We start from the raw sequence: 71,458 nt of genomic DNA on the forward strand, positions 1-71,458 counted from the left end.
GATGGCTCGGCAGTTAAGAGCATGTACTATTCTTCCGGAAGACCCATGTTTGATTCTCAGGACCCATGTCAGGCCACTTACACTGTAATTACAGCTCCAGAGAATCGAATATCTTTGGCCTCTGTAGGCACCTGCACTCATGAACACCCACACTAAAAAAAAAAAAAAAAAAAAAAAAAAAAAAAAAAAAAAAAAAATCACAAAAATAAAATCTTAAAAAGTACTTCCAACATTCTGTAACAATGGCCCACTATAGACTGATTTATTGCGCTAAAAATGGAGGCTAAAAACAACCATGTGGTATGATTAAATTGTACAAAACTGACCATCTGACCAAACAATCATTTTCTTCACCTTCTTCCTATAGAGAGGCTTCCATATAAAAACCAAGAGCTCCCTTCCTCTCCTGGGCCCCTAAACGGTTACAACTGGGTTCTCAAGAGGCAAAAGACTCCCAGAGTCACCTCTACAAGATACACAGCAAGCGGCAGCATAGCGAGTTGCTTCTCAAGGGTGCCCAGCTCTCGGCCCAGTGCTATGTAACCCTGCACGTTTTCCACTGTCCTGAAGAAACGCATTTAGAAAAGAAGCACAAGGTGAAGGCGAGGTAGGCCAGCAGCCAGAGGGAGCTGGCAAAGCAGCACAGGTCTCCAGCTATCCTGGTCTCAGTTAGCCGCCGGCACACCACAGAGTAGGCGCGGGAAACCGCAACATAATTGGGAGACTCATTAAATATTTTAACTGCACGTGATTCACTTCTTGAGCCGAATCAACTTCTGTTTTAATCCACTTGGAGTATGTACTCAGGAATTTTGTGACACTAAATGTCATTTGAATATCACTGAAAACCTTTGGGACTGGGAGGAATTACGTGGGGTGGGTCTCTCAGAGAATCTCAGTGAGGAGACAATTAGAAGGGGAATATGACTAATACTCATGAAGCTTTTTGGAGATATAGACTTAGAAATGTGAAAGCCGTGTTTATGCCTTCCTCTGAGAGACGCATCTCCCTCTTGTAGTACAACTGAAAGCCTGAAGGACTGTGGGCAACAGCACGCTGTGGTGTCAACTCTGTCTTCTTAATGAGTTTCTTCCTGCCACAAGACTGGGATGCACCAGCCTGTGCTGTCTTCAGGATTTGGACAGATCTGGCAAAGAGGCCAGAGGTGACTGCCTGCCTGTCTTAGTCTCACTTCTGTTGTTGCGAGAAAAATACCCTGACAAAAGGCAACGGTGGGGAGAAAGGGTTTGCTTGGCTTTCAATTCCAGGCCCCAGGACATTACTGCAGGAATCGCAGCTCTAGTCAAGAGCGGAGAGAGAACACACGATTCCTGGTTGTTTTAATGGCTACAGGCTCCTGTTTGACCCTCACATGAAGCAGCACAAATGGTCACTCCCTAGAACAAGGGAGCAAACAGTCCAGCCTACAACTGTAGGTGCTACACAGCCATCTTCACCCCCAGCAGGCTGCTGGTCTTTCTGGTGGACCTGCTGGGTGTTTAGGTCAGTATGCCCCCTTGTCTCATGGTGTGGTAACAGTTTAGAGAAATCTACTCACACTAGGCAAATGCGTGCCTTCAATTGTGGTTTCTTGGATTAAATGTCAAAGTAAGAGAGTAGAGGAGGAAGCCAAGTGCAGTGACTTTATTCTAGATGATCCATTCTACTGCTTCAAGAAGTAAAGGAGGAAAGCCCTAATATTACCTTAGGGCTGTTGACAGGCTTAGTTTGGGCATCTTGAGATGGAAAAACCCACTTCCTCATAGATGGTAGTTGCAAACTAATTCCAGACATGATGGAAATAGTCAGACTCACTCAGCGCTGCTGAATTAGGTGAGTAAGGACGCACACTTTGAGGAAGCATCAGATCCAAAAGCATGGGTTTCTGCCACCAACACTAACTCACGGCTGACGAGGCTGAAGTTTACTGTGAGCTCACTTCTGAGGTAGATGTTCTTCACACAGGTCCGTGGAAGAGCCCCTTCCACTGGGCTAGCATCCTCCTGGGTTCTAGCAATGACAGCAGTGGCCTGAACCTTCCCAGCACCCTCCTATCTTCTGGATCAGTTAAAAAAAAAATCCAGGTCTGAACACACAGCAGCTCGACAGTGCCAGCATTCTTGCTAATTACGACAGCGGACATTCGCACTTCAAAACTGGTAACAGGAGAAGGACTCTCAAAGACTCATCGGTTCTAGAAAGACTCCCGTCCTTCCAAAGCCGTCTATGTTTAGCAGTCAAAGGAGTCACGTCTTTAGGACTTCCGGAAGTGCCTCTCAGAGGACAGTCTGCTTCCACTGCATTCAGTGCCAGCAATACAGTTCCAGACAACCCATTCAGTGTTTGCTCGGCAAGTGGGGCGGGGCTGGGGGGTCGTGTACTCCAGCAGGGACTCCTGAGCTGGCGTTTCCCGAAATATCCCCATGCCCGTGTGTTTTCATCTGCAAAGCTGCCCAAGAGTCAAGACTGATGACAGGCATATTCCCTGAAGGGGTGTGTGTGTGTGTGTGTGTGTGTGTGTGTGTGTGTGTGTGGAGGGGGCAATGGCTGAAAGCACAGCTGCCTGCCGACAGGGGCCACTAGATGTCCATTCACTGTGGGACAGTCACTCGAAGTCCACTCCAAAGCTAATCCCCGAAAGGTGGTGGAATGGATACAGGGACATTCCAAAGTGCCCAGACCTTTGTTCTTTCTCTAGAGACTGCTTACTAATGAAGATTAAGCCAATTTAGACACAGAAAGTTGATGCTGTTCAAATTAAAAAGCCACTATGGGCATAAGAACCTCTTTCCCAGAGCAGAAAGCAGGCTTCGGTGCTAGATCACAACCTCCCCTGTCCATTTCAGAAGAACTTCAGGAGACAGTACAAATCAAACAGGCTAAAGCTTACTGTCTGTTAACAGCAAATCCTGAGGATAGAATATCTATGCGCCTTCCTGATTGCTTTCATTTTATGAGCTGTTCTTCTATCAGGAAAAAAAAAACTCAAAGAAATGTTCTGTTTGAAGAACAAAGTTTTAGACAAAGTGATTATTATAAATCCTTCAACGATCCCAAAGACTTTCAAATCCATTTAAATCCAAATCTAGAAGATCAGATTCTGCCTTCACATAGTTTTTACATTTTTAGAATAACTTTTCATTACAAATTCAGGCATGAATTAGTTATGAAGGGAAAGGAGGCCGACTATGATGAAGGAATACGTTGAAGACTATATATATGTATGTATGTGTATGTGTATATATATGTATGTGTGTATATGTATGTATGTATATATGTATGTGTATATATGTACGTGTGTATATACATGTGTGTGTATATATATGTGTATATGTATGTGTGTATATGTGTATATGTATGTGTGTTATATATGTATCTGTATCTCTGTGTATGTGTATATATATATATATGTATGTATGTGTATACACACATACACATGCAGGAAAAGATTAGAATACAATGATAATTACCACATTAGAGTAGTTATTTCTCTGTGTTTTACAAATGGCCTAGTCTATGACCATAAAACTTTTATAATAAAAACTTATTCATGAAGAAAATTCAAGGCTATCAAACACGGTCAACTTTATAAAATAAGCACTTGGCGCTGGAAGGTTCCTTGGCCCCGGAGAGACAAGCCCTAATCCATCAGTAGCATTTCCTGGTGGCACTGTTCTTGGAAATGGGAAAAAGACAGAAAGCACCCTTTCCTGAGGCAACATGACTTAAATTAAGGCATAAACAGCGAGGACTGAACTTCCACACGTTTATTAGGCTATGCGCCTGGGGCATCTCAGCACTCTTGAAGCACGCACTTGTTTTGGTTTCCACAGACACGGCAGTGGCCAGTGAACGGTGCCTGCACTGCCAATAGAAGCAGTGACAGGCGATCACTCCGACTCCCGCACTCCCGTACCCATGGACTTAGGGCCGAGTCGGTGACATAATGTGTGCGTTCACAGCTGGGGCTCAAAGCAGGAGCCTTGCAGGGCAAGCACACAGCCCTAAGCTATGCACTCAGGCTAAGTCTTTTACAAATTATATTTCGTAAATTTGCCATATTCACTGAAGCTCTAGCTATATCCGTAAGACTGTAAACATCTCGGTCACCACTGGCAGCTCGTAGAGGAGACACACTATACTGTTTTAGGAAGTTGTTTTGGGCAATAAGTGCAGAATCTGTGCGTATCTCATAAGATAAAAATGTGAAACTCATCCCTGGGATGACCCAGTAGACAGATATTCCACATTCATAAACCAACCCCAGAAAGGGTTGTGAGTGTTCACTGTATGCGTACATGAAAATAGAAATCTCAGTCAGAATTGAGTCCATTCTCCAAGGAACACAATTTTGTGTGTCTGTAATGCTAGCTACACTCAGGAAACAGGAGCAGGAAGCACACTGGAGGCCAGTTTGTCCTACATAGGGAAGCAAGAAATAAAATAAAACAAAACAAAACAAGACAAAACAAAACACAGGCAGGGAGAAATTATAGTCTGTGTCCAGACTAATGTGGCTTCCGTCCCCATCGTCCCCATCGGAGGTGTTGGGAGGCTGTACATCTGCGAATCCCACGGGTCCTCAGGCAGGGTCACAGCTGTTGGCTGGTGAAGAAGGATTTAGTCTTCCTGCAGACAGGATTTACACAGAGCGGACAGCTCAGACTCAACTGCGTGGAGCACAGCTTGTTTGACTGGATGTGGGAGTGCACCAGGTCAGCAAGGGCCTGCAAGACACAGAGCATAGAGCCACCTGAGGGGTGAAGTCTGCGGACCCGCCCTGCCCTGCGTGCATACCCTCAGCTTGTCCCAGGGAAGACTGCTCCAGATGGGGGTTTCTTTTAAGCTGAGCCGAACAAACGGAAGAGTAAAACATTGCCCATTCGGGGCATCGTCGGCTTAGGCAAAGTTAAAACGGAGACTTTGGGAAATGGATCCTCTTACCCCACCCACCACAGCTGTTCACTGAGAAGCAGACTTCAAATCAGGCAGCTGTAGGTGGGCAAGCTAAGGAGACTGGGGATACCTGCAGGAGAACGGAGCAGAGAAGGAATTCGCTCTTAGTTTTGTAATTAATTGGAACTCCAAATGTACTAATATGTGAGAAAACCAATATTCTGCAGGAGTTTCTCAGAGGACTGCTCTGCGCTGTGTTCTACTAAAATGGTTGTAACACTGCGGTACCTTGGAGAACAATGGATTTCCATTAAGAGACTCTGCTCTTCTGATGTTTTCAGCTCCACACTGAATCAGATGAGAACGGGAAGAAAACACAGACACATTTTAGTTTTCTTTCCTTTCTTTTTTTTTAAAGACAGGTGTCACAAAAGAATAAATGCACAGAAATACACACACACACACACACACACACACACACACACACACAGAGCTCAGCCTGACTGTGAATGGTCGCAGGCAGCTCCTGAATGACTGACCGTCGTTGTCGTCATGTAGTGGACTGGCAGACTGAACAGACTACCAGACCTGCTCTTTTGTTTCTGTGTTGCCCCAGCCCTGTCCCCCCCACAGTGGTGTGTGTGCAGACCAGGCTGGATGGGCTCCCAGCCTGCATCTCTCTGCCCCTTTTCCTCTCTCTAATGCAGGCCTTGTAGACTCATCTATGTAAATGTTGCTGCAATTAAGTAGAATTTCCTACTTACTTTGATCCCATGTAAGTGCTACAATGAAGGAAAGTAATTTATGGATTCTAAAACACATTGGTTTTAAATGGGATCCAATGTAGAACTGGATTTTAAAATAAACTTTTATAGAGAAAAAAATCTGAGTATTGTTTAGCATCCTTCTCTTCCCCTGTTTAAAAAAAAAATACCCAGTTAATCATTCCCAGATAATGGAGAACTAGGTATAATTTGCTCTGTGGCTAGGACCATCTCTTCCCCATCCACACTGAGACATACACAGTCCGTTGCTAGCGTCTAGATTGACATTTACAGGAGGAGCCCACACGGGAAACCCATTGGTATTCAGCAAACACATAGACCTCAACATAGATGTTCTACTTAAAAAATAATAAAAAAAACCAAAAACCACAAAGCACCCTTGGCAGCAGAATCAGCAGTGTTAGGAATCGGCAGGGGTGGGCAGGATCTGTCCACAGAACATTATTGGAAAAACAAAAGGATTTGTAATCATGCAGCATATGATAGTAAACATTTTTAAAAAGTCAAATGACTATTAATCAAGGATTTACTAAAAACAGCTATAGGCATTCGATTATATTTACTAATGTATACCCGGATATGTATCTAAGAACAGAAAATGGGGATCACAAAAACGTGTGGATCAGATGCCATTCTGTTACATGCACAAAAGCCTGTTATTATGTAGACACACTTAGGGAAGAGAAGGTGTTTTATGAAAACATTAACAGACATCCTCTCTGAGGGTCAGAGTAGTAGCATGACCCACGTTTGACATGACATGACCCACTTGTGACATGACACTCCTTGGTACCATTTGAGAACTTTAATATTTTTTTTTATCAGCGATAGGCAAAAAGTTGTAAAACATTTTTAAACTTTTAAAGTTAGTTGTTTTAAGCATGCTATGTTTTCAGATCAAAATAATGATAGTTGCATGGTTTTCTTTATTCCCTACAGGGACTCATTTATTAATCACTAATAATCCTCTTGGTTACTAATAGCCTCTACTTATCATATAAATGAATAGAAATATCACTCAACATAGAGAAAAACTTATTTTCAAACACCCTACACTAATTAAGTCCTATTATTATTACTGAAGTCTCTTCGGCAAGTTTAAAATTAGCCAGAGCTACGGTGGCCATACAGAGACATCTACAAATAAAACCCAGGGCAACAGTGAGACCTTATCTTTGCCTGTGATTAGAAACTATGGGTTCCCCTTACTTACTGATGCTTGACTGGTGGCTGGCACAGACACACCAATACCAGGGGACACACTAATACCTGACAACTGGCTCCAGTTCCAACCCTACTCACTCTCCACTCCACTCCTCCCAGTCCTAGAAAGGGAACAGACTTCTGTGGAGCCACACTTCCACAAGTCACCTATGGGAAGGCCATGAGTCCTCATCTACGATGAGAGGAGGAAAGGACTTCCCAAGTCGAGTCCCTGTGCTTCCAAACTTCCCACAGAAACACAGTGGTGAAGGTTTCAGGCTGGCCCTCAGAAGCGACAACACAGGTAAGCAACAGTTTTTCTGCGCCCTGAGTGACAAGTCACATCCGTCTTATGCCAACGGTGGTATTTGTTATTTCAATCGTCAGATTGATCACAACTTGTAAGCAAACAGCTAATTAAGTGAGTGCACAGGAGGGGTCAACAGAACTGCGACACACACTGATCTGTGTTTACTCTGTGCTGCTCCGAAATGTCAAAGACGCCTATGCCACAGACCCAACCAGAGACAGTGTAACAGCCCAAGAACCGCATTAAGTGGAGAGAATGAATTATAGACTGATAAACATTTTCCCTCCAGAATTGGTGAGGTATACAAGTCCTTTTCACTAAAAATTTCACCTTTAGACAGTATGGTAACTCACACTGAACGAAGTATTAGTTTCAGTGATTCTGGGTAACATGGCTTAATAAAGACATAAATGGTCTCTCTACTGATGATGTAGAATTAACTTATAAAGTGTTATTTGAAATAATGAATACTCAATACATGCAAACACACTAAAAGTCTGCCTGTCTTTCTTTCTCTCTCTTTCTTCTCCTTTTGTTTGCTTTTTCTGAGACAGGGTCTCTGTACGTAGCCCTGGCTAACCTGGAACTTACTAAGTAGACCAGGCTGGCCTTGAACTCCCTAACATCTGCTTGCCTCTGCCTTCTAGTGCTGGGATTAAGGGAGTGTGCTACCATACCCAGCCCCATAAACAGTGATTTTTTTTTTCAATGTGTATAGTGTGATAGCTGCAGAAAAAAATTCCTTTTAAAACAAACCGTGATGGGACTGAGACGCCATCTAAGCACTTACCTTCTGAGCTAACACTTGAGAGTATTCAATGTCCAGTTCATAAAGGGTCTCAATGTGATCACTGGTAAATGCTATTGGAACCAAGAGGATATTCTTCCTCCCCCGCTCACAAAGCCCTTTGATAGCCTCATCTGTTTGAGGGCCCAACCAGGGTACTGGACCAACCTATGAGAAAGAAGTGTCGACACGGAAATGTTGAAGTGTTCTCCTGACACAGCAACAACAACACATTATCAGGTCGCAAGACTCAGTAGGAACACACCCACAGCTGCCCATCCTAATGAGAGCCACTCTTATACCTCCTTGAATAGGTTTGAATAGATTTATGCTGAGGCTTGAATCCTTCCAGAGGCTGGCCTGACCTGATGATACAAATGAACAAGCTAAAAGTCAGATAGTAAGTGACGGAACTCTACCAGTTGTCCGTTTCCCCTCCTGTCTGCTTGTTCTTTGTACAGTTTTTCTGCCCACAGTGAGCAGTCAACTTACAGAAAAGCTTGTTGGCCTGGAAAAGCCCAAATACCCATTTATAGATAAGGGATAAAACAGAGTTTTCTCAAGAGATGCTGGCCAGAAAATATATGCAAGCTACCCACCTTGGACTGCCAGACCAGTCGGTAGGGGTTCGGATAACCCAGCTGCTCCATGACTCTGTGGACAGTGGCTCCTACCTCTTGGGGATAGGGGTCCCCTCTGTTGACAACCTGCAGTAGAGACAAAATAATGTGCAGTCGCCAACCCTGTGAAGGATGTCAAGCACCACAGGCTATACAGGGATGAGAGGACCGTGGGCTAGACCCCTCCCTTGCGCTCCTTAAAACTAATGACGATTGGCTCTGAGCATTGCTAGAGAAGGCCCTGGGCTCCAGACTGTCATGGTCTTTTCCTGTACAGGGATACAGGCTTCATCTGTCTACCCCACCCCCACTTCCGATGTGTACAACAGCACCTAATGCATACTGCATTGGTGAAATCAAATACTACAACAGTATTTTATGACACTGCTAGTGGCCAAATGGTCATTAGAAGCACAAATGTGGAGGAGATAGAGAAATACAAGGTTGCTGGCACAGGATAACAATAACCACTACAGGAAGGGTCCACCATTACAGCTCCGGGCTGCTGCAGTGGAAATCTCCACCTGCCCTCTCTGGAGCTTCACTCTGGTCCTCAGGTCTCATCGCGCTCAGAATGGACCCTCGGAAAGGATTTGCATGGCACCAGAAGGAAGGCGTGATGCTACTGAGGCAAACCAGGCAGGCTCCCAGTGGGAAGACTTTATCCCTAAAGCCATCTGCTACTAATGTGGTGGCTGCATCTTCTAGGTGAGCTGCACAGAGCTTGACTCTGGTGACCACAAAGGGTGGCACCCTCCACCTGAGGCTGGCTGGTTCCATTAATCGTGTGTTTCAGACCGATCACACCTAAGAAAATGTAACCTTCCACCTCTGTGGCTAGGAAAACAGCGTTCTCAGCACGGGGTGCCAGTTCTGAGTGGATGGAACTGGGGACTGTGCCCAAGACCTTGCCAATATCATACGGCACACAAGCCCGATATCTCTATTTCCTGAATGCAACCATTGTGGCCCAGGTGACTTCTTTTCATGTCCTCATTGATTTGTTTGTATAGTTTACACATAGAAGTAATTTTAACAATGTATTCTGAATACAAACCTTTATCAGATTTATATAACTGAATATTTCCCCACATGTGTGGCTTGAATTTTCAATTTCTCTTTTTTTTCTGTAAATTTATTTATTTATTCACTTTACAACCCCAAATCCTCCCTTCTTCTCCTCCCAGGACCCTCCTCACATAAGTCCTCCACCCATTTCACCTGCTCCTTCTCTGGAGAAGGGGAAGTCCCCTCTGGGTGTTACACACATCTCCTCCCAACCCCCCAGCCACTAACACCCCACATACACGAACCCCACACATCAACCACTTTGGGACTAGGCACGTCCTCTCCCACCGAGGCCAGACAAGGCAGCCCATTTAGGGACTTGGGATCCACGGGCAGGCAGCAGGCTCAGAGACAGCCCCTGCTCCAGTTGTCTGGGGACCCGCATGAGGGAGGTAACATTTTATGGACAAACTGGTAAAGCATGATGAACTAAGGATCACACACTGTATGTTATATCTTCCCTGGCCAAGCTCTGGTCCCTTGTTTAGCCTGCGCTAGAAGGCACAGGCTTCCGCTGAGTCTTGAAGACAGGAGTCAGGGCTCAGTGTGAGCAGAGCTGGCTACACGGCTCAGGATGGGGAAACTGCACGCTGTATGTCTTCCAATCAGCAAAAGCAAGCTTCTTTCAGCTGGTGCACTTGTTCGACACTCTAATATCTGAATGAGTCTTCCAGTTACCGTTTTAAAGAAGGCTATTAATAAGAGATCTATTTGTGATATTGTGCATTGAATTAATTGCGGGGAGGTTTTAGAAAGCGAGTCTATGAGCAAGCTAAGACTGGGAGTTTAGAGCTCATGCTTGCAGTGAGCTGAGGACAGAATGGAGCCAGATCCCTGTTACACATTGAGAAAGTGAAAGGGCCCAGTCCTACCACTAACAAAATGCTCTTACTTACAGACATCGGCAGGGAGTGGGCAGAAAACAGAATGACCACCTCACTTCTCTTCTCCTCTGGAAAATGGTCCAGCTCTTTCAGAATGTGGTCTGCAAAGCACTGTGGGAACCCAGGAATGGAGAAGAGGGTGGTGAGAAGAGAACAAAGATCAGAAGAAGGATCTGAGAAATGAGAGCCTCACTGAAAACCTTAGCGCAAGCTTCAAAATCCGGAACCCTACCTCTTTTTTTAAAAGATGCGAACAGCACAGTCTCTTTGCTTCGAAACGGCTCGCAATGGTTGCAGGGGCCTAGGGAATTTGATGGGAAACTTCTAAAGCTCACTAATGGCTCTCTGCAAATGAACACGGAGGAGCTGCTTCCCCTCGGGAAGAGCAGGGCACACTTCCAGATGGAAAGGAAACCCAGATGGGAAGGAGAGGTTGTTTTAAGACCTCACATTTGCTCTGTTAGCAGGAAAACAGCTTACAGGGTCTTTCTGAACCTCCCTTGCTTTGGCTTTCAGGGCTATCGCATTAAAACACATTAGCCAGAAATAGGAGAGAAATAAGAAAATACTCTTCTATTTTTATGACATCTTTCTTACAAGTCCAGGATCTGTACCAAAGCACTCCTCCTCACACACTTCCTAATGACGGATGAGGAGCTGTGCGGCCCCCACTACACACAGAGGGGAAGGCTGCAGCTGACGTGAGGGCTAGCTGACCATATGTGTGAGTGTGGACTAGAGTCCAGGCCCTGCTGCCTTCCAGCCTCTGCCCGCCAGACCATCTCCCTCTCGCTCCTAGTTGGCACTTGCTGACTCTCACAGGCAGGTGCTGAAACACCAGATCTGAAGAGACGTCCTTTCATCTTACGCTTGAATCATTCCTTGTTATCTTGTTTATAAGGAAAACGTGGCAAAGGACAGGAATGGGTCAACCGATAAAACTGGAACGTGGCTGGGAATCAGACAGAAGTTGATATCGGTGTTAAAATAAACTTCTGTGGGAGTTTGTATTGTAGTTATGCTAAGAGCACACCCCTGATCTTAAGGTTGTGTGTGTGTGTGTGTGTGTGTGTGTGTGTGTCTGTGTCTGCATGTGTGCATGTGTGTGTAGCGGGTTATGTGCATATGAGTGAAGCTGCCCACAGAGTCCAGAAGACAGCATCAGATCCCCTGGGGCTACAGCAGCTGCGAGCCACTGGAAGAGGTTGCTGGGAGTTGAGTACGGTATGTGTTCTTAACCAATGAGCCAGCTTCCCAGCACGTTATCCTTTTAACTAATCATCTTGTAACTATTTTGCATGTCAGAAATAATTTCCAATAAAATTTAGAGAACTTAACAGAGTCATATAAACTAAAATTGACGTAGTTTTGTTACATGTCAGTGTCTAGTCAATACTCTAAGTTCCAAACTAGTCCCTAAGAATACTAGAATATCTATCATTCTAGAACTCACGAGTTTTGGTAAGTGAAAATGGCACTTAGAAAAGGCATTGGGAGTTCTCTTCTTCCCTCTCCCTTCCTCCTCCTCTCCATGTTGTGTGATAACATTTGATACAAACAAAAGCTATATTTTTATAGTGTTCATAATGTTTAGGAAGCAAGAGTGCTCAGAAAGGATTATTTTTCTAGAACATAAAGAAGCCACTGTAAAGCTGGTAATGAGAACCTGGAATACACATTTACGCAACTTCTCCAAAAGCTAGCTACATAGCGGGACTAGAGAAACGGTGATAGTAAGACTATTTTGAGCAATCAGTACCTAAACATGCAGAAATATGAGATTTAAGGCCCTATTTTTCAGTCGAGGGGATGTAAGAGTTTTAGGGGATTGTCTTCCTTCCCTTCCTTTCCTCAGCTTGTAAAATTGCAAGTAAGAACACAATTCCTCAGGGCTTGTGAGAGTCACTAAGCCATCTTCAAAACTCAAGCGGCATGGGCAAACAGAAGTGCTACTTAAATCACCTAAGACCCATCTGCAGGATTTTCTGTGCACAGCCCCTGTGCAAAATGAAAGCAGCGAGGCCTCTCAGAGCCTTCAATCACGCCAGCCAGGAGGGCAGATAAATGCCTCTAAAATTCCCTTTCATTTTATGAACAGAGACTTCCTCGGTTAAGAGACCTTTCCATCTTTCTGCTTCCCCCTTTCAAAGGGCTGAATTTTAATGCAAATCTAATTACTCCCGCGATCAGGGCAGGCAGATGCTGTGCAGATCCCTGGTTCCTGGGCCACATGTCAGCTCAGACCTGCAACACCCCTCCTTCCCAGCCACAGCTTCAATAGCAGCATTCCGGGCCTTAGGCGCTCCAGCTACCCCTGGCTGGACCCAGGAGAACGATGAACGCTGGACACGCGCGCAGCCCACAGCGACACCCATCCCTAGGGGACCTCTTTTACTCCTACACAAGTGTTAACCCCTTCCCTGCCCACTGGACACCACTCTGGGGAAGCCAGCCCGATTTTAATGCCGTCTACCGCCATCTAGTGGTCACAGGTTTTAAGTGCTGCCGATCATTGCCGGTATTTGCCAACGATCACAGAATGAACAAAGTATATAAAATATAAAATAAATCCAAAGCTCTACATATATCTCGACCTAAAATAACTCAAAAACAAAAACTTTACAGACTCAAAACCCCATACGAATTAATTGGGATTCATTTTTAAAGCCATCTTCACTCTCGTGGTTTTTTTTTTTTAATAAGGTGACACCAATTCAAAGCTAATGGTTTAGAATTGTAATTTTAACTTATTCTTCTAAAATAAAAGTACCTATTGACAGCATATTTTAACTGAGTCTTCTAAAATAAAAGTATCCACTGACAGCATATTACGAAGGTAAGTGTACAGGAGAAATGAAAATTTTCTTTTGATCTATAAAATTTAGAATGTTGTTTACTTCATGTCTCAGACAAGCCCCTATACACTGTCTTCGCTTCTCTAATCCTTTGATGTTTTCGAAGGATTTTAAAAATATTAGATTTAAGTAATTTGTTGGTCATTCCATCTAGACACGTAAGTCACTGGAAATTGATATAATCTTTAACGTTCTTCTGGCTGCTGAGAAATGCAAAACTCAAACTCTAACTGCGTACTAAAGCATAATCCGAGGAAAGGAAACCTTTAAACGCACTGACATGTTTCACGGTACGGGAAAAGCCTAGCGGCGTGGCTTTAATTCCCACTACGCGATTGAAGCAAGAGAACCCAGGAGGCTCAGTGGGCATCTCCAGCGGCGCACGGCTGAGTGGCGCTGGAGGCTGTGAGGACAGAGGCTGCCGTGGGCATACACACCTGGATGAGGAGGGGGTGCGTGGGCCACCTGTCGATAGTGCTCCACTTCATGGTGGGCTTCCGCCCCACCTCGTTATAGTATCTGTAAATGGCATTTAAGCTGCTGCCTAAAATGGAAGGGAGCCATTTAGTACACGCTCTCGATTGTGGTAAAAACACAGCGCAGGCTAGCGAAGGCGATGATTGGGGGTTCCGAGTGGGCAGCTGCGTCTCTACAGAAACCCAGTCTAATTACGATCTTTTCAGCACTCTAAAATGCATATAGATTTAACAACCCTGCGAGTGAAGATCACTAAAGAGCAGTCAATTTCAACCCTCAAAGATGACTGAGGCCATTTCTACCCGGCAATGTGAGGGCCGTGAGCCTCTGCAATGTAAGCTATTGTGAACCTGTAAGTACCAAGTCTCAACAACTGAGAGCACGGGGAAGAAAGCGCTCCTATTGTGGCCAGAATCGGCCTCATTACACGCAGTGTAGGGGGTGAGGAAGAGAGACAGAAGTGGGCTGTTATCCCAGCATGCTGATGCCGCATTGTTTTATCCTCGTGGAGCCACTTTCTGGCATTTTCCTTTAGAGCTGTTTATTTCACCAAGTTTCTGTGTTAAAATATGCATTACTCTGTATCTGGAGCATTTTGGATATTTCACTCAGTATTACAAGTTAAATATTTCTCGTGTTCAAACGAAAGTTTTAGAGCGATGTCATCATTCAGCAAGCAGCCTATTGAGGGGTCTAAAGGCCCTGTACTTAACTTTTACAAAAGGCATAGTCCCCTGGAATAAAGTAAGCAAACGCTACACTCTAACAGGTAGCCTAGCAAAAATTGTGTTCCTAAATGAAAGGTAAATGTGACAACCGAAGTCCAGAAGTGGGTTGGCAGAACAAAGCCACAGCTTTTCCCTGGCCCTGGGAGGCTGACACTGGGCCTATGAACCCAATCCTGACAGGGTCCTCTTACTCAGTCCTACACAGATCAAGTTCCAACATGTTTGCGCTGCTCATCATGTTTCCTGGGCTGGTTTTGTTTTGTTTTGTTTTGTTTTGGTTTTTTTGTTTTTTTTTTTTGCCACAGGAATCAGTTAAGTTGCCGGTTTAAAAAGCTTACTTGGGGGCTGAAGAGACGGCTTGGTGGTTAAGAGCACTGACTGCTCTTCTAGAGGTCCTGAGCTCAAATCCCAGCAACCACATGGTGGCTCACAACCATCTGTAATGAGATCTGATGCCCTCTTCTGGTGTGTCTGAAGACAGCTACTTATACATAATAAATAAATAAATAAATAAATAAATAAATAAATAAATAAATAAATTTTTTTTAAAAAAGCTTACTTGGGACACAGATATAGTTTAGCTCAGACTGTTTGGTCAGGATAAAGTTCAACTTGTATTTAAAAAAAAATCAATGGGTTTCATTTCAATGAGTAAAATATAATGAATCAGTAAAAGAATCCAAGCTTGGGGGTCAAAAATAATCCCCAATACAAATCAAAGTAACCCAGCATCTTCACATAGCAGATCTCACTGCACACGTGGGCATGATTTTCTGATGGACAGAAGGGCTTCTGGGAGCCATGGTAGCTCCCTCGTGTCAGTGGAGATCAGTCACTATACTACAGAAGAAGTAGTTAAGGAGAGGGAAATGTAAGTGGGGAAGACGCTATGAGAAATACGCAGGGCCCGTTTAAAAGTAACAGAGGAGACTACTGGCCGCAAAGAAAGCCTGAAACATTCCTAGCCCCGAAGTCCACATGAGATGCCCTAGAGGAGAGCAGTGTGCCCTGAGCGCTGACCACACGGGAGGAACCACCGGTGAGCTAAAGCATTCGTCTGTTGCCACACAGATAATGACTTTTAACTTACATACTTTTGAAAGCAGACATCTGTATGTTAAGGGACGTTTTGCAAAGCAAGATAAAAATATACCTTGAAAATACCAAGGTCTGACTCATTCTCCAATAATATATTACTAGTTATTTTAAAACCGTAGATTCCAGGGGTTGGGGATTTAGCTCAGTGGTAGAGCGCTTGCCTAGCAAGCACAAGACCCTGGGTTTGGTCCCCAGCTCCAAAGAAAGGGAGAGAGAGAGAAAAAAACCCTGTAGATTCCCAAAGTAAATCACAATTCAAACTTTTGGACACATGTGAAAGACCAGGCATTTTAACAGATGGCTCTCTCTCTCTCTCTCTCTCTCTCTCTCTCTCTCTCTCTCTCTCCTCTTTCTCCTCCTCCTACACACACACACACACACACACACACACACACACACACAAACACACCCCACATCTGTATGCCTCAGTATTTAAGGCACACAACACTGGGAATGCTTCCTCTGTTCTATTCAAAGAAACTGGGAATACAAATCCTCTGACCTAAGTCCTTGAGAAGATGCACTTATCTTTGTGGGTAACACCAGAAGCTTTACGTATAATTAAGAATAACTGGAAAACATGAATATACAAGTTTCCCAGGCTTCCGTTTTATCTTCAGTCAAATGTACAGAGGACAGCAAGAAGGAGTGCATTCCAAAACCAAGAGCACAGAAAGGTCTGTAAATGTCAATCCAAGGCCTCAATCCAAGGCCTTGTTGTTGCTGTTTTTGTTGTTGGGTTTGTTTGTTTTTGAGAGGGGGAATTACCATGTAGCCTTGGCTGTCCTAGAACTCACTAAGTTGATCAGGCTGGCCTCACACTCACAGAGATCAACCTGCCTCTGCCTAGGATTAGAGGTGTGAGACACCACACCTGGCTTGGATGGAATTTGAAGTTAACCAGTAACTAACCCATAACTGAAGGAAAGACAGACACAAAAATAAAAATAAAAATAGCAGTATTTTCCATATCACATGCACACTTCTGTTTTCAAAATAAAAACAAACCTAGAAAGTGATCTGTTAACTAACTGTTTTAAAGTAGTAACCAAGCACAGCCACCACCCCACCACCCCATTTGTAATTCTCAGCTGACTGGCCAATAATTCCAGAAATGCACGAAGCATGCAGTAAACGAAGTAAAGAAGACAGGTCAGATTTGCCATTCAAACTGCAAATCCCATCAGCACAGAGCCCTGGGCTAACCTGCCAGGGGTATCGCCACCTTCGAGATGTCCTTACCTGTGGTGGAGCAGCTGTACTGTGGATACTGTGTGAAAGCAATGGCCCTTTCTAGTCCATCTCTCTCCATCTCTTCAATTGCCTCTTCTGTCAAGGGATGGACGTACCGGAATCCAATATAGTATTTGTGAGGTGCTATTAGGAAGCGCAGTGGAAAGGAGAGGGGATTAATCTTTATATAGATTCCTCAGAGTCACCAAACATAGTGTAATGGCCAGAACAATAAACGACTAACCTAATTTTCTACAATGCTGATATGGTGAGCAAGTTAGGATATCCCGGGTAGCTTGTCCGTCATTTAACAGGCACACGAACACTTGGTTCTTCTCTGAGGTCGGCAGTCCTACCCACCTACCTTTTGTTAACATGATCGTCTTTACAGTGCAAGCTTTTGTTCTTAATTCTCTGTTCTCATCAGGCATAAAGAGATGAAGAAAAGAGAGGGGGAAAGAACCCCAAAACTAGTACCTAGCTGGCTATGGTGGCATGGCCTTTAATCCCATCCTAAGGATGAGGATCTCTCTGAGTTTGAGGCCAGCCTGCTCTACATAGCAAGTTCCATGTCAGCCAGGGCTACATAATCAGACTCCGTTTCATTTTTTAAAATGTAGTACTCATTCTCCCACATGTACTGTCCTCATTGAGCAAAGTGGCAGATGCCTGTAACCTCCAACACTCAGGAGTCAAGGACAAAAGGGCAAGTTAAGGCCAGCTGGGGATACAAGGCAAGTTCAAAGCCACCCTGAGCTACATTGCTAGACTGTGTATCAAAACAAAAACCAAACAAACAAGCGAGGGCTGCTGGGGCCTTGTAGACAGGACTCGGATCACAGTACACAAGTGCCTCAAGCAGGACAGTGGAGTCTGAAGTCACTGTGATCTAGAGCGAGTTCAAGGCTAGGACTCAGAAAAAAGAAAACAAAAAAGGCTTCTTCGCTTCAGTCTCAGACACGCCCTGCAGCCTGGAGGACGCAGGGAGCAGCACAGGTCCCTACAAGGAAGAAAGAAAGAGCAGCTGAGCTGCCCGGGAGAGGCTCGGGCCAACTGCAAAGATGGCCGGCCTGCGGAGAAGCCTGCTGGGCAGTGGGCCCCAGGTTCCCAGCTCTGTGAGCTGTCAGCCATGCCGTGGCAGGCTTTGGTGACGCAGTTGCGTTTGAGGCAGTCCTGGTCCTGTAAGTAACTCTTAGCTGTGTTCCTGTAAGTAAGACTCCCTGGTTCACCAGCTTATCTGTATTTTGCTGTCATCTGTTTCCTGTCTGGAGAAGATGTTTATTCATGTCTTCCAGAAGTAGTGGGACCCAAGGGGACAGTGGCTTGCCAAAGGGTCATGAGTACCAAGGCCCACTAAGGGCTAGGAACCCAAGGAGAGCTTCCAAGGTCGCTCCCAAGGGAGGTGACTCTGCCGCCTGAGTGAACGTGGCCAGGCAAGCTGGCTCCATGGAGGGTAAGCGCAGTGCTCACATTCTTCCTGCATGCAGCTGCCACATGCTCAGTGCACATACACACCGATGGGTGGGTGGATAGATGGATGGATGGATGGGTGGATGGATGGATGAATGGGTGGATGGATGGATGAATGGGTGGGTGGATGGATGGATGGGTGGATGGATATGGGTGGATGGATGGATGGGTGGATGGATGAATGGGTGGATGGGTGAGTGGGTGGATGGATGGGTGGATGGGTGAGTGGGTGGATGGATGGATGGGTGGATGGGTGAGTGGGTGGATGGATGGATGGATGGATGAATGAGTAGGTGGGTGGATGGATGGATGGATGGATGGGTGAAAGATACAGGTACAGGCATCAATGGGTAGAAGCATAGGTAATATATAGGCAAATGGATAGACCAAACAGAGGAGAAAAGACAATTTTATGCCACATTGAGTGATTTAATGACTTGTCAAGCAAGCCACTGAGCTTAGCCCCAAATTGTCGTGAGTCCTGGATATTTTAAAAATAAATCTCTAGAGGACAGAATGCTCAGTCACTAATTAAAAAATCCCAGCAACTTCAAGTGCAAAATGAGTACTATGATCCTTTGATGACTTACACAGCAGAGGAGAATTAATGTCAGAACCTGCTCACATGTAAATTCCTGGCTTTGCATTATATGGCCTTACAATAAAATGACCAGCTAGTAAGTGGGAAACCACTTTTGATAGAAGGTGGGAAGGTACCCTCGGACTCTTTTCACCCAACCTGGAAGCCTGGAGCCACAGAAAGGCTGGACATTCAACAGCGTCCTCACAGTGACCAGAGAAAAATGGTGAGAATGTGGGAAGGAGGCGTTCCTGCCTGGTTTGTTGTTCTTTGTTTTGGTTTCTTGAGTCAAGGTCTCTATGTAGCCCTGGCTGTCATGGAATACACTCTGTAGACCAGGCTGGTCTTGAACTCCCTGCCTCTAATCCCAAGTACAAGATTAAAGGATTAAGGGATTAAAGGTGTGGCCACCACTCCTGGCTTTCCTGTCTGTTTTCTTTCTCAAATCTGACATCTGATAGGGCTCTTCATGGGAGGGGATGCTGTAGTAATACATAAACCAAAAAGACCAGCACCTTTCTAACTCTTCTTTCCACTAAATAAATTGCACATCAAATTCACTGCCATGATAAACTGACAACAATCAGAGTGGGGTGGGTAGAGACGGCTAAGTTTTTTGGCCATATTTAAAGAGATGCATTGTGGCCCGTGAGGAGGAACTGGGCGTGAAAGGCCCCTGAGCCACAAAAATGACAAAATGCACACCTTGACGGCCAGAAGTGCAGCTGAACAATTTTCTAAGTGAGATGGTCTGCTGAGGAAGGAGAAAACTGGGTCCCTTGGTGCAATGGGACTGGTATGCTGAGAACGTTTCAAGTTCATGCTCAGTGATACTTTCCAAAAGGGTCCTCTTTGAGGGTCCCAGGATCATGAACTCTGTCCTGAATCTGAGGCCGTAGAGTGCACTTACAATGAACATATGCCCTAACTGGAACTTTTTTCAGTTTTAACATTTCTCATTATGCTGGTTGGTTTTGTCAGGTGAACACAAACCAGAGTCACCTGGGAAGGGGGACCATAATGTGAGGAATTGCTACATCAGATTGGTTTGTGGGAATGTCTGTGAGGCATTTTCTTGACTGATGATTGACCCGGGGGAGGGCAAGCTCAGTTGGCAGTGCCATGCCTGGACACTCCTCCATGGTCTCTGCTTTAGTTCCTGCCTGAACTTGTTCCTTAGCTTCTCTCAGTGATGGATTGTTACACGGAAATGTAAAATGAAATAAACTTTTTCCCCCAAGTTGCTTCAGGTCAGTACAGTATCACAGTGACAGAAAGCAAACCAGGACATTCACAGTGGTTCACGCTTTAGTATTGTAAGGAACTGTGTCCTCCAATCGAGTGTGCCTTGGACAGCAATAAGTGCAGCATCTGCAGCTAACTCACAGGTTACCGGATGTGTGCCCTTAGAGCCAGGCCAATGCAGCACCTTGTTGCCTCACGGTGGAGGTGCTGATGGCTGAAAGTTTGACTGAAGGCTGCCCTGTGACTCAGTCTGAGTTACAGTTACCTCTCCAAATACTCATTAATTATCGTCCAACAGCAACAGCCTTACCCTCTGTGCATGGAATATCGCTTCTTCTTTACAATGTAGCTCAATTGAACTTTAAACTTCCTTTTGAAACACTTTCCAACTTTTCAGTTTGTCTACTTGGAACAATGGAAGTAATTTTTGAAAGTTCTACAGTCAGAGGATAATGCCTTGAGAACTCAGTCAGGTGACCATGAATTATGTATTCTAGAAACTCACAAATCAATAGTTGTTAGTACCAGGAACAAGAAAATGGATCAGTGGATAAAGTGCTTACAGTACACACAGGAAGACTTTTTCCCCCAAATTCAGATCCAGTAACACATAAAAGCTGGGCAGGTGAGGCGGACCCCTGTAACCCCAGCACACAGGAGGCGAAGTAAGAGATCCCAAGGCAAGCTGGCTAGCTTACACTGACTAGATAGGTGAGCTCTGAGTCAGACTGGAAGACCCAGCCTCAGTATATGAAGTGGAGAGCAATGGAGGAAGACATCAATCATTAACTGTGGGCCTCCACGTGCACCCACCCCCATCCACACAAATGTGCACTTCACACACTCTATCTCCCTCACTCTCTTACACACGCACACACACACACACACACACACACTCTCTCTCTCTCTCTCCCTCACTCTCTTACACACACACACTCTCTCTCTCCCTCGCTCTCTTACACAGTCATACATTCTCTCTCTCTCTCTCTCTCTCTCTCTCTCTCTCTCTCTCTCTCTCTCTCTCGTGCAGAGAATCTTCCTGCCTTAGCCTCCTGAGTGCTGGGATACAGGACTGCTCCCCCACCCCCGACTCTGAACCCTACTCTAGCCGGCCTAGCACTGCATCAATGAGAACAGCACACCTGTGTCAGGGGACAGCTCATCCAGCAGCTTCACCATGCCTTCTCCTTGCTTGGAAGTCCACATCTTGATGGGGGATCCACCTCCGATTCTGCGATACTGCTCTTGAATTTTGGGGGTTCGGCGTTTGGCGATGAATGGTGCCAGCTTACTAAATCATTGGGCATATAAGTGAGGGGATTTTAGTTCACCTTCTTAATTCAAGATACATTCTACTCGCTGAGGAAGAGATAAGTAAAACATAAGGACAGTCAAACACGACCAGTGGTTAGGAGTGTGGCCGTGAGGCCCCTGACAATTCGGCATGGATCTGAGAGCTCAGCTCTGCACTCCACAATGTTCTATTCTTCACACTCTGGACACCTCAGCCCCCTGACCTGGATGCTGCTAGCTACCATCCTATATGCTTAACCTGCACCTAACAAGAATTAGGGAGAAAGCACAGGAAGCGTACATTGGTTTTGTCGGAGTTGTTTGGTTCTGGGACACTGGAGCCTGAATCCAGGCCCTCACAGTGCTCAGCAAGGGCTTCGCTGTTGAACCGAAGCCCCAGGACCGGTCCCATTTGTTTTTAATTTTGAGACAGAATCTTACCTTGTTACTTGGACTGCCTTTGAACCACAGTGCTGCTCAGGCTTGCCCTGGGGACTACTGCCTGAGCCTCCTGCTGCACCACGCCTAACCCACACAGGGCTCTTTTGAAAGCAATTTTTTGTTACACTTACTATTTGGGGGGGAGCATACAGGTGTGTGCATATGCACATGTATGTACACACTCTGGTACATGTGCATATGCACGTGTGTGTACACACTCTGGTTCATGTGCATAAGCACGTGCGTGTACACACTCTGGTTCATGTGCATATGCACGTGCGTGTACACACTCTGGTTCATGTGCATATGCACGTGCGTGTACACACTCTGGTTCATGTGCATAAGCACGTGCGTGTACACACTCTGGTTCATGTGCATATGCACGTGCGTGTACACACTCTGGTTCATGTGCATATGCACGTGCGTGTACACACTCTGGTTCATGTGCATATGCACGTGCGTGTACACACTCTGGTTCATGTGCATATGCACGTGCGTGTACACACTCTGGTTCATGTGCATATGCACGTGCGTGTACACACTCTGGTTCATGTGCATATGCACGTGCGTGTACACACTCTGGTTCATGTGCATATGCACGTGCGTGTACACACTCTGGTTCATGTGCATATGCACGTGCGTGTACACACTCTGGTTCATGTGCATATGCACGTGTGTGTACACACTCTGGTTCATGTGCATATGCACATGTGTGTATACAAATGCGGTGGACAGAGGACAATTTGAGTTGGTTCTCTCCTTCTACCATGTGAGTCCCTCCATGACATGTACACACACACACACACACACACACACACACACACACACGCTGAGATGTAAAAAGAAATGTATTCTTTGGTGTTATGAAACAGGTAACAAGACTCTGATACATCAATAAACACTGAGTGCAATGTTGAGAAAGTTCTCTCAAAAGTAAGTAGCTCTTACCATATTTCCTTTCCTAAAACAACTTCCACTGCTATTATACATTATAAAAAAATATAATGTATATTATACATTATATAAAAACAGTGACAGAAGTGGAGTTAAGAGATTGGAAAGCACTGTATCAAACAAAGGTCTCAGCGATTAAATATCAAAATTCTTGGGCATCGAAACCTCACTGTGGGCCTGGAGGATGGCTCAGCAGTTAAGAGCACGCAGTCCTCTAGCACAGGACCCCAGCTCTGTTCCCAGCACCCATGTTGGGCAGCTCACAGCCACCTGCATCTTCCGTTCCAAGGGATCTGACATCCTCCTGTAGATTCCTCAGCTCCTGTATCCAAGCATGCACACACACGATTTACAATAAAAACTTTTCTTGAGACAGGGATGGGTTTTCTGTGTAGCTTTGGCAGTCCTGGGACGTGCTCTGTAGACCATGCTGGTCTCAAACTCCCAGAGATCTTCCTACTGGGATTGGAAGTGTGAGACACTACTACTGGGCTTAAAATAAAATCTAAAAAAAAAAAAACATTTGGGGTTGGGGATTTAGCTCAGCGGTAGAGCGCTTGCCTAGCGAGCGCAAGGCCCTGGGTTCAGTCCCCAGCTCCGAAAAAAAGAAAAAAGAAAAAGAAAAAGAGAAAAAAAAATTGTCACTATTGCACAATGTATTTCTTTATACAAACATCCAGGCACACTTCTTGCTGAGGCTGAGGCAAGGCTGCCTTTCTAACTCTCAAAGCGCCTTCAGAACACTGTGCAACCTGCCATTCGTTCTATGTAACCCAAGGCAGAGGTAACTGTGTCACTGCAGTTGGGACGATCTGGAAGGACACCAAGTCAGCTCCCTGGCATCGGGGGATCTGGCACATCACCAAACAGTAAGCAAAGTGGCGGTTCCGATGGTTTCTGGAAACCGAGTTAATAATTTCTAAGACGAGAGAATCAGGACAGAGGGAGGAGATCCTTGTGACTAACAAGCCAGCAAACAAAACAAATCCGTGAATCTAAAGCTGAAGTCACTTCCAGAAGGATCTGTTCTTTGCCACAGCTACACTCTCAGTGTCAGACATTGCTCTTAAGACGGATGTCTGGGGGTTGGGGATTTAGCTCAGTGGTAGAGCGCTTGCCTAGGAAGCGCAAGGCCCTGGGTTCGGTCCCCAGCTCCAAAAAATAAAATAAAATAAAATAAAAATAAAAAGACGGATGTCTGGGGCTGGGCTGTGGTGGCAGTGGCAGGAGGGTCTCTGTAAGTTCCAGGACAGCCTGGTCTACAGAGGGAGTTCTAGAATTGCCAAGGCTACACAGAGAAACTTTGTCTCAAAAAAACAGAAAAACACCCCAAAACACAAAAAACAAAAACGAAGTATGTCTGTGTAAGGAGGAAGGCACCTGTGTAGGAAAGTGCAGAGCTGTGGGTTGGAAGTGTGCTTATTGGGTGAATGTATAGACACTTGAGCACTTTTCTCTGCACAACCACCTTTAAAAAAATAAAAATAAAAAAGACAGAGTTTCTCACTGGCCTGTCAACTCGCCCTACAGCACTTTCTCACAGTGCTGGGATGGCAAACAATGAGGGTTCTAAGAACCAAACTCCATTGTCCACGCTGCTATTAATTTAACAAAATGAATGCTAATCTATACCGGTGCATATGTGGGCCATGAGGTACACAAAACAGGGTCTACGGACATACTGGAAACAACTCTGTACCAATGAAGTGCAAGCTAAAAAAAGATATAATCAAAACGGTCACGAGAAAATCTGACAGACCTGTACAGTCTGTTACGAAACAGAGCACTGCTATGAAGAAAACCACAAAAGTAACAAATAAGGCCGGTAGGTATTCACGCTTGCATAACGAAACGGGGAGAATGCGGACAGGTATACGCATGCTCAGATATGCACGCACCGTTTCAAATAGAACAGGCCCTACATTTGGTTAACTGGTGCTGGAACTCGAGGTGACAAGGACGTTTGTTTTAGCGTGAATATATTATTTGCATTTTAGCTATACATACACGAGTTAATTTCTTTATTGTAAAACTTCTTGTGGTGAGGAAGAATGGAAGGGAGGAGAGAGAAGCCATAATCCACCCTCAAGTACAGGAAGTGATCTTTGTTGCCTCCTGAATGTTAATCGGCAGTCAAGGGTCAAGCACAAGCACATCCTTACAAATCTGTGACACTTTCAGGTTACTTTAGCTGTGCTTAGAAAACAGAAACTCCCAGGCCCTGGGAGGAGAGGACCCAAGCAAGGCCCAAGCAAGGGCAGTTCTTGCCAACTCGCTCTCCTGCTGCATGGCTCTGCACACCATTTCCTTCTGTTTCCCTACAGAAGGCACGAGTGCTGCTGTGACCATGGCCAGAGCTGCACAGATGACAAATGCACGCGCGCGCGCACACACACACACACACACACACACACGCACACACGCACACACGCACACACGCACACGCGCACACGCGCACACGCGCACACACACACGCACACACTGTATTCCACACAGCATATCTTACTTTTGAATGGGAAGGGTCATGAGGTCTCGGTCCAGGAAGAGCCTCTGAAGGAAGTCTTGAACTTCTCCAAGGGTTTCGGGGCCTCCCATGTTTAACATTAATATGCCCGTTTTGGGCTTCCTACAGGAGATAAAACAGTTCATTGCCACACTTTCATTTGCTCCGGGGCAGAAGTTACTTCAGCTGATAAGAACCCACAGGCCCTGTGCTGCTATCACAGGGCTGTCTCCTCAGAGACACAGAGGGCCTACACGTCTTCACTGACCCGCCTCAAACGCCGACCCTTGTCTCTAGGTACAGCCCTATGTTGGCATGAACTGAACTCAGTTTCTCTATTTTCCTGTCAGTCTTGAATGAAGATCCAATTCTTTAGAGACAGAGACACAGAGTTTTAGAAATCAAAACTGTTCAGGGGCCGAAGGACCTATAATTACTAGTGCTTTGTAAGTTCACAGGTTGGCTTCCCAAAGGTTAAGGTTGCTTTGTATGCTAAAATTAAAGCCCAACACTTTACCTTCAACATTCCTTGGAGAACTCAGTTTGTAAAGCACTACTCAATACAATCTACCACAGGGTGAGTTCTGTCACACGGAGAAGGGTTCCCCTTTTATTTTCAATGAGTCTATCGCCTGCCCCCTCATCTGTTTCTGCCTCTTCGGTTATATAGGAAATTATTCCTAAGCTAAATAGTTCCTTACTACTCTGCTTGTTTTCCCGTCACTCTAGAGTATGGGTACTTAGATATAACCTTGGCCTCAACATTCTGGATGGCAATATTACATACCGTGTAAGAGTACACTCATGAGCTAACCTGTTTTGGTTAATTTTTGTCAACTTGAAAACAAACCAGAGTCGCTTGGGAAGAGGAAGCATCAATAGAAAAACTGCCTCCCTCACAATGGTCTGTGGGCATTATCAGTCAGACATTTTCTCGAATTGATGTGCGGTGGTGTGACCTCTGGGCAAGTGGTTCCAGGTTATATAAGCAAGGTGAGCAAACCGTGGGAAGAATGCCAGTAAGCATCACTCCTCTGTGGTCTCTGCCTTGGCTTCCCTCAATGCCAGTCTGTAGCCTCCAAACCAAATAAACCCTTTCCTCCCCAAGTTAGTTTTGGCTGATATTTTGTTATAGCAATAGAAACCAAACCAGGATACGTCCTCACCTCAGCTGTGATGAGCAGAACTGTCTTCAGGCCTTAGGGAAAGAAAGTCTAATCCTCTTTTCACTAAGAGCATATAGAGAGAAATTATACTTAAGATGTTACAAAACGGGGTTGGGGATTTAGCTCAAGGCTAGGCAAGCGCAAGGCCCTGGGTTCGGTCCCCAGCTCCGAAAAAAAGAAAAAAAAAAAAGATGTTACAAAACTTTGTATGTGGATATGTGGCACCTGTTATGTTAACATGTACTGGGGACATGCATAACCATCAGTGCACATGCAGAGGCCAGAGGCTTAACGTCTGCTGTCTTCCTTCATTGTTTTTCACTCTATCTCACTGACCTGGGGCTTCCCCACTCAGCTAAACTGGCTGGAGAGTGACCCCTAGAGTCCTCCCACCCTGCCCCTGCCCCACTCCCCACCCTTGAGATTACAACATGCAAAGCTGTGCCCAGATTTTATGTAGGATTTCAACCCATATCGATTAGCAGACCCTTAATGCAGAACCATCTCCCCAGCCCCTATAAAACTTTTTTCCGCACACACAAAAAATGCTCCAACTAGACAGGGCTGTCGAGCTTTCTTGCTCCTAAACATGCCAGACACATCATCACCTGGTGAGATTAGAATCTCCCCTAATCTTCCTACCGAGACCACCCATCTTTCCCCTGAGTTCTTGTCTTTTCACCCTCAAAATCTGTGACTCCTAATAAATTAAGTGCCTTTGCCTATGGATTGTTGCCAGTTAACAGATTACTGGTTAAGAAAGCCCGGGCTAAAAGACTTACCTAAGCCACAGAGGGTATCAGAGTCCAAACGGGATTTAGAAGTGTACTTTCCATCTATAACACCTGAGCTCGGAACGAGAGCGGCTTTAAAGCGATGTCACTCTGCCCTGCTCACGTTTCGCAAACCCATGTTGATTTTAAACATGAAAGAGACGCATATGATTTGAAGACGCCCCACCGCACGGGACACTTAATTCAAAACTGTGTGGTGCATGGTGAGTGGTGCATTAGTCTGACTCTGCTCTGTTTTGGAGTACGAAGTGCAAGGCTTTAATCAAGGGTCTGTGTCTCTTTTTCCCTCCAGACAGACCACACCTGAGACCAAGGTCTGCCTGGCCACGGCTCTCTTTGTTTGGACACAGAAGTATGCAGAGCGACGACGCGTATTTTAAAACTTACTCCAAGAAGTTTAAATGCTTTGCATTTGCTATATGCTGGGACTCTGAAAGCACGAAGCTTTTCCTTTGAACCATAAAAATGTGCATAATAGGAACCAAAGCTCATCAGTTAGCAAACAGTCATTTTATCCCACGGTATCTAGACAGCACTGAGGAAGAAGAGCAAAATCTCAGTTCCAAACCTACACCGCATCAGTGCCCAAAGATCTATGCTATTTCTACAACAGAAACAGCACATGCGCGTGCACAGCCCACAAACAGACACACAGACACACAGACAGACACACAGACACACAGAGACAGACTAAGACATAGACAGTGAGCACACAGAACACAGCTCCATTCTTGTGCTTGGTTTATTGATGGCTGCCTCGACATTGTTCCATCAAAGGTAAAGAGGAACAAAGGAGGCGGCGTGGCCTATAAAAGCCAGTAAATAAATAAACCGCCAAATTCCGTCTAAGAGCCTGTGGACTCCTACTTAGTACAGCAGCTGGCCTGGCACTGTAGGTTAACTCAAGCGCTAAACAGCACAGGGTCTTCCGAACCCTTGGCATCGGAATGGTCCCCAAGCCTATTCCTTACTTCAGCATCTCAAATATTCAATACTAGACGCAAACAATACCTGGAATGTGGGCTATCTAAATTGTGACTCACTAAAAATACTCCTAAACTACTCGAGATGGTTAAGACTGGCAACCTGATCGTATATAGAACCACCTAGGAGACAAGCCTTTAGTGTGCCTGAAGAAGACTTTTAGACTGAGTTAAATGGGGTGCGGAGATCTACCTCAGCCGTGGGCGGTGCATTCCACACCCCGGGGAGGGGGGTGAATGAGAAGGAGAAAGAGAACCGAGCAACAGCATTCATCTTTCTCTGCTTCCTCAGTGCACGTGTGAAATGTGACCAGCCACCTCACGCTCTGCCACCATGGTGGACAGAATCCTTACTGTGAGCAAGAACAACCTTCTTTATGTTGACCTTGTAAGGTATTTTGTCACAGCAACAAGAAAAAGCAACATAGAAAGTATGTGAGGATCCATGGTGACAGTAGATAAAAAACTGTAAAGTAATACGTATAGCATTGTTTGCGTGTCAATAAGGACATATAAGTGCATAAAACACTAAATGGTAAGTTTATTATGACTTTTAAATCCTTTTTTTCCACCTTGGTTTTCTTTTTTTATAATATTATATAAAGTCAATTAGTAGAACCTAATTTTATTTAATTTTACCAATTAATATAAGGCCATTTTTTATTCATTTATTTTTATTTCATTTACATTGGTGTTTTGCCTACATGCATGTCTGAGTGTGAGGATGTTAAATCTTGGAGTTACAGACAGTTGGGAGCTGCCATGTGGTTCCTGGGGATTGAACTCGGGACCTCTGGAAGAGCAGTCAGTGCTCTTAACCACTGAGCCATCTCTCCAGCCCTCAAGGCCATTTTTATTATTGACTTTTGTCACTACAAAATATAGCAATGAAATATCATTTCTTCCAGGCTCCTCGTCAAATCAGTCCTTCAGCTCACACTAATACTTTTCTCAAGTCTTAAGGGACCATAGGGACAGAGGGCTAGTGTCCTACTAGGCATGCCATCCCAAGATGTTTGTTTCCTGCCTCATCCTCTAACTCCATATTCTAGGAAGACAGAGTTGAGGGGAAGAGATCTGAGACCTATTCCTAATTCCGTATCCTAAATCAACCTCGGTTTTTCAGCCTATAACACAATGAAAAATAACCATCACAAAATGAAAACATTTCATTTACACAACTGCTCATGGTGGTCTGAACGAGACTGTCCTCCATAATCTAGGGCATCTGAATCCTTGGTCCCTGAGTGGTGGTACTGTTCAGACAGGTTTAGGAGGTCTGGCCTTACTGGAGGAAGTGTGTCGCTGAGGTTGGGTTTCCAGCTCTCAAAGACTCACACCATTCCCAGTTGGTTCTCTCTGCTTCCTGCTGTGGTTCAAGAGGTGAGCTCTCCGATGTTGCTCTAGCTGCTATGTCTTTGAAACGCCCTGGAACTACACGCCCAAATAAACTCTGCTATAAGTTGTGGTTTAATCTCAGCAACAGAAAAGAAACTGATACTCTGTACAAGTCTAGAATGATGTCCTGCTTGGCAGGAGGATAATGATGTCACTATGACTCAGCTAATTCCTTCTTAGATCTGAACAACTTCCCCTGTATAAAATTTGTTCTTCTATATCACAGAGGAGAGGCCCTGGGGGCATCTGTGGCTTCTGCTGCTGGAGAAAACACACACCATGGTTACTGCTTCCATCCAAAACGACCAACAGTGACGTACACTCTATTCTCTTAATAAACTACAAGCCACTGCATGTCATTGATAATTATGTTCATTATATTAAAAGCTAAAATAATGGGAGAATCTCCTGAAGAAGTTCTTGGTAGGTTAACTACTTTTTATCCTATACAAAGCATTTGTTTTATAGGCATAAATATGCTCAGTTCATACAGAAAGTTCTGGTGTGCACATAGTTGATTTTATATATTGACCATATACCAAGGCCACACTCTTACATGACTGAAGACTATATTTAACTATAAGTCTTTTGTTAGTCCTTAAGACCTATTTAACAGCTGTTAAAAAGAAACCAAGAAAATAACATACCATGGCTAATAAATATATTAGATTTTCCAAGTACCTCACCCCCTGGGTTGCTCAAACCCACTCATGTTGGTCATAATGGAAAAGAAAGCCTTATTTGAGAGAAAGTTACCTCCTTTCTGGTTGAGCTTGTGGTTTTGTGGTTTTGGCATGATGCGCTTTCTCCGTAGTGGCCACCACTGCTGGACCCGATTGGCACCTCCATGGCTGACAGGCCCTCGAGCTGCCATACACCACTGTGACAAAATTAAAGTGCTCGAATGAAACCAGGTTGGAAAGTAATTTCCTTTCCTCAGGTCCTCAGGGCTTACCTCCTGGCAGAGGTGGTTTTCCCAGCATCTCCTCAGGTAGGGAAACTCGCTGAAGGCCTCCTTCTCCCGTGGGTTGGGGTTTAAGTCCCATTCTCAGGGGTGGCTTGATCTTTTTAGAAGCTACCCTTATCTTCTCGCCAAGCCTTGGCTCAGGTCCCATCCCTAGAACCTCTGTTCACTCAGAATAATTCCAACTGTGGGATATGGCTTAGAGGAGAGGTAAGGGGCACTGTGACAGGAAGGACATTTACAGTAGAAACTGGGCCAGTCCCCAACTCACTGTGAATCCCATCTCTGTCTTCAAGCCTTCTGGGCTCCATGAAGGGAACCTCAGAATTGGCCCATGCTCTGACAATGAGAAGGGGGAACACTCTCTTCTCAATGAATGCACCATGAGGTGTAGAGTTCCCAGAGCCCAATACGCTACATGACAGACAAGGCTCCCTGGACCCAGAGCTCAAAGCTCGAGAATTCCCTCTCCCCTAAACTGCTCTACCAATTCCAGAGTTTCTACAGGCTTCTTCCCCACATCCGTCCTCTGGAGGGCAGACGTTACCATCCGTATTAGCAAATTGTACCATTCAGGGTAGCCAAGGGGTAGCAGGAAAGACTTGGTAGTAGGAAGAGAGGCAAGAAAGCTCGAAAGTCAACATTCTCAAGGCCTCTTCTCCACAGGGGTTTAGGAGACTTTCCTGTTTCCAGCCATTATAGTCTACTGGTTAAGGCTGAGGGACAGGACTTGCTAGTCTATGTGAGACACAAGCCCCTTTCTATACTCTTGACCTGGGCTCCACAGAGGGGGTGGGCCAGGAAAAAGAAACTGAACCGAGGAGTATGCGTGCCGTGCTGAGTTGCAACATGGAGAACTGGTCCTTAAAGAGGCTCTAAAGTTAAACTGGAAATAAAATTAGCGGGGAGGAAGATAATAAGGGACAGTAGAGCTGCTGCAACCCACCATATGCATGCAACATCCTTCTCCACTCTTGTAGCACCAGGTTACAAACTAGTCTGGGATCAGTCATCTTCTGCCTTTAATCTCCTCCAAGAGCCCGGATGAAGGTAACATTCAGGCTGGATCAACTAGGTCTGACTAAGTTCAGATCCCCACTTCATAGCAGTGTGACCTGGGTCAAACTACAATCTCATGGAGCCTTAATTCCCGCTCCGTAACAAGATGAGTCCTTGCTGGGGAAACTCTGAAGACTCAAGAGAAAAGCTAAGAGAGGTGCTCTGTAGCACGTGACACGGGCTAGTCTAATATAACAGTTTCGTTCGGAAGCTTCTAGAAGATAGATAGCTCCAACTTCTTTAAATAACCCAAACGGAACAAAACGGGGGAAACTGGTATCTCCAGTTCACGTGGATTTCTTTATATCCGGAAATGTTCACATGGACATGCCTGTGACATACATGTTTACGGGGTGGCACCTGCCTGTGACTACAGCATCAGCAAGCTGAGGCAGGAGGGGTCTTTAACTTGAGATCAGTCAGGGTTTGAGTCAGACTCTGCCTCTAAACCAATAAAGAAAACTACCTCATGCTCACTCCCAACAGAGCCCAGGATATGAGCTTATGCCGGGGAAGCCTTACTAAATCAAGGCAGAGTGGGAAGACTGATGTAAAGAAGTTCAATCCCACTCAAATGAAGTCTCAAACAACATGAATGCCCTTGTTTACGAACTGAATGATACAATCTAACCAGGTATACAACCATGCACAATATCTCCAAGTCCCTATACGGAACGAGAGCCCATCAGAGTCTCTGGGCTATAACAGAATAATTCTGACTGATGGTCACAAGTCAATTTCTTTCCGTGAGCCTAACAAAAGGAGCAGGAAGGGTTTGGGGGTGGGGTAGGACCAGACTATCCCCCAGCTAGTACATTAGGGTTTCCTAATACACATTCTAAACGTCCTATTACCATGCCTTGGCTTACAAAATTCACATCTGTGGCTGACCAAATTCGGGTGCAGATAAGGGATCCTCCTCCTGTGACTTAGGATTAACATACCCCTCAAGAACATCTCTAAGCATCCCCGCCCCCAGCTACTGGGCTATGATAGATATGGAAGGAAGGGTACGAGGAGCAGGTGGCCAGGGAAGATAACGGAAGAGGTGAGGAGGCTCAAAGTGTCGAACACTTGTAGAAAAGTATCACAGAAAAACACATACAAACTGTACAAAGCACAGATGCTAAAATGAAATAAGATCCCACGCTGTCTTAGAAGCTGGGACTGCAGGGGTCAGGGGACTTGCTTCCAGGATTTGACCAGTCATTCTGATCCTGTTGTTCCAAAGGATTATAACAATGAACAGTGAACCATCACTGCCCCTCACCCAACACTGTACTGTAAATCCATGATAGGAGAGCGTTCAAAACCAATGTAAGCACTGAACCATTGAAAATTAAAATAGGGGCTGGAGAAACGGCTCTGTGGTTAAGAGCACCGGCTGCTCTTCCAGAGGTCCTGAGTTCAATTCCCAGCAACCACATGGTGGCTCACAGCCATCTGTAATGAGATCTGAAGCCCTCTTCTGGTGTGTCTGAAGATAGTGTCAGTGTACTTATATAACATAAAATAAATAAATCTTTAAAAAATGAATAAAAATATATCAGGACTGGAGAGTTTGGCAGTTAAGAGTACCTGCTGCTCTTGAAGAGGACCTGAGTTCAGTTCCCAGCATCCACATCTGGTAGCTTCCAAACACCTGTACCCCAGTTCCAGTTCCAGATCCCATGCTTAGGGTAGCTGCATTCACAAATCCCCACACATACTCTCTCTCTCTCTCTCTCTCTCTCTCACACACACACACACACACACACACACACCACAATTTAAAACAAATCTTCAAAAAGAATAGAAATTTTACTTTGAGCATACCATGAAAAAAGTCTCCATGAATCATATTGATAACCGTCTACTTTTACATACATTGCATAAATGAAGCAGAAGACATTATGGATGAGTATATGTAACTTAAGCAGAAACAAAGAGTCAAAGATGGAGAGTTGACTCGCTGGTTGACAGCACTTGATGCTCGTGTATCGGACCCAATTTTGGTTCCTAGCACTCACATCGAATAGCCCACAAAGACCTGTACTCCAGCTCCAAAGGATCTGACCCCTCTGACCTTTGTGGAAATCTGTAATCATATGCACATACTTACAGACACATAGTTAAAAATAAAAATAAATTTTAAGTAGATGGAAATGAGCATAACAGAACCATCGAATACATAATAAACTACAATTTTGTATATTTCAAAATATACAAAGTAAAATTAAACATGGTTACATGAAAGATGGTTTTTAAAAATTGCATAAATTTACAAAGTTCTTGACTAAGAAAACACAGAACTTAATGTGTGTGTGTGTTCGTTTGTGTGTGTGTTCATGTGTGTGTCTATATTTGTGTGTGTGTATGTCTATGTGTGTGTATGTGTGTGTGTTCATTTGTGTGTGTGTTTGTGTTTGTTCGTTTGTGTGTATATGTGTGTGTGTGATATAACACACTGAAGGAAGCATCTTAATTCTAAATGATAAAAAATATAGAATATAAAACTTTTCTCTCCAGTCTTGTTTTCAGAATTCAGTAGCAGAATAAACTCAAATTTTCTCTTAGCTAATAGTAATCCCTTCCTGTCAGCCAAAATGATAAAAGTACCATAAGGCAGTAACGTTTTAAGGTGGAAACCTTAAAAACTGGAGTGTGAGCAGTTAACACAGAAATTCACAACTAGTTAAAAGTACAAAGAACGAACTGTTCCCCCGCCAATGGTCATATCATACCCTCTGCCTACGGAAACCTCCGGGAACACTGCAGGAGAAAGACTGTGCAGGGCCAGGTCAAAACACTGTTCCCTGGATATGATCAGACAGCTCCACCATGACCTCACTGTGGCTGTGGCTGTTGCACAAGACTTGTACAAGATCAAGCCAGTTAACATTCTATCATGATGTGGTGAGGGGCTTCTGAGCCCCCAACCCTGGATAAGGAGTTACTGTCAATTGATGGCCTCTGGAGAAGGGAGAGTTGGCTCTTTTTAAAGGTGTGGCCCTTGACAAGTTGTCTCTTCTCTTGTCTAGTGGGTGGCTCCACACCTATGGATGTGCGGATAGCATAAACGGGATTTACCGGTTAGAGAGAGAGAGAGAGAAAGAGAGAGAGAGAGAGAGAAAGAGAGAGAGAGAGAGAGAGAGAGAGAGAGAGAGAGAGAGAGAGAAGGAAGGAGGGAGGAAGGGGAGATGGATAGTGGGAGGGCTGGGGAGTAGGTATGAATCATAAAGACAGAAGAAAGAATTGGGGGTGAATATTACCAAAATACATTGTATGCATATATGAAATTCTCAAGGAATAAAAACATATGTTTAAAAGGATTGAGGCCTGTAACACCGTTGGAATTGAAAGCCGTTGGAATTGAAAGATACTCTGGGGTTTTTTGTTTGTTTGTTTGTTTGTTTGTTTTGTTTTGTTTTTTTCTCACTTAGTTACTTCTGACTTACACAGAAAATAATTTTATTTCTCCTATTGTTTCATGACCTCCAATCTCGGGTCTACTGGGATTTATTTGCCACTGGAAAGGATGGAGAAAGGAAAGATTAATTCAGTACTTCCTTGACTGGCACTGTCCCTATCTTAAAGATAACACCCTTTGTTTCCCAGTGTCCTTAGGGAGCTGATCATCATTGTACTGTATTAGGCTTGCAACAAAGGCACCAGCAGTAACGTGCGGATGTTCAGAGTAGATTTTCTCCACCTGAAAGAAGTGCTAAATTGACATATTAGGAGACTCCTTTGAAACAGGTCAGGTCTAGTCACCATTCCAATTCTTAAGTGGGTTCGTTTGTGGCAGTCTTTTATATCAGTAACTGAGGGGCTCTATGTTGCACGCCTCACCTGCATCACAATCTTCACAGCAAATAAGTTGGGACCCTGGCTCAAAATGCACTTGCTCAAGTCTGTCCCAACTAGATGTGTTCCACCCAGAGTCCCACCTCATCCTAGTGGGCACATCCTACATCCACGAAATGTAACAGCAACGCTTGAAATATCCCACAAAAAAACTCTTAAGCCTCCCCCACAGTGGGTCCTGCTACCCAGAAGTCGTGCCATTGGCTTGGGCAGGGCAGCAGCAGGCACCGTGATCGCCATCAGCAGAGAGCGATCTGCAAGGCAGATGCCAACAGTGATGGTGACAAGGACGCCTGCGTTACGGTTCAGGTGTTAGGTCCTTCAGGGACCTTCCAGTAATCACTAAATCAGCTACTGCTCAAGCCCCCAGGTGGCCCTTGCGACTTGAACCCGCGGCCTCCCTGACGCTCCTCACGTTCCCGAACACAGACGCAACCCAACTTACGCGGCTCGCGGAACAGAGCGCCCGCAGCCCGCAGGGCCGCAGCCATGTTGGCGCCGGCCGAAAGCATTTCCGGGACAGCCAGGGATCCTCTACCGCGGCGCTCAGGCAAGGCCCGGGAACGCCGACCTGGCAGCGCTCTACACCCGCGCCCCAGCGCCTAATCAGTGTGGCTAGCACAGTCCTCGGCAGGGGCGGAGCCAACTGAAGGTCCGCCCTCGGGGCGTGGGCACGAGGGCGGGGCTTGTAGGCCGGGACAGCCAGAAGCCTTCCTAGCTGGAAGCTTCAGGAGGCTGAGATAAGGCCAGTGGCTTGGAGGCTGGCTCCTGCCACCACGGGTCAGCGCACCTGAATCCCGCTAGATCTGCGGCGCCGGAGGACCTTCCGGCTGGTTCTGCCAACCTGGTTGAAACTGGACCGACAGCCACGACTCGGCAAAAGACTTTCTAGACGTTTCCATAACTGTCCTTAGACTTGCCCATGCTTTTGCCTCCTTTCTCCAGTTTGGTTGCTTTACTGCTGCACCACACAGTGCAAACCCTTTCTCCTTGCCCCCAGAGCAGAAAGAGGGTGGGGGTGGGGGTTTAATTGGTTTTGGGCACGTGCACGGTTCTTCGCTTCTTTGGCAGCACCCCTCTTTTTGTAGCCCAGTTTGAGACAAAGAAGCCAGCGTAATATTGCTGGCGTTAGGAAGTTTCAATGCAGGCGGAGTTAAGAAAGGGTCGTGCCTGCACATCTTGTAGGCAACACTTATTTAGGTCGAAGGTTTTGTGAGTGGGTTTCTGTCCTTATTTCCCCCTGCACACCCCCACCACACACACACACTGCTACAAGTCTGAGCTAGAGTCACCCATAGAGCTGAGAAGAGGGAATGGCCAACAAATGACTGGCCCAAACTGAGACCTATCTGATGGGTAAGAACCAGTCCCTGACAATATTAATGATACTCTTGTTATTCTTGCAGACAGGATAACTGTCCTCTGAGATGCTCCACCCAACGCTAACCAAAACAGATGCAGAGACCCACAGTAAACTTTAGACGGAGTTTGGGGAGTCCCGTAGAAGAGTTGGGGGGAGGATTTGAGTGTCCCGAAAAGGATAGGAACTCCACAGGAAGACCAACAGAGTCAACTAACCTGGACCCTTGGGGGCTCTCAGAGGCAGACCCACCAACCAAAGAGTGAGCATGAACTGGACCTAGTCTCCTTCCCCCATCCCCTACCACCCACCCACCCCCACACACATATAGCAAATGTGCAGCTTAGCCTTCAAGCAGGTTCCCCAACAACAGGAGAGAGGGGCTGTCCTTGAATTTGTTGCCCATCTGTGGATCCCATTCCCCTATCTGGTCTGCCTTGTCTGACCTCAGTGAGAGAGGATGTGCCTAGTCCTGCAGTGACTGATCTGTGTGTGTGTGTGTGTGTGTGTGTGTGTGTGTGTGTGTGTGTGTGTGTGTGGCTGTGATACCGGGGGAGGGGCTCCCCCTTCACAGAGAAGAGGGGGTATGTGGGGGAGAAGCTATGAGAGAGGAGGACTGGGATGGGGGGGGCTGATATTAGAATGTAAAGTGAATAAATGAAAAAATTTGTAAAAAGGCTGTGGAGGGGAAAAAAACAGTATTTTGAAAGACTCAGAGTGCTCTAGGAAGAAAGAAGAACCATAGGGTAAGACTGGTAGAAGTTCTCATGGGGGCTTGGGGAAAGGATGAGAAAGAGGGAGGGAAGGAAGGGAGGGAGAAAGGTAAGCAAGTAGGTTAGCTAAGAAAAGATGGAGTCCAGATCAACCTGAACATTAGCTTTTTGTGGCTAAAATCAGAGCTCTTGGCATGACTGGTTTATTGTGTTTGTAAGATTATTATAAAATGCAATGTATGCAATCGTAATTTTCAAACTCAAGCATGATGCTCCCTGAGAAGCATCAAATTACCTCCTACTGAGGACTGAGCCTGGCCCCTCACACATGCTAGGCCCAGCCCCAGCAGGCCTCTTTTTACATTTCATTTTGAGGCAGGAGTTTATAAGATGCCAGGGCAGGCCTTGAACTTGCCATCCTCCTGCCTCAGCCTCCCTGGGATTGCAATACCGAGCTACCAGGCCAAGTTGTTTGCCAATTCCTGACTCTCAAAACCAAAAAGGTATTGGGATTTCCTAAAGGGAGACAGAGGGAAAGTCAGGAGATAGAGGCAGAGAGAGAAAGCAGAGACTGGCTCCTTTGGGGGCTGCAGCCTTTCTCTGGAGATAGGTGGAGATGAGGGGAAATGCCTCTCAGAGACAAACATCTATGGCATCAACTTGCTAACACCAGCATACCTGTTCCAAGATGACCTTTACGGACAGGGCTGCCCATCTAAAGCTGGAACTGTTCTAAAGTTCATTTAGAAAACAAACTACAGAGGTCCCACGACACACTTAGAAGTGCTGTGCTAGACCACTGAACTGAGGACAGGGTCGCCGTTGGGGGAGTTAGAGAAAGGACTGAAGGAGCTGAAAGAGTTTGCAACCCCATAAGAGCAACAATGCCAACCAACCAGAACTCCAGGGACTAAACCACCATCCAAAGAGTAAACATGGACAGACCCATGGCTCCAGCATATGTAGCAGAGGATGCCTTGTTGGGTACCAATGGGAGGAGAAGCCCTTGGTCCTGCCAAGACTCAACCCCTCAGTGTAGGGGAATGTCAGGGTGAGGAGGAGGAAGGGGGGTGGTTGGGGAGGGGGAACACCCTATAGAAGAAGGGGATGGGGATGGGATAGGGGGCTTATGGGTGGGAAACCGGGAAAGGGAATAACATTTGAAATGAAAATTTAAAAATATCCAAAAAAAAAAAAAGAAAGAAAAAGAAAAGAAAAAAAGGAAAGAAAAGAAAAGAAAGAAAGAGAGAGAGAGAGAGAGAGAGAGAGAGAGAGAGAGAGAGAAAGAAAGAAAGAAAGAAAGAAAGAAAGGCTGTGCTAGATGGAAGAGATGAGGTCAAAGGTCTGAAATGTCTTGTCTGTGGCCTCCAGGAGACCCTGAAGGAATCACTCTGCCATCCTGGGTCCTGGTCACTCCTGCTAAGCCAAGATAACAGGAGTTTCTTGACCCCTCCCAGGGAAATGCTAATGATCAGTGATGAGGCAAAATGTGGCCAATTCTCACAACATCTGCAGCTGAGACAGGTTAAATTTATGTGTGACCAGAAAGCAAAAAAAGAACCGACCATAATACTTTATTCCAGACGTTACTCCAATAACATTCTTCAAAAAATTAATAAGCATTTCTTTCCTTTTACTTAAATTTGTTTACCCACTTTGAAAAAAAAAATCACGTGAAAAGTCTCTGTGTAAAGCTTCTTGGTGTGCATACAGTGGACGCATGGGTTGTAAAAATAAAGCAAAACTTGGGCTGGTGAGAAGGGAGCTCAACAGGGAACTAGCTTGCTGCAGAAGCCCAACCCCCTCCAGTTCCTGGAGTCCATGGTGGAAGGATAGCACCCGCTCAGGAAGCTGTCCTCTGACACACACACCACAGCACTCATGAGCATGAACACACACACACACACACACACACACACACACACACACACACACTAGAAAGCAAGCAAAGGAAAATGTTGTGACTTTGAGTTTGAGTTATTTTTCTAATTTGTGTTGAGGCAGCCCTTTAAAGACATCACCTTCCTGCCTCGGCCTCCCCTGTTGCTGGAATTACAGGCCTGAGCCACTAGGCTAAGCCCTTTCGTTAATTTTTGACTCTGTTAACAAAGAATGATATTATTTGAGGTTGCGCTTACATCAAATCCAACAGCTTCCTAGTGAATGTTTTTTTTTCCTTATAAAATAAAAGCAGGCTCAAGATAATAAAAAAAATAAAAAAAAATTAAAAAAAAAATAAAAGCAGGTAAAACGTACTTCCTATGAATTCTAGTTGAAGCTGAGAGAAAACATGTGTATTTTGCTGCTTCATTTTCTTGACACAAGGACGCCTGCAGCCCAGGTTGGCCTTGAACTCACTATGCTGAGCTAATCCTGAACTCATATCGGTCTTCTTGCTTCCACCACATAAGCACTGAGGTTATTGGCATATTCCACCATACTTAGCTTCAGAAACACAGTTCCTGCTGGGCAGAGTGGCCCACGCCTTTAATCCCAGCACTGAGGCAGAGGCAAGCAGATCTGAGTTTGAGGCCAGCCTGGAACACAGAGAGTTCCAGGACAGCCAAGGCTACGAGGCAAGATCCTGTCTCAAGAAAAAACAAACAGAAAAACGTGTTCTCAGTCCAGAAGTTGTGAGTTCTGGATGCCAGGCTATAGAAAATTTCAAAAGCCCTTAAAAGGCTATATAAATATGAGGTTTAGATATGTATGTGTACACACACACACACACACACACACACACACACACACACATATATATGATCCTCTCCCCCCACCCCAGCTTACACTTTTTAAAGAAAATTCTAAACCAATTCCATTAGCAAACAGAAGGCTGAAAGACCCAGCCTTTGTGTTGACCAAGATAAGCAGCGTTGCCACCAGGGAGAAGATTTGTCTGAGCCTGGGCGACTTAATTAGTGAATAAAGCACTTGCCTGTCACAGACAACACTCTGGAGTTCAGCCTGGAGTTCTAAATAAAATGAATTTGTTGGTTTCAGCTCAGTGCTCCAGGGAAGGGGAGACTCCCCTAATTCATTATTTGCAGTGATTGGCACCTCTGAGCTACATGAACTAAATTTAGATCACTCGACTTCGTCTCCTTAATCAGAAAGGGACTGGGGGAGGGGATTCCGTGCAAGAGAAAGGGTGGCTCCACGTGACAAATGGTGAGCTTACAATAATCACTCTGGGCAATTGGAGCCTTTGTCCTCACAATTAAGACCTAAGCGACCAGATTCAGGCCTCTGCGTGCTTCGATGATGAAACCTCCTTTAACCACAAGGAGTTTGGAGACTCACCGAGTGTGTCCACAGTGAGAAAAGCTCTGCCCCGTGTGCGACAGGGAGGATAAAAGTGTGGGGAAAGTTCTAAAGGAACTTGTCCTCATAAGCAGCGCATTCACTTAGGAGACAAGGATGACGGCAAAGCCCACTGTCGGTCACCTAGTGTACAGCACTGAACAATAATCTGTACCCATGTGGAGCTAGCATTCTAGAGGGTCACTTAGGCAGCTGTCTAGGACAGAGACACAGAGACACAGCATAATGTCTGCTGTGGCTAGGGGCCAGGGAGGAAGTCACAGGCAGAAGAATGCAGAGGGGCCGGAACTGCTAGTTTCTGTACAGACGCCAGCCCTGAACTCTGCAAATGTGAAATCTGAGTGGGACTTGCGGAGGTTGCCAGAGGAAGGGACCTGCAAAGGTGGGGACCCCTTTGGGGCCTGTTAGTTTCCCAGGGTCACCATGACAGGGCCTCAGTAGTTTGCTACTTTTCCGACTCTAAAATTTAGCAACCTTACATTAAAGTACTAAGAGGGCCACATGCTCCCTGAAGTTTGTATGGAAGAACCCGTCCTGGCCATTCCCTATCTTCTGGTGGTGACTGGTAGGACTTTGCATACCTGGTTATACTGAAACCAAGTAACCCCATGGTTTCATCTGAAGTACTTTTTCTGTAACTCTGTATCCAGCATTTACAACTTCTGGGCTAAGAACATGTTTTCTGTTTAGTTTTGGTTTCTTGAGACAAGATCTCTCTCTGTGGCCCTGGAACTCACTGTGTAGTCTAGGCTGGCCTAAAAACTGAGAGATCTTCCTGCCTCTGAGTGCTGGGATTAAAGGCATGGGCTGCTATGCCCAGCACGAACTGTGTTTCTGAAGCCAGGAATGATGATATGTGCCTACCATTCCAGTGCTTAAATGGTGGAGGAAGGGAGGGCTAATGAGTCCAACCTAAGGATTAGGACATCAACTTCTTTTAGAGGACACAAGGGACCGGAGAGGTCACACAAGGCCTGAGCAGAGGTGAGGTGAAACTAAGTTTCTTTTTTTTTTTTTTGGTTCTTTTTTTCGGAGCTGGGGACCGAACCCAGGGCCTTGTGCTTCCTAGGCAAGCGCTCTACCACTGAGCTAAATCCCCAGCCCCGAAACTAAGTTTCTTGATGTAGTAGGACTTGGCAGATGACAAAGAATCTTTGACATGGCCCTCCGATTGCTGTCCCTGCAGTACTGTGATGCACACTTGAGTTTCTCAAGGCCCAGAAGCATGGGGCTGGGAGAGATGGCTCAGTGGTTAAGAGCACTGACTGCTCTTCCAGAGGTCCTGAGTTCAAATCCCAGCAACCACATGGTGGCTCACGACCATCTGTAATGAGATCTGAGGCCCTCTACTGGTGTGTCTGAAGACAGCTAAAGTGTACTCATATATGATAAATAAATAAATTTTTAAAAAAAGGTTCAGAAGCATGGACAGAATGGGTGCGCAACTGGACTAACATTAAGACACACACATATGCCTGAGCTCATATTTGTAAGACTGCTTTTGTCCCAACTTCCAGGATGATAAAAGTATCCCCAGTGTCTGTCCAGCAATCCTGAGGTGTCCTGACTCTCAAAAAGTCTGACATTATCTTCTTGGCTCTACTGTCTTACTCTTTTAAAGTGTGTAGATTTGTGTAAATTTAAGGTGTAAAATTCCATTTTTAATTCCCTTCAGAAACCGTGCACACCACAAGCTTCTTTTGCTATGGACTAGAGAGCCAGCCTTCTGGTTTCCCTACAGAAGAGCCAGGTCTCTTGAGTCCCCTTTGCTCTAGCTCCATCACTCAGCTTTCACATGGATATTTATCCTGGAGGTGGTTATACTCAGAGCAGTACTTATGCGTACACTGTTCTGTATTAATGCTCTGCTCAAAGTCCCTCAGCACCTTGGCTGGGCTCAATTCGCGACTCTAACTGTGAAGGTTTGTATGTACTTGGCCCAGGGAGTGGCACTTAATAGTAAGGGAAGTGGCCTTGGGGTAGTTGTGACCTTGCTGGAATAGGTGTGTCACTATGGGCATGGGCTTAAGACCCTCATTCTAGCTGCCTGGAAGCCAGTCTTCCCCCAGCATCCTTCAGCTGAAGACATAGAACTCTCAGCTTCTCCTGCACCATGCCTGCCTGGACACTGCCATGTTCCTGCCTTGACGATAATGGACTGAACCTCTGAACCTGTAAGCCAGCCCCAATTAAATGTTGTCTTTCTAAGAGTTGCCTTGGTCATGGTTTCTGTTCACAGCAGTAAAGCCCTAACTAAGACACAAACCTAACAGCTCTGGCTTTGATGCTATCTCCACCCCCTCCCTCCAGTTCTGATTCCGGGAGCTGTTCTGTTCACATTCAACTGAGACAGAAAGCATTACATTTATCCAATGAATGTGTTTACAGTAGGGGGGGAGCAAAGGGGTGCACAGAAGTTGAATTTACTTTGGTCGGGATCAGAAGGGCAAAGGAATGCTCACCAAAGTGGGATTGGAATTTACAAGACAAATTGTTGGCACTGTGGCACTTCCGAGACTGAGGCAGAGGGATTGCCTTAAGTAGTGATGTCTCAAAACAGAAACGGCAGACGTGATTTTTACAAGGGAAAACTGGAACACGCTGAGCCCGAGGAGACATTGGGACAGGAAGGAAACACAAAGGAAAGGGGAGAGCTGTCTCGTGTAAGGCTTCCTCTGTGATCTTCTCCGAGAAAACACCCGTCTCCATGAGTGCACAGCCCTTGGCAGTCCTTTAAAGGCTGTCCAAAACTAACAGTCCAAGGTCCATTTAGTCCACACACCTCCCCCATTCTAAAACCTTTACTCCAAGCAAAGGTAACAAAGATGGTCCCCAGACTTACCAGGTATTAGGACCTGCGACTACACAAAATCCAACATCCCATTCTAACTACTGGAGAGAGACAGCATTCAGCAGTCACCGGTCACGACCTCATCTAAGCCTGAGCTAAGGATGTCCTTATATCACCTCTCCTTGCCTAAGGATGAACGGGGCTTGAGTGGCATGGACTAGAGGAAGTCTTCGGACTCAGGTTCACTGGCTTACCCAATGAGTCCATTTCCTTCCCAAGTCAATAGATGTGGGCTCCTAACGGCGGCAGCTGTAAAGGAAGTTAGCCCACATTTAGCCACAAGGATAAAAGAAGTACTGACTTTTTAAAAGAGGGTTTCCAATAAGTGCTTAGACCCTGTCAATTATTGACTCCATTCACCAAAACCATGTCTGAAAGATGATTCTACCCTATTCTACAGGTGAGGAAAACACATTTCCAGAGGGCCCCTGAGGCCAGTTAGTCTGGGACAGGGCTGGTATTTGCAACCGGGTGTGGCTTGTTCCCACGGTGAAAAGGTGGTTCCATTCTTTCTGAACACAATTCAAAAAAATTTTTTTTTTTTTACCACAGACAGGGCCCAGAGAGCCCTTGTGGAGTTTGCCACCAGTGTCTTGAGTTTATTAGAGCTGCTGGCCATAGCTGAGAGCCTGTGACTTGACACATGGCTGAACTGGGATGCCCCGAGGAAATTCAACAATCAAGTCCAAGGATAATGCCTCTCAGATTCCCAACACCCACTTATACACCACATCCAGCCTCTCCACAGTTTATGTTTGTTTGTGTGTGTTTTTCACTGCTTGCCAACCTGTCTTTCCCAACGCCTAATGACTATGTATCCTTCCCTTTGTACTTTCTTCCTTTTGACTTGTGCTCAAATGTGGAGTAACGACCTCTGGGCCAGAGGGGGCTTGGACACACAGTTAGCTTCCCTTCGGCCCAAACCCCACTGAAATCTCCACAGAGGTCTTAGAATGATGTTGGTGGATGCTCTGTGTCTCCAAGAACTAGAGGGAGAACAAAAGACTGAGAGGGAAAGATTACTACAGCAACAGATTTTTAGAAGCTAGAGGGCAGATGAATCAATATTTCATGGTTCAGCCACCCGGAGAAAAACTGAATTGTAAGCTGGCCATTCTAAAATAAGAACCATTTAAATTTAACCAAGAGGACCCCTAGTGACTGGGCTTGGTGGTAGCAGGCTTTGAAAAGGGGAGATGAGGGAAACATGGTGTAATGAGATGGATTGAAAGTTTGTCAAAACAGCTGTCAGATGCCCTGGTTCCCACTCTGCAGTGGGGCACAGCTCTCCTCCCTAACTGAAGAGCACATTCCCCAGTAAGCTGGAGTTCTAGGTAAAGGCAGGTAGACAGCCCAGGAGACTTTTACCGGAAGAATGTAACAGAGAGATTATTACCCAGCATGTCTGAAGTAGCATACCTGACACTACTAATGGTTAGGAAAACGAGACGGCACAGAAGGAAAAGCAATTCCAATTTACCACGTCTCCAAAAGAAATGACAACTGAAGGAAGCTGGAAAGACAGGGATGTAAGCATGAACGGTGCAGATGGGAAAGGTGTGGTTCTTGTCTTCCACAAGACAGACGGCTTTGATGATGAAGCATCATGGAGAAAATGCATGTGCTTCTGCAGCATGGAGCTCACTGTTAAATGAAGCTAAACGCTGACAAATCCCTGTCTCTAAGCTGACATGCTACCATTAGGTCCAAGCTGAGTATTCACCCAGTGTTCACACTCAGGACGTCTTCTAATTCTGATCAAGCTGATGTCTGGCTAACAGGACAAGAGTGGACACACTTTGAGGACTAGTCACTACTGTGAATGCTTTCCAGATGCTATGAATTACAGTACCTGACGCTCATGCCACCTTTATTCCTAGGGGTCAAAGACACACACAATGCTAAGACAGTTTAAATAACTCACCCTTTCCCTAGCACCCCCATTTTGTAGTGGTGTAAATATGCTTGGCCCATAGGAAGTGGCACTAGTAGGTGCCATTGGAAGAAGTGCATCACTGTGAGGGTGGGCTTTGAAGCTCCGCCCAGTGTGGAAGAATCAGTCTTCTAGCTGCCTTCAGATCAAGATGTAGACCTCTCAGCTCCAACTCCAGCACCATGTCTGTCTGGACACTGCCATGCTTCCCACCATGGTGATAATACACTGAACCTTTGAACCTGGAAGCCAGCTCCAATGAAATGTTGTCCCTTCTAAGAGTTGCCTTGGTCACGGTGTCTCTTCATGGCCTCGGAAACCCTAAGACACATTTCAACTAGAAATGAGCAGAAATATTGAGGACCTAAGTATTATACCGAGAGTCTTAAGGTTCATTTTAGTAACAGTTAATATCCCCCTACCCCAGTTTTACTTAGGAATTAAAAAAAAAAATCTTACCCTCATTCATAAATCCAGATTCAGCTAATCCAGTTAAACCCAGGCACTATAATTTATAAAACCATCAAGTGATAACAATATGCACTCAGCGCTGAACAAGTCTCCATATTTGAGAAGACATTTTTTTAGGAATTGTTACACATAGCAAGGTGGGAAGGAGATAGAGAAATCTGAATTGCTAAAGTGGTTGAAGGACTTGTAACATACGCAGAGCCTGAGGTAACAGTGAGCAAAGCCTCTACCGAATGGCGTATTTTATAAAATACTCAACACCTGTAACGACTATTAAAGATGAAAAGCAAAATGCTCTATGGGCCAATCTTCCATATCACTGACTGAAGCCAAAAGTTGTACAATTTGAATGCCTAGAGGACTGGCTTCTCAGATCTCTGAGCAGGTCTACTGCGGAAGGCCAAGTGAAGAGTTTTTGGTGGGACTTGTGAGAGGAAGGAGCTAGACGAGAACCAGTGAGGAGAGCCAGAACTAGAATCTGGACTGTCTGCTGTTCCTTGAAAGGGTTGAGGGATGGCCTTTGTGGTCCTTAGAGCAGAGCAAGAGTCACACAGTGAGACCAATCACCCATGGATGCGGCCTGTGGTCACGCATGGTCGGGCCCTCGGTTCCATAGTCTGATCCTTCTTCTTACCCAATCCTGGTTCTTTTCATATTTTAACGATCAACCTATTTATACAATTTATACAAAATTCAAGGTGACTGAGCCTAACGTGGTCCCTTGAATTCTGGTGAAGCCTGTCACTAAGCAGACTAGGCCCAGGAACTAGGCCACAGTGCCATTTCCACCAGTCCTTTACTGACTTGCAAAACAGCAGGGAATTTCATGTGTTTCAAACTAACAACTAAAACGTACAAAACATTGTAACTAGGACCCAAGCATCTGTCAAATTTTAAATAGTCATTCTGTCACTATCATGTAACTCTAATAATACTAACTTCAGAATCTGAGATTTGCAATGTGAGTCAGAGATGGTCAACGTTGAGAAAATAAGTCAGCAAAATGTCTTGTTTGGTTTTTAGCGACTGTTCGTTTATTGGTTAGTGGGAGTACAGCCCATCGGAACACACGACATGCATTTGGGGGAGAGCAACTGTGCACTGCAGCCGCTGTAAACCTGCTGAGTGTGCGAGCAGCGCAGACGGCACCCACGGAAAAGGCAGGGATGACTTAGCTGTCTACGGTGGCTAAGTGCAAAGTCTTTGGGAACAGATTTACTTTTTGTTACTCAGGAATTACATCAAAGAGGAAAGCCCTAACTGCCCCCCGTTCTTAAACTAAAGGCTAAGGGGGTTGGAATCATTTGATAACCCACCATCCAAATCACGTTCATTGCAAACTGTAATCCAATTCCCCTTCATTAAGTTTTCCCTGTCAACCCATACCCCTCAGGATTATACACACTGTATGAGTTCAGAAAAGATTAATGTGAATGTAAGGGGTATGTATTCGACTCCAGCATCTTTGTCACATAGCCAATTTCTTTTAGATGTCTGCTATAACAGATTATGTAATAGATTAAAGAATTCCAGTGACACTTAAGAGGACAAAAAGATGGAGTTACTGGAACGTCAGACCATAATTAAAAACTGAATAATCATGTATGGTTTATTTAGTACAATGATTATAACCTATAATACAATAAAACGTCTCCATAACTAAGGAGTGATATGCCATGTATTTTCTCAAAATTTTGTATTGAGTATTTTATTAATGTCATTTGCTGTTCAAGTAACACCTACTGCTTTTTCTGATAATGGGAAGAAAAAACATAAAGACAGGAAAAAGCTACTACCCCCAACAGGAAGTCAAGGGACAATTGGGCGTTTGTTCTTTTGTAGAGGCAGTCTCAACTCTTTACTTCCTTCCTGCTTCAGGGCCACGTGGTTATGGCCTGCAGCGCTGGAGAAATCTCGGGTACAAGCACACGTCTCGGATGTGATACCTGTTCAGAATCCAGCTTAGAAATCGTTCCAAGCCCAAGCCATACCCTCCGTGAGGACATGTACCATATTTTCTCTGTTAAATGAGAGAAAGAACAGTTAGTTTAAAACTGTATCTAATCACATTAAAATTATTATATGAGCTAATTTCCAAAATGTAACGTTAGCTCATCGTAGTAATTCAACCCAAATCCATATGCCTTCACAAACCATGCAGAGAGGAATATTCAGTGAACCATCTGAAAGGAAGAGACTTCGCCTTTCAAACTAATTGCCTTGATTTATCAGAGGAAGGTGAGGAATAGTATTAGGTGCTGGTGAGATCTAATAATTTATTTTTTAAAACCACAGCAGGGGTTAGCAAGGTAGCTCAGTGAAGATCACTGGCCGTTCTTCCAGAGGGCCTGGTACAAATCCCAGCATCTACACGGTAGCTCAATACTATCTGTAGGGGTGGCTCCAGGAGATCTTAAGCCCTCTTCTGACCTCTGGGGGTATTGCATGTGAACAAACATGCAGGCCAAATACCCATTCACATCAAAACAAAAACAAAACAAGCCATAGCAGATAAAGAGCTTTATAGAAGAAACTGCTGTGTGGCTGTGCTAAAGACAGAAACAGCAATATCCCAGGGACACAGGAGGCACACACAGCCACAGGAGGCACACACAGCTCATCTGCTATGTGGGATTCTGGCCTCCTAAACAATGGATGTAAAAAGTATTACAGTGAAAAAAACAAAGAAGTTTAAACAATTGCTTTTACCTGATCTGTATACCAGTAATAAGGAGCGGGGTCAATCCCTTCCCTTTTATAGCCTTCTAGAATCTCCTCACTGTCCCAGGAGCGCATTGAGCCTCCCACAATCTCACCGACATTGGGCATCAACACATCCACCTTAAAACAGCAAGTCAAAAAACCCACAATTACCACCACTCTACCAGACAAGACTGCAAGGCTTTAGGGAAACTACACACCAAGATGCTAACTTGAAAGGAAGCCCTGTGACTATGTAAAATTCAAGTATTACTCAAATTCTTTAACAGAACATGTCAACTGTTACCAGGGAAGGGGTTTTTACTTTAATTACTGTCATTCTAGGTTTATGAAATACTTGCCATGAGCTATATCTTATCCAAAATGACAGTTCCCAGACCCTTAAAAAGCAAATTTTCTAATACTCTTAGAATCACAAACTGACAGATTCGGTAAGCCGAGGATCCTCAGGACAGCGCTGCATGTAGAAGGACTTGATCTCCACAGGAAACCGACACAGCAGGATTGGTTCATTAATGGTGTCTGTCATCAGTCTCTCAGGCGCTTCGGGAATATCCTGAGGTTAAAGCAGATTTCATTAACATTTAAAACTGCAAAAAGAAAGCCGCTCTTTCACTCCTCAGCCAGCCCTGGCTATATTCCTACGATGTACTAGAGAATGCATACAGACCTATAACCCGTGCACACGTATGATTTATTTTAAAAAGAAAATATTTTAAGCCTACATGTGGCTATCAAATGAGCTGCAGCAGGATCAGGTTTAACACAGCCCACACTGTGCTGAGTGCCACTAGGGAGGGACCCCACTGCCCAGACACCTCTAAGTTATCACTAGAGACTGCTCTCTTGCTCAGTGGCCAGACTCCAAGCAGAAGGCAATCAGTGTATGCTCCAGAACGTGACTGACCTGCAGAGAACCGATGGCATTCACCTTTAAACTGTTACCTAGACCCCTTTCCTGTTACAGTAAACCTCTCATTCAATGGTAGAGACAGTCATAAAGTAAAAACCAATATTGTGCTATTATACCTGCAACAAAAGCCAGGAAATATTACATGAAAAGCCAAGCTAAATTAGTCTCTCTCTCAAAACATTCCTTCAGAAACCAGGGATGTTTCAAATCAGAACTCAAAACTCCTTTGCCAGTAAAAGCTGACAGAGACCTGGACAGGACTCACTGACTGTGTAAGGACTGAAACAGAACCAGGCAGTCACTGGCTCCGGAGGTTTGGAGACAGGGATGAAGTGGGGGGCACTCACATCTCTTCGGTTATATCTGTCTCCCACACTGGTTCTGTATGTGACAAATGCACACCTGGGAAAGCCTGCAGGCCATTCCTAGCTCTAGAGCCCTGTGCTAAGAGAGGAGGAAATGTACAATACACACTAGCACACACTGAGGGCTTCCTGTGCCACCAGCCCTGACCACCTGCCATCTGCTAGGAGAGGGTGTCACTTCATGGTAGACATGAGCATAGCTGGGTCACTAGCCTTCAGTTCTATAGCAGACTGAGCGAGAAGCCCTCCTAGGCACTGAGACATTAGGGCTCTAGAGCTGGGAACTGTTCCACTCAAAACATCACAAGCTGAATTTACAAGACAGTGAGAGCGATGTGTGGAGACCTGAGACACCATTTGTTCTCCACATAAATCACTTCAGAAGTCAAAGCAAAGCTCGGTAGAGCCCGAAGCTCCTTATGATGCGCCTGTGAACACACACAGGGATGGTCAAACATGCATCTGAATACTTGAAAATGAGCTGGCTGAGGAATGATCATCAGTGGTAAGAGAAAAAGATGCCGTGTGAAAGAAGAAACCCAAATATCCTGGAACTCTACAAATAAGCCCTGCTCTAAAGTACACTCCATCCCAATTCCAGACAGTCTTAAGTAGTTTCTGCCACCATTGCCTTGAGGGCAAGCAGAGGCGTCCAACATCAGTAAGTAGCCAATCAACAACCTGCTCAAGCATACGAGCCTGAGAAAGGGACACATACGTCTCCGAACTCGTGCCAATCAACAACCTGCTCAAGCATACGAGCCTGAGAAAGGGACACATACGTCTCCGAACTCGTAGAACGTCCCGTCTTCTTTCTTTACATCGTGCTCCCTCAGCCACTCAATGGCATCTGAATAGTTCATCCGCCGGAAAGGCCGTTTGGGGGCTTTAAAGTTCTAGAGTAAAAAGAGAAGAGCAAAAGTGTACATAAAAAGAAAGCATCCAGCCTTAAAATGCCTGTTAAGAAATGTAAAGGGATGTGTGTGTGCGTGTGCATGTGTTGGGGGAAGGGATGGTGGAGAGATGGCTCAGTGATTGGGTATGAGCTGCTCTTTCAGAGGCCCCAGGATCAATCGCCAGCCCCGACATGGCAGCTTATAACCAGCTGCAACTCTAGTCCCGGGGAACCAGTGCCTTCTGGCTTCCAGAGCACTGCATGCATATGGTGCAGACATACATGCAGGCAAAGCACCCTTATAGACATAAGATAAAAATACAAGCAGGGGGGGCTGGGGATTTAGCTCAGTGGTAGAGCGCTTACCTAGGAAGCGCAAGACCCTGGGTTCGGTCTCCAGCTCCGAAAAAAAGAACCAAAAAAAAAAAAAAAAAATACAAGCAGGGGATGGGAGTGGACCCTGGAGAGATGGCTCGGCAGGTAAAGCCTGATACCCAGGGTCTGATGTGTGGACCAAGGTGGGGAGAGAACCAACTCCACAAAGTCCTTCCCCGCCTCCCACCTGCACCATTACACACAGAGTAACAATGAACCCTTTTAACATAGAAATCAGTTCTGCAGTTCATTATTAGCAAAGAGTAGTTCAGACGAAGAAACACTTAGGAATCGTCTCTTCTATAAACTATAGTCCCTGGCAGTTTACCAGTATTAAAATCTTCAAAACATGCTTACTTATTTCAGTTCACCAACCCTACAAGAATAGAGTGATTCTGTCTTCTATGAAGACTGGAATCCTTTCACTGGAGACAACACGACACCTACCGGGTTAAGGTCATACACTATGCTCGCCACTGGTGACTTCAAGACTCTGTCCACCACGTCACACACCAGGTCCTCTAGACGGCTCAGGAGGTCCTCGAAGGTCAGGAAAGGACACTCGGCTTCCACGTGAGTGAACCTGAGGAACAGACACAGCTGGGCACTGGGCACTGCTCCTACTCACACAGACCTCTCTCTCAGCAAAGCTCTGAGCCCCAGAGAGCTGTCTGCAGTGAGCTGTAGGTATCTCGCAAGCCTCACTGAAGCTCAGTGAGACCAGAGAATAGACTTTGGCTGTGGCCTAGGAAGCCACCTGCCTTTTGTTCTTCTTTGGCAGGGCCTTGTAGCCCAGGCTGGCTCTGAACATCTAATCCCCCTGCCTCTATCTCCCAAGTGAGACAGTCAGCATGTGCCACCAGGCCCACTTCTAGTGTGGTCCTGGGGACTTAACCCTGACATGCTAAGCATGTACTCTACAGCTGGCCTCCAGCCCAGACCAAGGAGCAGCTTAGGAAAGACAATTACATACTCAGCCAGATGCCTTCGTGTCCTGGACTGTTCAGCCCTGTAAGACTGGGCTATGCAAAAAACATCTCCCAGGGCTGGAAGGCAGGTCTCCAGGTACAGCTGTGAGGACTGGGTCAAAAATGCTTCTTCCCCAAAATAGTCAAGCTTGAAGAGTGTGGCCCCACCTTCCACCTGTGTCTGCACCAGTGTTGGAGTGGTTACCTATGAAGGGGAGAAGGAGCAGACAAGCCTGCTGTAGCCATCACTTCCAAGTGGCACCAGGCACCACTTGCCAAAAAAGGTGGCCTGAAACAGGCACTTACTTCACAGTAGCCTCTGTCGAAGAAGTGGTCCCTAAAGCACCTGGTGATCATGGACCGTGCTTTCAGGATTTTGGACATGTTCTCTCCCCGGATCATCATATGCCGGTTGTTGAGCTGGACGTCCACATCAGACTCCTCATTGATCAGGTTGTCAGCTCCTCCAGCTGGGGCCAGCCCCACCAGTTCCCAGAAGTCACAGCTCAGCTCATGGCCTCCCGGAGCCTGTATTTGTAAAAGGCAGAAGAGAAAAGCAGAGAGAGTGAGACAGACACTAAAATTTAACAGCACTGAAGATGTTATACCCAAGTTTTCAGGAAGGTGTTATTTTAAGAACATTATTAGTGGTTTTAGTCTCCAAAATTAGAGACCCAACAACTCAATGCTATTTTACATTTAATGCTTTTTTCCATGTAAACACACACAAGCATTTTGTAAATTAAAAGGGCTGTGGTAATTTGATTATGCTTGGCCCATGGGAAGTGGCACTAGAAGGAGGTGTGGCCTCGTTGGAGAAGTGTGTTCTGTAGGGGTGGGCTCTGAGGTCCTATGCTCAAACTCCACTCAGTGCCCGTACTCCTGGCTGCCTGTGGAAGAGAGTTCGCTTCTGCTGCTTGCAAATCAAGATGTAGAACTCTCAGCTTCTCCAGCACCATGTCTGCCTGCATGCTGCTGCTTCCGGCCAGGATGATAATGGACTGAACTTTGGAACCTGTAAGCCAGCCCCAATTAAATGTTGTCCTTTATAGAGTTGCCTTGGTCATGGCGTCTGTTTGCAGTAGTGAAAACCCTAAGACAAAGGCATATATACTAAGAATTACATCAACTCTAACTCCATGACCTGGAGTAACTACCAACAAGTATTAGTCTAGCATTTGTCTAGAGAGTTAGTTAACATATTTTCCTATATTTAAAACTTAAATACGGAGTTTAAAAGCTAGTTCAGCAGTGAAGAGTGCATACTACCCGTCCAAAGGACCGAGTCGTTTCCAGCACACACATGCCGGCTCACAATTACCTTTAAAATCAGCTCCACGGTGTTTGATGCCTCTGGTTTTTGAGGGCATCTGTATGTGTGTGTACATGACACATACCAACACACATATACATAATTGAAGCAATAAAAAATAGTCTTACTTTTAAATGGAAAATTTTAACTAAAATCAGTTATCTACTTAGAAAAAGATATTCAGAATTTTCCCTGTTGGCTCTATAGAAAGTAATTTATTCTAAAAGCCTCTCACTCACGGAGCATGTAATTATCCTGTTGCCAGTGGGACAGCAAGTAATGCCATGACAACCACTCCATTTGTAATCACAGCACTTCAAGGAAAGCTCAGTGAACTTCACTCAGACACTCACTTTTATCACAGAGCAGGCTTTTACAGGAACTCTGGGACTAGGAGTATTTGCTCCCTCTTGTGGTTAATGAGCTACATTTGTGGTGTTTTTTTTCCCCTAGGCAACAGTTACAACCACAGTAGCTATTTGAATTGTAATTAACAACAGGTAAGTGTTATTAGAATAGGTTTTTGCTATTGGCTAAAGCAAAAATACATTCTTATGTTTCCCTCCCTCCCTCCCTCCTTCCCTCCTTCCCTCCCTCCCTCCCTCCCTCCCTCCCTCCCTCCCTCCCTCCTCCCTTTTCCTATCTTCCTTTCTTTTTTAAGACACCACCAATTCCTGTTCAAAAAGTTTCGGTTTAGACTGGTGTTTTCTATAACTTTCAGAGTTTAAATAGGTTTGGCCCCACAGACTCATATGTTTGAAACCCTGGCTCCTGGGAAGTGGCACTGTAAGGAGGTGTGGCCTTGTGTGGCACTATAGGGGTGGGCTTTGATGTTTCTTTGCTCAAGCTCTGCTCAGTGTGGAATGGCCTATGGAATTCAGTCCCTTTAGCTGCCTGTGGATCAAGGTGTGAACTCTCAGCTCCTCCAGCACCATGTCTGCCTGGATGTGGCCATGCTTCCTGCCATGATAACGGACTGAACCTCTGAACTGTAAGCCAGTCCCAAGTAAATGTTTCCTGTGTAAGAGTTGCCTTGGTCATGGTGTCTCTCCACAGCAATGAAACCCTAAGTAAGACAGTGGGTTAGCGGCTGGTGATCACTCAACTGGGATTCTCACAGAGGCCAGTTCAGCCCCATCCAAGTCTGCTGAATACGTTCTTTCACTTGGATGTAATTAGGTGTACCATGGTATGTCACGGCAAGAAACCCATCACTAGGGGTTGGGGATTTAGCTCAGTGGTTAGAGCGCTTGCCTAGGAAGCGCAAGGCCGTGGGTTCGGTCCCCAGCTCCGAAAAAAAAAAAAAAAAAAAAGAAACCCATCACTAAAAGTAGCCTCTCTATCTCGAGCTTCTCAACTTCCAGAACTATAAGAAAAATATCTTTTTGTCATAAGTTTTCCAGTCCATGAGCTGCTGTCATAGCTACAAAAGGCAGATTAAGGTAAAAAATACACAGTGTGCATATTTTATTGGACATAGTATATTGATTTTATAGTATTTGACACTTGTGCATTTATATGACAACACCAAATGTACCACTACAGACATCGGGGACAAACTATTAAACACCTATTACATTACTCCCTTAGTTTAGCTTACTTACCTGTTTGCCCTTTGGAGTTAGGTTCAGTGTCCCGTATACCGCCACGCTACTCTCAGTGGACAAGACTACTCCATTGTAACACTGACACTGTAAAAAGGTCAAAGTTCATATTAGGCTACTGAGGTTGGTTTAAAATATTCTAATAAAGTTAAAGGAATTATTTACAAACAAGCTAATTTTGGTCTGGTTTTCTACTGGAGATAGGGTCTCATACAGTCTTGCTAACCTTCAATTTCTGACATTCCTGCCTCTAAGAGAAAGTGCTGGGATTATAGGCTGTGCTACCACCCCTGGTTCACCACTGATTTCTAAAATTAGAGGAGAGAGGGAGAGGAAGAAGAGGAGGGAGAGGAAGAAGAGGGAGAGGAAGAGGAGGAGGGAGAGGGAGAAGAGGAGGGAGAAGAGGAGGGAGGGGGAGAGGAGGAGGGAGAGGGAGAAGAGGAGGGAGGGGGAGAGGGAGAAGAGGAGGGAGGGGGAGAGGGAGGAGAGGAGGAGGGGGAGAGGGAGAAGAGGAGGAGGGGGAGAGAACAGAGAACCCAGGCTAGCTAGCTATTTTTGGAGAAGGCAGAATTATCAGTGTAGCCATGCACTACACAATATTTCTATTAGCAATGACCTATTGATATGATAGCTAGTTAAGATTTGTTCAATGAGATCGATTGCTATGACTTAAGTGGACAGAGCTTCTCTACACGATGATGACCAGTACATGCTAAAGTCATTACAGGAAGAGAGATGAGCAATTTGACAATAGTGGGATAAGGCTGCTCATACTTTACTAATTAGAGAAACACAAGTGGGCACCATGTGCCTCTTGACATAACCGGAAGAACAGAGGCTCATTCGTAGCTGAGTGAAGGAAATAAAAATCCAACACTATAGACGAGACGTCCATTCGTAAAAGCAGTGCAAGCAGAAGTGCACTGAGCGACACAGGCGAATCAGTCAATCTCACAGCATGAGACACAATCCCACAAAATAGTGTTTCTGGGCTTTCCTCCCACAAGAAAACTGGGGAGCTGAAGGAAAGATGGCGGCAAGGAGACACTGTAACAGATAGGACATCTAGGGAACAAACCAGGACCTTCCATAAGCTGACTCTCTAGATGGTTCTAAGACTTGATGTTTCAAGACATTTCCACAACAAAAGCTTTCCCTGTTTCTATGGCATAGTCAAACCTTTACATCTGTGACAGATAAAGGTTTGACACGGCATCCAGTTAACACAGTAAACATCTAAAATATGTACATAGGTCCTAAAATTCTCAAAATTTATAATTGTGGACCCTATTAAGTACAGTCTTTCAGACATATTTAAGATAAAATACCTACCAAGTCATCTGACAAGACACACTGAAGATAACCCGTACCATCTCGCAACACCAAAAACATCAGATTCTTTCCTAGAAATGAGAAACAAAATTCAGCCGGTCTCAAGGGACTCCAGAGCACTTCATAAGCTTTAGAAGTTCCAACCTCTCCATTGGAAGTGCCCCAGGCCTGTTTTTTATGTACTGTACGTTCTACTCATACAAGGTCCTTGTCATCCACATGATCAGTTAGTCCTGAACTGAGGCCCTATTGTATTTACTTCTGATCCCCTACAAAGTAAAGAACAGGGCAGAGCACTCAGGATGGGCATAAGATACTCACTCACTTACATCCCATTCGTTTTTAATGAAAGACTTGATAATCGCTTACAGTAAAGTAATAAACTAATAAAACGGAGGGAAAATGTCAGGGTGATTATAAAAATCGAAACTGAGACACTGGGGACAGGGAGAAAGCTTGTGGTTAAAGTGCGGCCCATGCAGGCATGAGGAGCAGATTTCAGATCCCCAGAGCGTAGGTTGGGGTGGTGGCCCTTGTAATTCCAGTCTTAGCAGAGATGGGAGCTGTCTAGAGCAATCTGGTTAGCTAGACCAGCCATACCCAGGAGCTCTGGGTTCGAGTGAGACCCTGCCTCAAACAGAAATAGTGGAAGATAAATTCTGGATAATTTCAGACATCAGTCTTGGGTGTCCACGTGCTATGCCTCCATATCTGACCACGTACATTCAAACATGCATTCACACACACCGTACATGGAAGGGCGGGGGAACCACTAGGCTGCTGACATAAAAAACAGAATATAAAATAAGCACACAAAAAACCCTGTGCGCATATTCTAGACAAGGATCTGTCCTTGTAACACATGTCCCTGGTTCTCATTAAATAACTAACATTCAGTCTGAGGAGGATGGGGTACTTGTTATACACCTCCTGACCACTGTGATTTCTAACAGGTGAAATCATGTCTAAATTTCAGAGTCACGTGACATAGGAACAAATGTAGGCTATAAACTATTACACCCTTTAAAGAGACAGTACACCACGAACCTAAACAAACCGGAAGACATGTCTCTATGCTCGTCTTCACCTAAACCAGGACTATTTAGGACTGTAAAAGGGGAAAGAAAACCACCCACTCACCTTGCCTTCGTAACCTGTGGACCCAGCCAAACACCTTCACTCTCTGGCCTCTGTATCCTTCTAATGCACTAATCTTTACCTGTCAAATTTAAATGAAAACTACTTGAAACATGTCATTATTACAAACCAACATTTTCACCAATATTCCATAGATAGCAGTAAAATGTCAAATGTCAGAAACAACCACTGGCAGGTGTGTGGCAGACATACTTACTGCCAGCTCTTGTAAGGCAAGTCCAGGTAGGAATTCTATGAATTCTAAGCCAGTCAGGGGGACATTTGTCTCAAACAACAACCAAACAACCAATAACAACAAACCAAACCAATCAAGAAAACCCCCACACCACAATAATCAGTTAACAAAAACCAAACAAAAAAAAAAATCACAAATAATAAAAAATTGGAGGCAGTTCAGAATCAAACACCTTACTATGCTGGATTTAAAAAGAGAGAGAAAAGAAAAAGTCCTTTCCCATTAATGCAAAATTGTCAATGAGAGACACCCCCCCCCCGAAACTGTTTCAGATACTGTCACAGAAAATCAGTTAATAAGTGACTGTCACCCACACTAGCCACAATCCCAGCCTCACAGGTCTCAACACCCAGAGACCAGAAACCTAAGACAGAGAGGAAAGTGCTGTGGAGAGGAACTGGGTGCCGTAGGGAAGCAGTTAAAGATGACAGACACTTCGCCAGCAAGAGCATGACTGAAGCCCAGGCCACACTCGCTGCTGGGTCGGCAGAAATCTGTTTGGGTTCCAGAAAAAAACACAAGAGCAAACCTCCTTTCAAAGAATCGTAAATTTCTGAAATATTTGTGAAAAATCTACTTTTTGACTTTTGGGTGAAAAAACGGATTCTAGAGAAGGCAAAGTCATTTGCCTCAAACTACCCAGCACAGCTAGACGGTAGCCAGCATCTGCGGCTGGTCGGTCGGAGCAGAATCTACTCATCACATAGTGTCTAAAGTGGAGGACCAAACTGAACCTCTAAAATCAGCCTCTCGGCACTCAGAACACTGTCTGTCTGTTCTTCCTAAAAAAAAGACAGAAGAGCAGAACAAAAGATGTGCGCCCGCAAACCCAGGAGTAGCGCAGATGCGGCCAAGCCCACAGCACCAGGGACGTCAGACACTCACACATGCTGGCTCCGGCAGGCTCGGGTCGTTTTTAATGATAATTTTTTTTGCTTCCTCCAGGTTCTTTTCTCTTCGTAAGTTATCTTCTGCCTAATTTTAAAAATAATGCAATCGGTAAATACAGTCCTGGGTGTTGTGACTATAAAAGTGAGAGTTGCAAAGAGGTTCACTAGTCACCTCTTTCTTCTCCCGGGAATCACTCTTCATCTGTTCTCGGTGCCACATCTTTTTGATGTTCTTCATCTGTGACTTAGAAATAACGTCCCACCTCTGCAAAGAACACAAAGACATGCATTATCTTCAACAACGCCATGTGCTCAGAAAACCCAACCTCGGAGAGGGTTTGGTGTGCCCTACCTCATTTTCCTTCTGTGAATCCACATAAATGGTGGGAAACGGCTCTTTTCCAACTGTCATCAAAGCCTTGGGTGGGGGGAGAAAGAAAGCATTTCTTCAACATCATGCAATGCTTAGTGACCAAAACCACACCTGGTTATGAACCTCAGCATCACCAAGGGCCCTGAGGAAAGCACCAGGAGCCAAGAGGCAAGAAGCCATGTCAGCAGGATGACTCACTGAGCCTCCACAGAAGGAGTTTGCTCGAAGAACTCCCCGAGTCATGATTCTGAAAATCCCAACCGGTTCAGCCACGCAGTAAGCAGCCTCTACCTCCACCCGCCAGAGAAGAGAGTCAAATGGTCAGGACCAGCGCAGCTAAGCCAACAGAAGAGAGGCAGTAGAAAGCAAAAAGGCTTTGCCGACACCACTGAAGGGTTACAGGCTTTTAACATCTCAGGGGCGGGGCTGGACCCAAGATAGGCAGGTCTAAAACTCTTTCAACAAAGTAGAAGCCAAGTTACACAGAAGGCTAAGCTCCATTTAATTTGGAAAATTCTCACGAGACTTTATTTTCTCATCGATATTGGCATATCGATAATTGCTGTATTATATATTACATAAATATTATTATAATATTATTATATATTACTTAGTAGTTTATAGTTTGTGTGGTTTAAGTTAGTGAATATAAAAACATTTAAAAACGCTTTTAAGGTTTTTATTGAGTGAGTGTGTGTAGTCAGAGGACAACTAGAAAAGCAACTTTCTGTTCCCATCACATGAGTCCTAGGGACTGAACTCAGACTGTCAAGATTGGCTGCAATCACCTTTACTTGTTGAGTCATCTCACTGGCCCCAAAAAGCTATGTTTTTTTTAAACAGGGTCTCTAGCTCAAACCAGTCTTGACCATGTAGTGTAGCTGACCTTAACCTCTTGACCCTCCTCCTTTACCTTCCAAGTGCTGGAATTACAGGTCAAAGGCAAAGGTGAGTATCTTAGTAACCTTCAAGCACTGTCTGAAGATTTCTCTAAGTATCTTATTCTCTCTGGCAATAAAGTCTGAAGTTTATAAAGCCTGACCTTTGACATCTTACCATCTAGTCTTTGCCTGTTTGAGCCCCTTCTAGGGCTACTAAGCTGCCCTGTGCTTCAGCTGCTCTATGAGCCATGCATCCTGACCTGTCTGGTTTCCTTCTTCAGCTAAAAGCCAGAGGCCATAAAGTTACAAGACAGTCACCAAGAGGTTTAAACAGTTAGGCCTATGAGGAAACATTAACATTTAAGATTAGCTAAGACCCTCTCCCCATACAAAATGACCACACACACACACACACACACACACACACACACACACACACACACACACAACCAGCAGTCATAAAGAAAATGAGGGGAGGAATGCCCAAATTCCTGAAAAATCTCCACCAATTCCCAGAGAAGACATGCACAGCCCCCACTGACTACTTCATCCTTCTCCCTCTATTCTGAGCCTTCCAATCCCCAAGGCTCGAAATGCTGCTTTGCAAGTTTATCCCCCACTTCTACTATTCTTGACCAGTTTTTGTTCACTGTTCTAAGACTCAAGGCAACCGAAACTCTGACCTTCCAATGTGGCTTAGTCCACTTGGTGACCTGCTCGAGAGCAGAAAGTGAATCTTCTGACAACACCAACAGAATCCTTAAAGGGTGAGTTTTCATGGACAGACTGCAAGTCCAACTCTGGCCCCATCAGTGTGGAGGACCACTATGAGCACCTACATTCTTTGTATGGATGCTCCACCTCCTATCAACACACAACTCATCTGCTGAGACCTTGGAATCCATTTCCTTCCTGGAACTATACACAGATACTCATCTTTAATGTTGGAGATGGGAAGAGCCTAACTGAAAGGCACACCTTCAAACGACAACATGCTCTCCTGAGAGTTACCACTGGTCTGGAAATCACAGGAGATATGCCTATTGAGAAAGACTTCCCTCCAAAGATATTAATGCATCCCATGTGGCCCGACCTTAGTAGCAAACATGTCAAGGTTAGGAGGATTCCATGACTGATATTGTCAAGTGTCTACAGAAACAAGAATTGGCCAAATATGGACACACAGAGAAAGGAGTGTCAGGGTCTTGCTCTTCCAAAGAGGGGGCATTTAACCTCCCCACTTGTGGAGTAGCTACAGCCGGAGGACTCCAGCATTCCAGTTCAACAAAGTGAATAAACACTATAATGGGAACCCCTTAACCTGATGTGGTTCATTCTGAATTCCTGGGACACGTGTAACAGTCCACTTCCAATGAGCTAACCTCATACAATGTTCCTAGGTCCCCGAAATAATAGTATGCCAAAAAAGTGCCATTTTTTGCCTTTGGCATTCAGAGTCATGGGTCTGCTTTAAGAAGCTGGTCCACCTGGGTTGCTGGTATGTCAGGTCTTTGGGTCTCAAGGTCAAGATGCTATCTGTAGTATGGTAAAGTAAGCCATCAGGAGGCCTCTTCAGACTCACCCGGGGAACGGGCTCAGTGCTATTCAGGGGACTCCTACTGTCACAAGAACCGAAAAACAGTCTAGACAGAGAAAAGAAGTCCAGAGATGAACACCTTGTGGTAAAGGAGGAAAAAACTCACACACACACACACACACACACACACACACACACACACACACACACACACGAAAGCTTGGGCTTTGATCTACCACTATTAAATAAACATGTGTGCACACTCCCTTCACCTTCTTCTCAAAATCTAGTGTAAAATAAAAGTATTGGGTTGGGGAGATGGCTGAGTGGGTAGAGGTGACTGCCTCGAAGCAGGAAGGCCTGAATTGGAGTTTCGTGCTCAGCGTTCACATAGTAGAACAGAACAAATGGTTGTCTCCTGACTTCCACACTTGTGGCAAAGGCTCAAAGATACTACCCTCTCTCTACCCACCCTTCACCCCCAAATGCAGTACTTTCTTTTCAAAGAAAGAATGAAATAAAAGTCTTGACAAGTCATTCCATGTCGACACTCATTACTAAAACGCAGAGCACTTATCCTGGTGAGATTACCTTTAGGCCTGTTTTAAATGGTTTCTCCTTGGTTCCATCCCCCGTTGCGTCATTTCCTTCTCGGTCAGAGACATAGAGCTCTGCTGGTTTTTAAAAAAAAAAAAAAAAAAAAAAGAAAAAGAAAAGTTAACTCATCCCTCATCAGTAATGCTCAGACACTTAACAATCCAACTGCTTTATCAATTTCCTGTCTTTGTAAACAGAAAAATCATCTGATTTGTAAAAACTCCCACGGCCCAAAAGAAGTCAACATACTATTTTTCCAATCTCCCTGTTTAAGACTATCCCACCTCCCAACACAATGAATTGCAAATCTGACTTTCCTGCATTTATTTTCTCACTATTTTAACCTATTCGCACTTCTCTCTAATTGGCTGCACAAAAAAAAAAAAAAAAAAAAAAAAAAGGCAGAGCTTTAAAATTCATCCTAACTTTATTAGACGCTGTATCTCAAAAGCCTGGGGAGAATTTATTTAACCTTTCTGAACTTGCTTCATCTATAAAGTCAGGAAGGCAATATACACCGTACAGGGCTATACTGAGAATAAAACAGAACAGGATGTGAATCAGGCATCCCAGTAACAGTGCAGAGCGAGCAAGTGAAAATGCCAGTTCCCTATGCTTTTCGAAACACATCCAAACTCTGGGGTTAAGCCGCAAGGGGCCTCGCAACTGTGACATAGCCTCAGTTTCTTAAATATTTTTATTTTTACTGCTGCAGATCTCACAGAGAAATGAGGTTGTGCGGAAACTAATTAAAAGCTTTAAGTCATTCCCAGAAGAACGACTGAAAAACCGCACATCTGGGGCTTCACTAAGTCCGAGACCCTTGCAGCGTTTTAGTCTCAGGAGAATCACGAGACTTTCGCGGTGGGGCTAGGCCAGGGAGGCGATGGCGGAAGGAACCACAGGGCTGGAGCAGAACCAGACAGGGGCCACCGAGTCGGGTGCCCTGGTGGCTCAGGTCTGAAGGTCTGGGGCGAGGCAACAGGGCCCCACGACTATTTGGGGTGCGCCCACGCCGCGACAAGCACTAAGGGAAGTTCTGGAATTCGGCAGGAACACTTCTGTGCTGTGCCACACGCCGAACCCCACTCACCTAGAACCATGTCTGCAGTCCCCCTGATCACCTCTGAGGACATCGACACTGCACCACTGCCGCCAGCTCACCCCAACGTGCACTGAAAGCTTCCTTGACTGAAGCGTTGCATCAGATCACCTAGGGCAGCCGTCGCGGATATGAGTCAGCGGAACGTCGGGCATCCATTGGCTATACGAGGTGGGCGAGTGACTCAGCGGCCGCCATTTTTAGTTAGGGAAGAGAACACTTCCGGTTCGAAGACAACTGGGCGGGGTGCAATCTCTGGGCTTTGGAGACGGAACTGCAGGTCTTCGGGTTGGGACGAGCATCTGAAGAAGTCAGTCTCCCTTGGTTCCCTGCCGTGCACCTAACTGAACGCATTGCAGGTTCTACTTTTGAGGAATCCAACCACCATAGGGGCAAAGGGGATTTTTTTTTTAGATTTATTTTTTGATTTCTATGAATGAGTGTTTTGCCGCTACACGCACCAGATGCGTGCCTTGTAAAAGAGAGGACATCGGATCTCTAGAGTCCTGAGTTCTGGATGATTGTGAGCTGAGAAGCGAACCCAGGAGCTTCGGAAGAGCAACAACTGTTCTTAATCGCTGAGTCCCAGAAAATATACTTTAAGAAAGAAATTGTGATGAGCCGGCCATCTACAGACTTCCCCAATAAAACAACAGTTTATATAACATTTAATTGCGTTAGTTGATGTACTAATCCTCAGATGATTTAAGATATGCGAGAAGATTTGTATAGGTTCGTTGCAGACACCATGCTATTTAGCGTCCGTTATTTCATTATTTAACAATCTCACTGAAAGCGAGGGATGGCCGCACTCCCTGCGTCTGGCGGTAAATCTTCTATGGCACCAGTCAGATTATGGGTAACGTGTTTGGCTAGGATGGGTTTCGTGCTCCCAACACAGCGCGGAGTTTGGGAAGCGATTGGCTAACTCTTCTAGGCAAACAGTCTCATTTAATCTGATCTCCCTCCAGGAGCTGACGTTTCCTTGCTGCGTAGCTGAGAAAGTGCACTATCAGAAAGTGGCTGGAATTTGCCAGTGCCCTTTATTGATTGACTTGCCTACTGAATTGTGTTTAATTAATGGCATTGTTCAGGCTTTGGTCATTCTAGGGGCGCTCTGTTCTTGTGGTCACCGTGTTCCTGCGCTGCGCTTTCCGAATTGTTCTGCCCTCTCTGCTCACTCCACTTGGTTCGTGGCGCAGGGCGAATGTTGTAAAGGATAATTAATGTCTCTATTTAACTTTCACCATAGTTACCTGCCTAAGTTCAGGGCAAACGAATCTGACGTCGCCATGTTGACACCGGGCAGTTTCCGGGCGCCTGACCTGGTCCAGTCAAATTCACAAATGCCTTCCAAGAACTTTTGTTCCACTCAGTGTTTTGCTCCACAAAACAATTTTTGCAGAGAGAAGAGGCAAGAATCATTGTGAGGTCCCCTTCCTGCATTCCAGCCTGGGGAGGGGTTTAGTGTGTGGAAGACGTAAGTAGTGTGTAACATCTGTACGGCAGACGACAGTGGAGAGAAATCACTAAGGGACTTATTTTAAGGCACCGAAGCTGCAACTTTCCTCCCGCCTTGGAGACTTAAATTTAAGCACAAGTTATTTTGTAGATTCCTGGAGTACCTTTTCTTTGCTGATTCCCCAAAGCTGCTTCACGTTTGTCTGTAAGCACCCAGGAACAATAGGAAATAAAATCATTTAAAACCTAATATCCCATTAAGGAGGATAAATTTGAGCAATTAGGACCCCAACGCTAGATACACTCGAAAATATCAGTTACTGTAGGTTTTTTTATTTTTTTTATTTTTTTTAAATCTGAAACTTAAAACAGATAGCAAATAAACAAAAACCCACCAAAAATAACAATACGACCAGGCTGGACTACACAAGGCTTTATATTGAAAGAAACAAAACAAAAACAAACAACACCCTCATGTCTTTCCTCACAGCAGTAAGGGGGGGAGGGACCCTAGAATTCATATAAACCAACCAAACAAACAAAACCAAAACAAAACAAAAAAGCAAACAACCCCTCCAAAACAAAAACAACGAAACCCCCTCAGAATAGCCAAAGCACTCCTGAGACGACCACAGAGCAAACAAGAAGTATCACGTTACTCCACTCCAAATGAAACAAGCGGACCCTCCACACTGCCCAGCCTCTCTGGTGTCCCGTCAATGGCCGCCCATCAAGGAGGACCTCCACAGCCAGTTAGGCTCTCCTAGAGGCACGCCCCATCCAATATAGCATTTTCAAATGTTGATTCTGGCGAATCAAGTTCATGTCTTTCTGTGAGCAAGGTATATGCTTCACCAACAGGGCCAAGTACCGTGATGTCAAGTTCTGAGGTGAAATTTCTGGTACTTTTAAAGCTATGAGCGTTTCTTCCGTGCGTACTACCATTGAAGTCTTTGTGTTCATCTCTACATTGTTGTGACTAAATCTGTGACATAAGGTAATAAAGGAATAATTTAGCCCATGGCATCAGAGGTGTCAACCTAGCATGGGGGAAGGGTGAGATAGAGCAGAACAGTTTACACTGTGGGTAACAGGCAAAGAAGGGTGCCAAGACAGAAGCAGAGGTGCCAAGGAAAGAGAGCTTCAAAGAATGCATCCCAAGTAATGGGTTTCCTCCAGTATGGCCAACTTTCTGCTTTTTGCCACCTCTCTATAAGGTCCCCTATTATGAATCCATTAGAATGTTCATTAGGCCAGAGCCCTAGAATCTAGAAACTCTGGAAACCCTCACAGACACACTTAGAGGAACACCTTACGAGTCTTCTAGTCATCTCTTAATCTAATCGAATTGACAGTCAGCCGCCGCAGCCATCTTGACTGATAATGGATTGGTCATCACAGAGACCTATGGTCGTGGTGTTTTATCACACGCAGGGACAGGGAGACAAAACGTTCTATTTCAGATTAAAGTTGTGGAATATGGAATATATTATGTATGCACAGTTCACGTTTTAGTTTAAAAGCATGAGAAGGGGCTGGGGATTTAGCTCAGTGGTAGAGCGCTTACCTAGGAAGCGCAAGGCCCTGGGTTCGGTCCCCAGCTCCGAAAAAAAGAACAAAAATAAATAAATAAATAAATAAATAAATAAATAAATAAATAAATAAAAGCATGAGAAGATCCTTCCGTTTTAGGTCTTGTCCTCATCAAATATCTTCTGTTCTAGCCCTCCGTCTTATCTTTTGAGACAGAGTTTCTTGCTGAACCTGGACTCTGCTGATATAGCTGGACTAGCTAAGTAACAAGGCCCAACAAGTCCAGGGATTGTCCCGTGTCCACTTCCCCAGCAGTAGGAGGTTTGGTGTGTGTAGCATAGCCAGCTTTTATGTGAGTTCTAGGGAAGAAATTCAGCTCCTCTTTCTTATAGCGAAAGCACTTTACCAACAGAGCCATCCCTTAGTCCTATCAAATACCCTTTAAAGAAGCATGTGTGCACATATAGAAGCGTGGAGGCCAGAGAAGTATATCAGCTGTTTGGCATTATCATCTGTCTTATTCCCTTGAGGCTGGGTCTCTCAGTGAACTTGGAGCTATGCTGGTCTCCAAGGATCCTGTCTCCACCCCCACAATACTGTGGTTACCAGGTATGGGCCATACCTGCCTTCTCTCCCCACTTCCCTTCCCTTTCCCCTCTCCGTCCCCCTCCCCTCCCCTCTCCCCCTATACTGGGATTCAAATGCAGGTCATCAAACTTGTACAGCAAGCATCACTACCAACTGGGCTATCTTTCCATTCCCTGCATCATCTTTTTAAAATAATGTATGATAAAGCATAAATATTTAAAGTGTCCAGTCCAGGCGAAGGTATTTTTTTAACAGATGTATTTACACATGAAACCATCACTATAGCCAAGATACTGAACAAATCTACTTCATACCCTAAGGTTTTCCCATACTGTGTGCTGTGTGTGTGTGTGTGTGTGTGTGTGTGTGTGTGTCTGTGTGTGTCTGTGTGTGTGAGTTTAAGCAAAAATCTCAATTGGATTCTACCAGTGAAGACTCAGGAGCCAGAAGCTGGAGCGAAAGCCTGTGAGCACAGAGGCAGAGAAAGCATCTAGCTGATCATCCAGCCTATGTCCCTCTCTCAGGCCATCTCAAAAAACCTTCCTTCAAACTGAACGTCCCTCCCCACATTTCTCCCCCTCCTCCTGACTCCTCCTTACTCTCAATAGTTATTTCTTCTCTCTCATTTTTATTGCATATTTTATGTATTTACATTTCAAATGTTATTCTCTTTCCCTCCTCTTCTATTGCCCCTCCCCCTACTTCTATGAAGATGCTCCCACTCCTACCCACCCACTCCCACCTCAACACCCTGGCATTCCCCTACACTGGGGAAACAAGCCTTCACAGGATGAAGGGCTATTCCACCTATTGATGTCAGACAAGGCCATCCTCTGCTACATATGCAGCTGGAGCCATGGGTTCCTCCATGTGTACTCTTTGGTTGGTAGTTTAGTCAGGAGCTCTGGAGGATCTGGTTGGTTGATATTGTTGTTCTTCCTATGGGGTTGCAAACCCCTTCAGCTCCTTCAATCCTTTCTCTAACTCCTCCATTGGGGTCCCCGTGCTCAGTCCAATGGAGCTGCAAGCATCCTCATCTGTATCAGTAAGGCTCCTGTCAGCAAGCACTTCTTGGCATCTGCAATAGTGGCTGGGTTTGGTGACTGCATATGGGATGGATCCCTGGGTGGGGCAGTCTCTGGATGGCCTTTCCTTCAGTCCCTATTCTACTTTTTGTCCCTGTATTTCTTCCTATAAGTATTTTGTTCCCCCTTCTAAGAAGGACTGAAGCATTCACACTTTGGTCTTCCTTTTTCTTGAGCTTCATGTGGTCCATGAATTTCATCTTGGGTATTCCAAGCTTTGGGGCTAATATCCACTTATCAGTGAGTGTATACTATATGTAATATTTTGTGATTGGGTCACCTCACTCAGGATGATATTTTCTAGTTCCATCCATTTGCCTAAGAATTTCCTGAAGTCATTGTTTTTAATAGCTGAGTAGAACTCCATAATAATTATTTCTTAATCTTATCACCACTTCCTGTCAACCAGTTGCTTGACCTATGGTTGACTTTATTCCTGTTTACAATATCCAAGCAGGAAGCTTTTGGCTTAAAGGTATTTGTTAAGACTGAGCCACACCACACCAAAAAAAAAGTTTTTTCCCAGTAAATAACACAATCTTGGGGGTTCACAGTCTGCTCAAATATACTGCACGTTTTGTATTGCCTTCCTTCCTCTTATGTTTCCCTATTGATAATGCAATCTCTCTCTCTCTCTCTCTCTCTCTCTCTCTCTCTCTCTCTCTCTCTCTCTCTCTCTCTGTGTGTGTGTGTGTGTGTGTGTGTGTGTGTCTTATGTGTATGTGTCTGTGTTCAAGTGTCTATTTAAACTTCTGTAAGGAAGAGCTACGCTGCTACAAAGTGGGGATTCATGGTCGTTGGTTTTGCTTGTGGATATTCAATGTTATTTGTAGAAAAGGATGTTCTAGCCCCACTTAATTGTCTTCGTTCTCTTGTCAAGAGCTAGCTGTTCACATATGTGTGGCCTGATTTCTGGTCTCCTTTATGTTCTTCAATCTGCAGGCCAGTGCAATTCCTGTTTGACTGCTGTAGCTTTGTCACACTTGGATCTCCGTGGTGATCCAGCCTTCCATGTTGCTCGACTGACAGACACCTGACTTCTGTTTTGAGGGCTTCTTTTGGTTTGCTGAGGCAGGGTCTTGCTATGTATTTTGGGTTGGTCTTAACTTGCTATGTAGCCCAGCTGGCTTTGAACTCCTGATCCTCCTGCCTTAGCCTCCTGACTGCCTTTTAGGGTTGCAGGCTTGTAGCTGAGAGGGTCGATTTTTCTTGGAGGAAAGATTTATTTTGGCTCGTAGTTTCAGAGCATAGCCCCTTAGCCCTGTTGCTTTGGGTCTGTGGAGGCATAATCGTGGTGGGAATGTGTGGGGGAACGGACCCATTTGTGGTGACTGGGGATTAAAAATGAGAGGTATGTAGGCTCTCATATTTCTTTTAAGGCTATTTCCTCACATAACTTCCTTTCACTGGTTTCTACCTCCTTAGGATTGCCGCCCCCCATCACAAGAGTGCCACAGGCTGGGGACCAAGCCTTTAACATACAGGTTTTAAAGACATTTCAGATCCTACCTATAACACCTTCCATCTTTAATTTGGTTTCACCGTTGTTTTTTAAGTCCTTCTAAGTCTTTGTATTCCCAGATGAGATTTAGAATTCCCTTGAAACAGAAAATCTATGGGATTTTGGCTGGGATTACATAGCTTCTGTGCACCAACCCCACCTCTTTCACATGAAAGGAGTGAGCAGTCTGCCACAGTTCTAAGCCAGGCCCTCTGTCTTCACAACGAATTGTGTAGACCATTCTCAGTTTCCCTTGGTTTCTCTTCTAGTGTCATCCGAAGATACTTAACTTCATTTAGCCAGCCCCATCTCGTTGATTTCTAGCCTTGGTTCGTTTTTGTTTGTTTGTTTATTTGTTATAAACCCTTCGGTAGTGCCAGAGTCATACATGTGGCTTCCCTTGGGGGCAGATACATCTGCACGATGAAGTTGGGGAGCACAATGACTATGTCACAGGGTAATAGCTTTGAGATTTTAGTGGCTATTTCTAAACTGCCCATATCAGAGTTTCTTCAGTTCTGCCAATAGTGAAACAACTTGTTTTGTACACAGCTTTAGCAGTACATTACCAAGCCTTGCTAGACATTTTCTCTTAAGATAAATCATCTATTATCTATCTATCTATCTATCTATCTATCTATCTATCTATCTATCTCAATAATCTATTTATTTACTTAGATAGGGGCTCACATGACCTAGTTGGTCTCTAACCCACTATGTAGCTAAGGATGACCTTGAACTTTTAGTCCTCCTACCTCTTCTGAGTGCTGCTGACGTTACAGGCCTTTGCTACCATAACTAGGTGTTTGTTGTCCTGAGACAAGGTCTCACTGGCTGGCCTAGAACTGGCTCTGAAGATCAGGCTGGCCTTTAACTCTCGAAGATCTAGTTGTCCCAGCTGTAATTAAAGGTGTGTGCCACCATGCCCGACGACACCACATTTTATACCAGGGCTAGGAATGGAGCCCAGGTCTTCCTGCAGGCTAGGCAAGCATTCTACGAACTGAGTTATAATCTAGCTCAGATTTTCCTCTATTAAATTCATCATGGGTAAATGAAAATTCCAAAACGTATCATTTGTCCATAAAGAGCCCCTCCCCCATGGCCATTTTGGTGGTTTAATTGTATTTCATCTTTATTATCCTGTGGCACCTGTTATGTCAAACAAGTCTAGAAATTGCTTTGAAGGTTAATACAGATATTTAGATCTGTCCATCGAAGGCCAATTACTCTCTTCCCAGCTTTCAGATTCAGGCAGGCAGTGTCAGTCTGTTTGCCCGGATCTCCCAGGGAACCCTGCTGGCTCCAATCGTGTATAAGCCCCCACAACATAATTGTATAAGCTTAACACACGTTGTCGTCTAGGATGTGGCGATTGCACTCACCAACTTGAGGCAGATGTAGTTAGCTGCACACCGTCAAGCCAGTCAAACTCTCAGCATGGTTGGGGAAGGCCTTCAAGATGCTGCCACTCTTAGAGGGGCTATCAGCGGTTGATGGCTCTATCGTCTATCGGCAGTTGATGGCTGTTGCAGGCAGAAGAGTCTAGTCACTCTTCTTTGGGGTTTCGGCTGCTGGCAGTTTGCTCATGCTCCAGTAGATGGCCACATTCCCATGCACTATGTGGTATATGGGTAGCACAAATTAGACTTAGGGAGTTATTGAGAACAACAACAACAACAAATATGTGAAGGTAGGAGGGAGATGGGGTGGGAGCATTGGAGGGGTTGAAGGGCCACTGA

At 45.1% G+C, this 71,458-nt stretch overlaps 2 protein-coding genes across 7 annotated transcripts; both read right to left on the reverse strand.

Annotated features, from left to right (window-relative positions):
* Window positions 1-2,997: 2,997 nt before the first annotated feature.
* On the reverse strand, window positions 2,998-36,250 carry Fech (ferrochelatase). Of its 3 annotated transcripts, none has more exons than XM_087593123.1 (12): window positions 35,233-35,378; window positions 30,728-30,934; window positions 30,529-30,652; window positions 25,435-25,554; window positions 21,383-21,531; window positions 16,955-17,089; window positions 13,847-13,953; window positions 10,567-10,665; window positions 8,582-8,689; window positions 7,986-8,150; window positions 5,186-5,245; window positions 3,754-4,728 (listed from the first exon to the last, which is right to left on the reverse strand). In XM_087593123.1, the coding sequence occupies exons 2-12, from the start codon at window positions 30,885-30,887 to the stop codon at window positions 4,594-4,596; spliced, it is 1,362 nt and encodes a 453-aa protein (XP_087449249.1). In that variant the 5' UTR covers window positions 30,888-30,934; window positions 35,233-35,378; the 3' UTR covers window positions 3,754-4,593.
* Window positions 36,251-47,301: 11,051 nt separating this feature from the next.
* Nars1 (asparaginyl-tRNA synthetase 1) lies at window positions 47,302-63,639 on the reverse strand. 4 transcript variants are annotated; one of them, XR_015642190.1, is made up of 15 exons: window positions 63,540-63,623; window positions 62,441-62,523; window positions 59,411-59,476; window positions 59,231-59,323; window positions 59,054-59,143; window positions 57,916-57,994; window positions 56,776-56,846; window positions 55,444-55,530; window positions 52,834-53,055; window positions 52,533-52,732; window positions 52,007-52,142; window positions 51,035-51,185; window positions 49,436-50,970; window positions 49,000-49,131; window positions 47,302-48,310 (listed from the first exon to the last, which is right to left on the reverse strand). XR_015642190.1 is itself a non-coding variant. In NM_001025635.3 (15 exons), exons 1-15 carry the CDS (start codon window positions 63,580-63,582, stop codon window positions 48,179-48,181), a joined length of 1,677 nt encoding a protein of 558 aa, NP_001020806.2. In that variant the 5' UTR covers window positions 63,583-63,639; the 3' UTR covers window positions 47,302-48,178. The 4 variants fall into 4 exon arrangements, 3 of the variants coding, with proteins under 3 accessions (NP_001020806.2, NP_001385496.1, NP_001136421.1); NM_001025635.3 differs by having other exon boundaries at window positions 49,436-49,567; window positions 51,072-51,185; window positions 62,441-62,520; window positions 63,540-63,639; NM_001398567.1 differs by having other exon boundaries at window positions 49,436-49,567; window positions 51,072-51,185; window positions 63,540-63,639.
* Between the last annotated feature and the right edge of the window lie 7,819 nt (window positions 63,640-71,458).

This window comes from Rattus norvegicus, chromosome 18 (assembly GCF_021556685.1).
Source record: "Rattus norvegicus strain SHRSP/BbbUtx chromosome 18, alternate assembly SHRSP_T2T, whole genome shotgun sequence".
NCBI classification, from domain to species: Eukaryota; Metazoa; Chordata; class Mammalia; order Rodentia; family Muridae; genus Rattus; species Rattus norvegicus.

Excerpts from the sequence above, each read along its gene's own strand:
- Fech (XM_087593123.1), bottom strand. The coding sequence starts at position 30,887 with ATGGGACCTGAGCCAAGGCTTGGCGAGAAGATAAGGGTAGCTTCTAAA. Across the intron at positions 17,090-21,382 it reads TGAGCTGTCCCCTGACACAG|CACCTCACAAATACTATATT; the intron begins GTGTGCTGTTCT and ends GCTTCCTAATAG. Across the intron at positions 10,666-13,846 it reads CGCACCCCCTCCTCATCCAG|TGCTTTGCAGACCACATTCT; the intron begins GTGTGTATGCCC and ends GGGTTCCCACAG.
- Nars1 (NM_001398567.1), bottom strand. The coding sequence starts at position 63,582 with ATGTCCTCAGAGGTGATCAGGGGGACTGCAGACATGGTTCTAG. Across the intron at positions 59,144-59,230 it reads ATTCCCGGGAGAAGAAAGAG|GCAGAAGATAACTTACGAAG; the intron begins GTGACTAGTGAA and ends TTTTAAAATTAG. Across the intron at positions 56,847-57,915 it reads CCACAGGTTACGAAGGCAAG|GAAAGAATCTGATGTTTTTG; the intron begins GTGAGTGGGTGG and ends TCTCATTTCTAG.